This window comes from Callorhinus ursinus, unplaced genomic scaffold (genome assembly GCF_003265705.2).
Source record: "Callorhinus ursinus isolate GAN/ISIS: 27379988/994484 unplaced genomic scaffold, GSC_fseal_2.0 scaffold54, whole genome shotgun sequence".
Classification (NCBI taxonomy): Eukaryota; Metazoa; Chordata; class Mammalia; order Carnivora; family Otariidae; genus Callorhinus; species Callorhinus ursinus.
Window position 1 is genome coordinate 14,980,762 of NW_027397116.1, and position 72,089 is coordinate 15,052,850.

Here is a 72,089-nt window from a genome sequence, read left to right on the forward strand (position 1 = left end):
TCTTTTCTGAAACAAATGACTAAAAAAAACCAAAGAAGTCAATGGTGGTTGTAGACAGACCTATTCTGAAAACGTCTTAACACCTTCATTTTCAACCATGAGTACATGAATATTTTCCCTGAGGCAAACAAACATTCACACAGATGAAAGTGTAGTATTGCAAACTAGTGCAGAAGAAAACAGATGCCCAGTTGGCCTCCAGTCAGCCAGGCTCAAGAACCACACCCTTCAAGCACAGTGTCACAGGTCCTACAAACCATCCCGGGTGACCTTCCTCCTCTTCCGCATGCCCTGCTCCGCTCTGCCCTGCAACAGACTGCCTGGGCAGATCTTGGATCTTCCAGCAACCTTCCCTCTCTCGTGAATACCATGTGCACGACAAGTGGATTCCAAGATGTGACGAACGTTGTCATTATTTAACATCAACAAAATACACTGTTTCGTCATCAAAATCCTCAGTATTACAATTATGCCTAATTTATGGACTATGAAAATAACAATGTGAAATCTGTTCCTAATTAATCTTTCCACCTAGAGCTTAGATAGAATCCCAGGGGTGAGAAAAATAAAGCTATGTATCTAGCTCTATAAAAATACCACTTTGTGCTTCAGCAAAAATGTTGCTATTGACTTTTCCTACAAAATTATCATGCTGGCTTTTAATTATAGTGGGTTATGGTGACACCTAGTGGCTGATAGGCATATTTTGAAATACTCAATTTGATCAATTTAATCAATTTTCCTTTTTTTCCATAAATATAGTCATAATGTCCATTTATGGATCCTGGCACATTTATTGTTTTTAAGATTTATTTATTTATTTGTTTGAGACAGAGGGAGAATGAGCACGAGCGGGAGGGGCAGAGGGAGAGGGAGAGAGAGAGAATCCTGAGCAGACTCCTTCTGAGCACAGAGCCTGACATGGGGCTCAGTTCCAGGACCCTGAGATCATGACCTGAGTCCGAAACCAAGAGTCAGATGCTTAATGGACTGAGCTACCCAGGCACCCCAATTCTGGCACATTTAAAGAAGAAAGTAAATATACAAAATTTCCCTTTCCCACAAAAAGATAGAAATCCTCAGATAAAGAATCTATATTTAAGAAAGGTCACCTTTTTAAAACTTCTACTTAAATAAATCTTAAGAAGACAGAAAATAAAACTATTCATGGTCAGAATTAATGCACACTTTGTAATCAGTTAACCCCCAAAAGTTTAGGAATGTGAGGCATAATTGCTTAAACTAAAATTATTGGGATAAAAATCACAGGTTCATAGTCCTAACTGTGCTGCTAATTAGCTATTGTGGGCTTGAGCAAATTGTGTAACTTCTCTGTGCCACAATTCCATAATTGGTAATACAAGAAGGTTAGAATTTAGATGACTTTTGAGAGACTCCCAACAAGACATTCTACAAATTGCTGCCATTCTCACGGTCTTCCTCATCATCTAGCCCTCTGTTCCTAACACCACAGAATGTCTAGATGCTCTGTTCTGACTGAGGATCAAAGGTTTACTACATATTAGCATTTCTGTTTAGATCTTAAATTCATAATATGTGAATTTTAGTTTAGGTCCTAAATTCATAATTTGTCCCTAGTACTTAATTCATTTATAGTCTCAACCTTGAATAGATGAATAGATGAATAGAATAATTTCATTAGTTGTTAAATAAAGTGACATTAGCTTTGAATGTTTCCTTAACGTGCTTCACTTAAATGTCAAAAGGAATCACTAGCATTTTTTTTACTTCATATTTAATATACAGTTATTTTTCACGGATCCATGAAATTTGTAATTTCATGTAACTCCATCCAATCTTCTCAGCGTCTTCCATGTTCTACATCTGAAAGCCCTCATCCTGTTAGTTTGAACTCATCTCATAGTTACCCCTTCCCCTCCCAACTACACCTCCCCACCATTTTTCTGTTTTCACTTTACCTCTTGTTATTTTACTTTTCATTTCCTTCTCTAAATTTTTTTTATTATTAACTCTTTCAAGCATAGAGATTAGAAGTAATAACATGTCAAAGAAAGACTCATGGATCCATCACCTTTTCTGGGGAAATTTTAACATTTCATCGTACTTGACTTAGTAAAAACAGAACACTGCACAGACAATTGAGACCCTATACTCCATCCCTATCTCTATAGAAAATCACTATCTAGATTTGGGGTTTATCATCTACCTGCATATCTTTATATTTTCTTTATGTGTAACTATAAATCATTGTACATGGGTTTGCATATATTTAAACATTATATAAATTTTATATATAAGTATGTATCCTTATGCAATCTATACATAAGTTATTAATTTTAACAGTAAAATTTACTAATCTTTTCCCTCAAGGTTTATACTTCTAGTTTTTCTTTAAGGATCTTTCCCTAACCCAAGATTATAAAAATATTCTCCATTAATTTTTTTTAATCAAGGCATTAACATTTATGTCTTTAACCCATAGTTTTGTAGATAATGTGAAGTTAGAATCTAAATTTATGGGAGGTTGTTTTCCATGTGGATAATCAATTATCCCAGCACCATTTATTGAATAATCTATATTTTCTGCAGATTTTCACTTCTGTCATTTTATTTTTCCATATGAGTAAGAATGTTCTGTCCTGGTACATCTTTCCATTTGTCTTTCTTTGCACAGATATTGCACCTTCTTAATCTCTGTAACTTTGAGTAAATCTAGGTATCCGTCTTTTCACCTGTTCGGAAAGTGCATTCACTATTTTTGATCTTTCTTTTTATACTGAATTATGGCAAGAACTTGTCAAAGTTAAGGAGTTCTGCTTTGAGATCCTGATTTCAGCCTATACTACTTTTTACATTTATTTCTTATTTGGGAATTCCAGAAACTCAATGGTAAGCTAGATTTAAATCCCACTCCTGTGATAACAAATTTTCATCAAAGACTTCATTTTTCTGTCGCCAGCCCAGGCTGAGAGTTAAGCTTCCTTGTTGTCTTCTGTGTCAATGGACAGATGTCTTCTGGTTCAACCATTTCCAATGGTTATTCCCTTAAAGAATTCAGCTATAAAGGGGGAGGAAGGGTAGGTTCTCAATACCACTTCCTCCATGACCTGGCCAAAGGCCATGTCTTCTGTTCACATAAACATCATAACTAAGGTCCTAGTTTTCTCATGCCGACAATGTCTTTTTTCCCCCTGAACCTCTAGTCTCACCAGAGAGAACCATGGTTATTGGTTTTCCTACTTAACACTGTCATCTCTAAATCCCTCTGTTTAAAAGATTTTTAAATATGTTAGCTAGCAAATCTATTTGTTTTGTTTTTGAGTTTTTATTTGAATTCCAATTAGTTAGCATACAGTGTAATATAGTTTCAGGTGTACAATATGGTGATTCAACACTTACATATAACATCTGGTGCTTTTGTAATGGGAGGGTTTTCTGGTCCTCAGTTCAAAAAATTGCTGGAAATAAATATCATTCCTTTTCCAATTCAATTATAATTGTATAGATAATTGGCAAGAACCCTGTACATAATAAGCCAAACATAAACATGAATAGAATGCTGTTTTCCATTATAAGTGAAAATACTCTTTTCAAATAATGGCCATGATCATTAACCATTTTACTTTTTTTAAAGATTTTATTTACTTATTCGACAAATAGAGAGAGAGCACAAGTAGGCAGAGTGGGAGGCAGAGGGAGAGGGAAAAGGAGGCCCTTGCCAAGCAGGGAGCCTGACGAGGCACTCGATCCCAGAACCCTGGGATCATGACCTGAACCGAAGGCAGCTGCTTAACTGACTGAGCCACCCAGGCACCCCGATTATTAACCATTTTAAAGTATATATACTGAGTTGGCATTGTTATGGAAAAATAATAACAAAATTAAAATAAATATTAATAAAATTTACCAATCATTAAGCACTTAAGATGTGTCAGTTACTACCAATCCTTATAATAATTCTCAGTTTCCTTCAGGAAACTAGCAGTAGTTAAGTAAGTTATTTGTAATTGTGAAGCAAATTTGATGACTCAACTGGGAATAAGGATCCATCAGTTTCTAACTCCAAAGTTGGGTATCTTTCTACATTAAGGACTTCCATATGTCTTTCATGGATCTTAATTCATAAAGCACAATTATTTACTTTGGATGTTTATTTGTCAGCTCTTTAACTCAAGCTTGCCTGAGGAAAAGCTATGTTACTTTTCTCTTTATTCACTATATTCACGTCCATCAGCTTGTATATCCAGAACGTATTTTTAATATGTAAACTTACTTAAGTTGTTACAAATAGAGATTAAAGTCATAAAAATATGCAAGATGCAATTAAGTGTAGAGACTGTCTCTCATTTAATCTCACTTCCTCATATAGTACCTGATTTTCTACATAAATAAAATCAAAATGATCTGAAGATGTTTTATCTAAGTACTTCACAAATTACCCTATAGTTCATAAATAAAATATATTATAAACATAATTCTTTTTTTCTTTTTTTAAAGATTTTTATTTATTTATTCATGAGAGACAGAGAGAGAGAGAGAGAGAGGCAGCAGGAGAAGCAGGCTCCCAAGGAGCAGTGAGCCTGATGTGGGACTCGATCCCAGGACCCTGGGATCATGACCGGAGCCAAAGGCAGATGCTTAACCATCTGAGCCACCCAGGCACCCTATAAACATAATTCTTAGAAATTATTGAAAACTCAGCCCTTAGCAACTATGCCTATTTAAAAAAAAAATTTCGGTGTAGAAATAAAGAGAAAAACTAAAGATCTAAAAATTTAAAATAATTTTCTCATGTAGCTATTATGAATATCAGTCAACAAAGCAAAAACTAAAGGAGTTTGTGAATACTAAACCAGCTCTACAAGAAGTATTAAAGGAGACCCTTTGAGCAGAAAAGAGAGACCAAAAACAACAAAGACTAGAAAGGAACAAAGACAATCTACAGGAACAGCAAGTTTACAGGTAATACAATGGCACTAAATTCATACCTATCAATAATTATTCAGAATGTAAATGGACTCAATGCTCCAATCAAAAGACATAGGGCATCAGAATGGATTAAAAAAGCAAGACCCATTGATATGCTGCTTACAGGAGACTCATTTTACATTCAAAGACACCTCCAGATTGAAAGTGAGGGCATGGAGAACCATCTGTCATGCTAATGGACATCAAAAGAAAGCTGGAGTAACCATACTTGTATCAGACAAACTAGACTTTAAACCAAAGACTGTAATAAGAGATGAAGAAGGGCACTATATCATAATAAAGGACTATCCAAAAAGAAGATCTAACAGTTGTAATTATTTATGCCCCCAACTTGGGAGCAGCCAAATATATAAGTCAATTAATAGCAAATTTAAAGAAACTCATTGATAATAATATAATAATAGTAGGGGACTTAAACACCCTACTCCAGCAATGGACAGATCATCTAAGCAGAAGATCAACAAGGAAACAAAGTCTTTGAATAACACACTGAACCAGATGGACTTAACAGACGTATTTAGAGCATTTGCTCTTAAAGCAGCAGAATACACATTCTTTTCAAGTGCACATGGAACATTCTCCAGAAGACATCATAGGCTGGGTCACAAATCAGGCCTCAACCAGTACAAAAAGATTGAGATCATACCATGCATATTTTCAGACCACAACTCTATGAAAATTGAATTCAACCACAAGAAAAAACATTTGGAAAGACCACAAATACATGGAGATTAAAGAACATCCTGCTAAAGAATGAATGGGTTAACCATGAAATTAAAGAAGAAATTAAAAAAAAAAAATTGAAGCAAATGAAAATGAAAACATGAGAGTCCAAAACCTTTGGGATACAGCAAAGGCAGGAAGTATTTAGCAATACAGGCCTTCCTCGAGAAGCAAGGAAATTCTCAAATACACAACCTAACCTTACACCTGAAGGACTGGAAAAAGAACAGCAAATAAGGTCTAAAACCAGCAGAAGGGGAATAATAAAGATTAGAACAGAAATAAATGATATAGAAATAAAAAGAAATAGGAGAACAGATCAATGAAACTAGGAGATGGTTCTTTGAAAGAATTAACAAAATTGATATACCCCTAGCCAGATTTACCAAAAACAAAAGAGAAAAAACCTAAATAAATAAAACCAGGAATGAAAGAGGAGAGATCACAACCAAAACTGCAGAAATACAAACAATTATAAGAGAATATTATGAGTAATTATATGCCAACAAATTGGGCAATCTGGAAGAAGTGGATAAATTCCTAGGAAAATATAAACTACAAAACTGAAACAGGAAGAAATAGAAAATTTGAGCAGACCCATAACGAGCAAAGAAGTTGAATCAGTAATCAAAAATTCTCCAATAAGCAAGCAAGAGTCCAGAGCCAGATGGCTTCCCAGGGAAATTCTACCAAACATTTAAAGAATTAATACCTATTCTTCTGAAGCTGTTCCAAAAACAAAGAAAGGGAGAGAAAACTTCCAAACTCATTCTGTGAGGCCAGCATTACCATGACTCCAAAACCAGACAAAGACCCCACTAGAAAGAGAATTACAGACCAATATCCCCAAACATGGATATAAAAAATCTCAACAAGATACTAGTTAACTGAGTCCAACAGTACATTAAAGGATTATTCATGATGATCAAGTCAGATTTATTCCTGGGCTGCAGGGGTGGTTTGATATCTGCAAATCAATCAATGTGATACAACAAATTAATAAAAGAAAGGATAAAAACCATATGGTTCTCTCAATAGATGCAGAAAAAGCATTTGACAAAATATAGCATCCTTTCTTGAAAAAACCCTCAAGAAAGTAGGGATAGAAGGAACATACTTCAACATCATAAAGGCCGTATATGAAAGACCCACAGTTAATATTATCCTCAATTGGGAAATACTGAGAGCTTTTCCCCTAAGGTCAGGAACACGTCAGGGATGTCCACTCATCACTATTATTCAACACAGTACTGGAAGTCCTAGCCTCAACAGTCAGACAACAAAAAGAAATAACAAGCATCCAAATTGGCAAGGAAGAAGTCAAACTTTCACTCTTTGTAGATTACATGATACTGTATCTAGAAAACCTGAAAGACTCCACCAAATTACTGCTAGAACCGATACATGAATTCAGCAAAGTCACAGGATATAAAATCAACATACAGAAATCTGTTGCATCGCTTTTTTTTATTATGTTATGTTAATCACCATACATTACATCATTAGTTTTTGATGTAGTGTTCTATGATTCACTGTTTGCGTATAACACCCAGGGCTCCATGCAGAATGTGCCCTCTTTAATACCCATCACCAGGTTAATAAGTCAATCAAAGAAAGACATGTATCATATGACCTCACTGATATGAGGAATTCTTAACCTCAGGAAGCAAACTGAGGGTTGCTGGAGTGGTGGGGGGGTGGAGGGATGGGGTGGCTGGGTGATAGACACTGGGGAGGGAATCTGTTGCATTTCTATACACCAATAATAGAGCAGCAGAAAGAGAAATCAAGGAATCAATCCCATTTATAATTTCACCAAAAATTATAAGATACTTAGGAATAAATCTAACCAAAGAGGTAAAAGATCTGTACACTGAAAACAATAGAACACTTATGAGAGAAATTGAAGAAGATACAAAGAAATGGAAAAACATTCCATGCCCTTGGATTGGAAGATCAAATATTGTTAAAATGTCTATACTACCCAAAGCAATCTACACATTCAATGCAATCCCTATCAAAATAACACCAGCATTTTTTCACAGAGCTAGATCAAACAATTCTAAAATTTGTATGGAACCAGAAAAGACCCTGAATAGCCCAAGTATGTTGAAAAAGAAAAGAAAAGCAGGAAGCATCACAATTCCGCACTTCACACTGTATTACAATGCTGTAATCTTCAAGGCAGTATGGTACTGGCACAAAAACACACATAGATCAATGGCAATGGACCCACAGCTGTATGGTCAATTAATCTTCAACAAAACAGAAAAGAATATCCAATGGAAAAAAGACAGTCTCTTCAACAAATGGTGTTGGGAAAACTGGAAAGCAACACACAGAATGAAACTGGACACTTTCTTACATCATACACAAAAACAAATTCAAAATACATGAAAGAACTAAATGTTAAGACGGGAAAACATCAAAATCCTAGAGGAGAACATAAGCAGCAACCTCTTTGACCTTGGCCACAGCAACTTCTTATTAGACACGTCTCCGGAGGCAAGGGAAACAAAAGCAAAAATGAACTATTGGGATCTCATCAGGATAAAAAGCTTCTGCTCAGTGAAGGAAACAATCAACAAAACTAAAAAGCAATGGACAATTAAATGCTTTTTTTATTGAAATTTTGAAATCAAACATGTCTTGATTTTTCTGTTCTATTGAATTGCTATGTTCAGGATGTTTTGGAAAGGGGGGTGGGGGCAGGGACTCTTTCATAAGCACTTGTTTTATTTTGTGTGTGTGGAGTATAAAGGCTACAACCTTATTGTAAAAATTAATAAAATGAAACAATCACCACCACTATCAAAAAAAAAAAGCAATGGACAAAATGGGAGAAGATATTCACAAATGACATGAGATAAAGGGTTAGTATCCAAAAATCGATAAAGAACTTATTAAACTCAACACCCCCCCCAAAAAAAATTCAGTCAAGTAATGGACAGAAGACATGAATAGACACTTTTCCAAAGAAGGCATCCAGATGGCCAACAGACACATGAAATGATGCTCAACATCACTCATCATCAGGGAAATATAAATCAAAACCACGATGAGATACCACCTCACACCTGTCAGAATGGCTAAAATTAACAACTCAGAAAACAGATGTTAGTGAGGATGTAGAGAAAGGGGAATTGTTTTGCACTGTTGGTGGGAATGCAAGCTGGTGCAGCCACTCTGGAAAACAGTATGGAGTTTCCTCAAAAGTTAAAAATAGAACTACCCTACCACCCAGTAATTGCACCAATAGGTATTTATCCAAAGGATACAAAAATGCTCTTTGAAGGGGCACATACACCCCAATGTTTATAGCAGCTGTATCAACAATAGCCAAATTATGGAAAAAGTCCAAATATCCATTGACTGATGGATAGATAAAGATGTAGTAGATATATCACTATATATATATATATATATATATAAAATGGAATATATATATATATAATGGAATATTACTCGAAAATCAAAAAGAATGAAATCATGCCATTTGCAACAACATAGATGGAGCTAGAGTATATTATGTTAAGTGAAATAAGTCACTCGGAGAAAGAAAAATACATGATTTCATTCATATATGGAATTTTTTTTTGAGACTCACATAATGGGGTGTTTATTTAGATGATCCCGAATATGATTACAATAATTTTTAGATTGTCATCAAAATGAAAATACAAGGAGTGCCTGGGTGGCTCAGTCAGTTAAGTGTCTGTCTTCAGCTCAGGTCATGATCCAGAGGTCTTGGGATCAAGTCCCACATTGGGTTCCCTTCTCTGTGGGGAGCCTGCTTCTCCTTCTGGTTCTGCCTCTCTCTGTCTCTAATGAATAAATAAATAAAATCTTTAAAAAATGAAAACACAAGATTTAAAAATTCTTGCAGAACTCCTAAGTCTCCATGAATGTAGTGATTGCTACAATTTGTAAAATACTATATCCGCATAAATGAAAATTCATATTACAAGTTATCTAAATTTTTGTGGACTGTCTTGGAAACTAACCCTTCATATAAAAACATTTGTCTGAGGATGTGCCAAATCCAAAATAATGGCCTTGCAAGTAGGCCTCAAAATACAACCTACTGATGAGTTTTCACTGCCTGGATATTTTTTGGATAGTCAGTAGGATGAAAAGAAAAAAAATGTTCTAAAATAACTTTCTCAGACTATTCTAAAATCTACAGTGTCTCTTTGTCATCTATCAAAAACAACAAACGTGGAATTTAAGAAACAAAACAAATGAGGGCGCCTGGGTGGCTCAGTTGGTTAAGCGACTGCCTTCGGCTCAGGTCATGATCCTGGAGTCCCGGGATCGAGTCCCGCATCGGGCTCCCTGCTCGGCAGGGAGTCTGCTTCTCCCTCTGACCCTCTTCCGTCTCATGCTCTCTATCTCTCATTCTCTCTCAAATAAATAAATAAAATCTTTAAAAAAAAATAAAAATAAAAGAAACAAAACAAATGAACATAGGGGAAGGGAAGGAAAAATAAAATAAGATAAAAACAGAGAGGGACACAAACCATAAGAGATTCTTAAATGTAGAGAACAAACTGAGGTTTGCTGGAAGGTAGGTGGGTGGGGGCATGGGCTAAATAGGTGATGGGGATAAATAGCACTTGGGATGAGCACTGAGTGTTATACGTAAGCGATGAATCACTGAATTCTACTCCTAAAACCAATACTACACTATATGTTAGCCAACTTGAATTTAAATACAAACAAACAAATAAATAAATAAATATCAGTCAACAAATTCAAGTGTGTTGGTGCCTGGGTGGCTCAGTTGGTTAAGCGACTGCCTTCGGCTCAGGTCGTGATCCCGGGGTCCTGGGATCGAGTCCCACATCGGGCTCCTTGCTCAGCAGGGAGCCTGCTTCTCCCTTTCCCTCTGCCTGACACTCCCCCTGCTTGTGCTCTAAATAAAATCTTTAAAAACAAAACAAAACAAAAAACAAATTCAAGTGTGCAAAATCTTCATTTTTCTAAAGTAAACGTATTGTCTATACAAGTTTAGACTTAACTATGTAATAAGCCAATGAAACTTATTACCACAACATACTTTAGACCATGTGGTCCCAGAATTGTCTTGCTCTTTTCCACGGTATTAACCAAAAAATAAGACACATTTCTATCATCCTGTTAACCTCTTCCAGGATTGGCCCTGAGCAGACAGTTACAACCTCTCATCTCCCCAGAACAGAAGTTTCTTGCTGCTACTAGACTTTTCTTCTACAATAGAATCTTTATTTAATCTAGGGACAGAGGTAGCATTTCTATTGCCCTCAAAATCTATATTTTATATTCTGACTTAATGTTTGAACTTCAAAAGCCAATAATCATCTTTTTTGTTGTTGCTGTTTTTTCTCTCTGCATACTGTGTAACATTCTTCCTGGAAGCAAAGGAAACCACCAGTCTGACTTCTTGAATGTTTGAGATAGGTTGGGGTGGACAGAAAGGGTAAAGGAATTTCCAAGGAAATGGATGACTTGCCTGCTTTATCAATAAAGAAGAGATAAGTCTTGGAAGCCAACAGAAGTTGGCTTTAAACATGAATAGAGATATTAGCTTGAATCACAGAAAATTATTAATTTGCTGACATTTTTTACCTTATAAAAAGACAATTTAGGGGCACCTGGGTAGCTCAGTTGGTTAAGTGTCCAACTCTTGATTTTGGGTCAGGTCGTGATCTCAGGGTTATTGAGCCCACAGTGGGTGTGGGTCCTGCTTAAGATTCTCTCTCTCCCTCTGTCCCACACCCCACCCTTCCTCTCTTAAAAAAAAAAAAAAACAATTACATATGTTTCAACCTAATGTAAGTATATACATGTTATAATGAGTCAGTTCATGAGTTTAGCATATTATTTCTTTAACAGGGAAATCAAGCACCATTCTGAATCTATACTGTCTACATTAGTCTGTAGAGGAGGAATATAATTCTTTTCATAATGCCGTCCTAGGAGATGAGGGTCATGAACTCTCTATGAATTAAATCTATGAATTAAATAATGTAAAACCCATTTGGAAAGACTACAAACACCTAGACAGTGGTACAGTGCACTTTGTTGTATAAGAGTATGTACATTGGAGCCAGTGGGCTTAGGTTCTAATCCAAGATCCGCATTTGCTCGCTGAATGATCTTTTTGTACCTCAATTTTTTTTATCTATAAAGAAGTGATAATAATAGTACCCAACTCATAGGGTTTTTATGAGGATTAAATTGTCGACCTCAGAGAGCCGGGGCCTGGGGCGGCGAAGGAACTGAGAAAAAGAGACGACAGTATAGCGAGGCACAGGGGACCCCGAGCTAACAGCCCGTGGCGCCGAGGTTTATTTTCCATCCTCTTATATACCCTCTACAGCGATATAGATCTATAATGATTTACAGCAGGGGCGTAGTAAGGCACATCGCTCCATGTATACAGGATTAGTCAAGCACGTAAGAATCTGTAAGCCAGAATAAAGGAACAGAGGGGAGTGCCCAGTGTGCGGTTTACAGCTGGCTTCCTATCTACAAGACATCTTCTGCTGCGGACTTTAGAACTGACCACACACGTTCCAAGGGCATTTCACTCTGATCCTTTCGGGTTATTATTTTTAACCCTGCAACCTCGAGTCTTCTCAGAGACCTCGGAGTCTGACGAACATGCACCGGTGGTCGTTGTGGCGTTCTGTTTCCCACCTTAAATGAGTTAATGCTTCTAAGTACTTGTCAGAACAGTTCTTTAGTACATTCTGTGTTATGTGCATATTGTTTAGTATCATGATCAGATGTTATGGGTTGAATTGTGTCCCCCAAAGATTCATAAGTTAAATTCCTAACCCCCAGTACCTCCGAATATGATCTTGTTTGGAAATAGGATTGTTACAGATACAGTTCTGATAAAATATTGCTGCAGCAGGATAGGACAGAAAGGGTCAATTGTGGACACAGTGACAGTCATGCACTCAAAAAGAACATTTTGTGAGGATGAAGGCAGAGGTATCATACTGATTGCTTCTGTAAGTCAAAGACCGGCAGAGATTGCCAGCAAACCACCAGAAGCTGAGGGCAAAAGCATGGAACAGATTCTTCCTCACACCCTCAGAAGGAGCCAACTCTGCTGACAGCTTGATCTTGGATATCTAGCCTCTAGAACTGTAAGACAATATATTTCTGTTGTGTCAGCCACCCAGTCTGTGGTATTTTGTTGCAACAGCCCTGACAAACTAATATATTAGATAAAACATGCTTGTCTAGAAATGTGATCAAGAAGTCTGAAAATAAATCCACTTTCTCTTTTAAAAGACATACTCTTTCCTTAAACAGAGTACTGTTTGACAGAGAGTAGCCTGCCCAACTATTGACCACAGCAAGGCAGACCACTGGTCTTGAACTGCATGGACAGCATACTTGGAGAGTGTAATAGGACACTGGCAGCCTATGAATTCTGCTGAGCAGCCTTTCTGCACTCATACATATGGCCAGGATGGGTTTCACTGTGATGTGTGTTATGTGTTCTTCCAACTCCAAAAATACCGGAGCCAACATGTCCAATATTCCTTCCTTCATTCATTCATCCATTCATGGAGAAAGCATGTGAGCAGGGGGAGGGGCACAAGGAGAAGGAGAGAATCGTAAGCAGGCTCTACGCCCTGCACATAGCCCAATGCAAAGCTCCATCTCACAACCCTGAGATCATGACCTAAGCTGAAATCAAGAGTCAGATGCTTAACCGACTGAGCCACCCAGGCGCCCCATCCTGTCCAATATTTAAATTTAACATGAACTACAACCCAGGATTGACTTAAAATTATCGTAACATATATTTCTTTCCTCATTGAAAAACGAAGAAGTAAAAGGATTATTACATTATCCAATCAAACATTTTCATTCAAATGAATGAGACGTTTCTGGTGAGATGTCTTGATATCTAATTCATTTGTTTCATTTCTTCATCCCTCTACATGTAAGGCTCTTGCCCCTTTTTAGTTCTGTATCTGTGAGCCCCCTATATAGAATTTAACCCTTAACTTTATGATTCACCTCTGAAAAAGTACAATGTTAATCCCACCTTTCCAAGTTATTTGTCAGGTTTTTGAAAACAGGAAACATGCTTTACTTTATTCGAGAACAAGTTATTGTGAAATGTCCAGAAAAGACAAATCTATAGAGACAGGAATGAGACGACTGTCAGGGGCTGGGGTGAGACTGCAAATGGGCACAAGGGATCTTTTGGGAGTGATGGATATATTCTCAAGTTAGATTGTGGTGATGGTTGCACCGCTGTACATATTTATGAAAATCATTGAATTTTACAATCAAAATGAATGAATTTAATGGCGTGTAAGTTATTCCTCAACAAAGCTATTAAAAATAAGTTGTTGATCATTTTGAACAAAAATATTTCTCTACACTCGTATGTTCATAGCCAACAACATGTAGCTGTACACATGGGAGTCGAATGGAGGAGCTTAGGGTTGTAGAAAAAGCTGTTGCCATAGTGCAGCTAATTAACATCTTTAATATCCACCCCATTTTCCTTCTATTAGCAAAAGTATCTCTGGCCACCCTTGCCATGGGAACAGTCTTAGCATTTGCTTATGTGTGCTTCTTTGTTACATTTTACAATCTTCATCTAAGGAAAAGCTAGTTGATCCCAAAAGGAACAGACTGTCTAATATTTAGGCAGCACCCACTATATTTTACATTCAAGCTATCGTCATTTGAGAAAGATTATTTACCATGACAAATCTTAAATGGGAAATGAAACAACATTTAACTAGAAAAACATTTCTGTGCCAGAGTCGTATGTTCATCGCAAGAGGGAAAAACAAACTTCCCTTTCAAGTGGTTTTAATTATTCAGTCTTTGACGTGATTTCAGTATAATCCAACCCAAATGTTGCCTGATTCTTCTTTGCCAATTCTGATGAATAGTGCAACAACATACTCCACTGTTTAAAGAAGAATCCTTTCCCTTTCCAGACCTTGTGGATTCCATATTCAAAGCTTTCTGACTTCCCAAGAAAACTGAGTCACTGAACTGGAGCTTACGTTAACTGAGTTTCATACGTCTAAAAGCCCCTTTTAGATCCATTTTTAGAACAAACTTTCAAGAACCAGACCAACGAAACCAAAATCCCAGCCTCCCTATCTGCCAGCTACCCATATTGGACATCTTTACTCTTCCCCTAGAAAGACACAAAGTCCCACATTATTTTTTCAATGTTACCTTTCATAATAATTTAATTGCATTCTCCAGTCCATTGTTCTCTGACCCACTGATACTCTGTACTCATTTCTGTCAAGGAGTCCTGGTTGCTCTTAAAGTCAGAGACCATGTCTTTATTCATAGTGAAAGATCCAGCACATGAAACTGTTCAATCCCACCCATTTTTCAAGAGCCATCCCAGTGCTACTATCCTTTCCATAATATATTTCTATCACCAGCCAGATATAATTACCTACTTCTTTTAGATCATCTCTTTATTGTACCACTTTAAACACATGTATTATGTTCTCTTTTGTTATACAGTAATTTGATTACCCTTCTTATTCCCCATCGTACCACAAGCTTATGAATATAAAAGGTATGTTTACTAACTTGTGTCTTTCATTCTGCCTCCAACCCCCAATCTCACCCAGTGTCAGTCTCAGAATTAGAAAGTGCTCAATAAGAACAATTAAATCAAATAGTTTGGGTATGCCATCCTCACTTATAATTATAATACCCATGAATATCAATTCAAATGGCACAAACAAGGAACAAGCATGCTTTATCTAGTTTATTTGTCTAAGGAGCAAGAAATATTTGTGGGTTTTTTTTTTGGAAGATTTATTTATTTACTTTAGAGAGAGAGCATGCAAATGGAGGGGGGGGCAGAGGGAAAAGAGAGAGAGAACCTCAAGCTGACTCTGCACTGAGTACAGAGCCCGATGCGGGGCTCGATCCCATGACCCATGAGATCATGACCTGAGCCGAAATCAAGAATCAGATGATTAACTAACTATGCCCTGGAGCAAGAAATATTTGTATTCACTGAAAAGAATTTCTCTGTGAAAATGTTGAAGGGAATACATCCGTAGCAGTATCGCTTTGCCAGAGTATCTTACAAAGCTCCCCATGTCTCTTATTTTGCAAGTTTTCCTCAGCATTTTAGATGATTTTTATATCACTCTACCTTCTGATATAGAAAGCACGGTGGTAGTAGATAAGGCGTGTTCTTTGTAGTCATACAGACCCAGTTCCAAACTATATATAGTTCAGCGGTGCGACCTAAGCACATTGCTTACCCTGAATTTCAGATTACTTACCTATAATATGAAAACCAAAATAACAACCTCATGTGGTTATTGTGAGGATTATAGGCGTTTAAGGCACTCTTTACCATGCCTGGCATAATAAAGGTACTAAAAAATATTGAATTAAAGGTACCAATTAAACTAAACAAATATTTATTGAGTGCCTGCCGAGGGCCATGCATTAATTTGTTCTGATGACCCAATAATGAATAAGACTAGCATAGGTCCTCCTCTCCCAGAGCTCAGAGTCCAGAAGGAGACAGATGCTTGAACATGCAAATGTAGCACCTGTGACAAGCCCAGTAATGCAGAAGCAAGTACAGAGCGCTTTTAGGGCCCAAATGAGGGACACCTATGGAATCATAACAGACTTTATTTCACTCTTCTGACATCTTCAAACCTCAGTGGAAACTCAGTACCTACAAAGTATAGTCGTTATTAATAATAAAATCTATTTGCTAATCCAGTGCTGGGGCTCAGAGTAAGGTGCCAGGGACCATCAGAGAATCCGCATGCTTTTAGGGCATGCCACGTTCTAGGGTCCACAAGCACAGTCTCATGGGGAAATAGGAATCAAATCTACACACAAATATCCACCCTTTAGATTTATAGAAGAGCCTCAAGACAAAAGCATAGTCAATATACGTGTCTTCCATTTGCATATTTTCCTATCTTGGGAAATAACTTAAAACTCAATGTGAAGAGACAGGGACTCTGCAAAGCAGATGCCCTTGTTATGCTTCTAAAACCTTTCTTCATTTCCTGAAATAGCACGCTAATTTTAAAAGGCAAAATAATAAAAGACATACAGGGTGGTGAACGGAAAAGTTTCAAAGCTCACAAGACCAATTTCTCATTATAAGTGGTCCCTGGGGAGTGATGAGAAACTTGTCAAAGAGGAACCTGTTTGGCTATTTTACACTTCACTGTACTTATAGCAACGCTACCTGGCCAAGAATGTTCTGAGGAAGAAACAACATGAGTTTAGGTAAATGAAGTCTAATGGCTTCGCTGTTTAACACAAATGACAACTGGGACAGAGGGACCATAGTCTCTGCCTTTGAACAGGGTTCACAAAGGGCTGCAGGAGGGAGGGCATAGCCCCTCTACAACCCCACCCCCAGACTGGCATCTACTACCCTCTTCTTAACTCTGCCCAATCTTCTCTGCACCCAGCACAGGGGCAAAAGTGCAGGTTGTGACCTGTAGCCTAATTCTCGATGTCTTGACCAAGCACAGCCTAGAAAAGCCTTGTACTTCCCTTAGTCTCCTTTGATTTCAAATATTGCTCTTTCTTATAATCAAAATGCTTTCCTTGACTATGGCTTCCAGATAGTTGACAAATGCACACAAGTCACCATTATATTTCCATAAAGTGGCACGCTCAGAGCTCTTATTCACCCCCATTTCTCACATCTGGATTCTTTGTAGAAGTAAGTATGCTCCCCAGCTCGGAGATTGGATCATGAAGAATAACTTAAGGCTTCTATGTCATCAACTGGAAAAAACAGTGAAACAAAAGACTAAATACTGTAAGATAAACAGACATCCTTGTAATTAGTACTCTGGTTCTTGCTCAGCACTGAGGAACAGAATGGAAGATCTCCCACTAAATGCACTGGTTCGAGTCTCCTCCCAGACAAACAGCTGCTGAAAACTGCTGGAAGGTTGATGAAGTCCTAAAATCGATCTCATTAAGAGCCATGAGATACTGAGTCTTGATTTCCTCTTCTGATAAGTGAAGATAGTAAGATCTATCTCTTAAGGTTGTTAAAAGGATTGGGGGAAGTCCTGAGCTCACTATGCCCATTCCAAGACCTATATAAATCATACTTAGTAGTAGTAGTATCACACTGATTACTAAATACTCCATAATAACCTTGGAACATCTGTAAACACAGAATACAACAGAACTCCTCAGTTATACCGATAATGGGCCTGACTGCCTGCAAGACATATGTGGTATAAGGGAAAAGCCCTGAGACAGAAGCTACTAGATCTAGTCACTAGAGACTGCGCACTTAGCGGTGAGACCTGAGCCATTCATACCCCTTTCTCTTTCAAATTTGTCATTTGAAAATTCAAGGAGTCGACCTAAATTGTTTCTAATGCCTCTGAGAGCGCACAGACTATCATTTTAATGGATCCTCTAGATTAAGCAAGGCCCACCTACAATACCTGAGAGACCTAATGTCTTGGGTCTGACTCCATACTTTATGAGGAAATATATACAACTAGATAATATACTGGAGGTATTTGTGGGGAAGTGGGTGGCTATTACCTGTAAGATATCTCCCTAGAGCGCCTGGGTAATGCAGTTGGTTAAAGTGCCCTACTCCTGGTTTCAGCTCAGGTCTTGATCACAGAGTCTACTTACATTTCTCTCTCCCTCTGCCCCTCCCCACCCTCCACTCTCTTTCTCTTTCTTTCTTCCCACCCGCCTCTCAAGTAAATAAATAAATCTAAAAAAAAAAAAGCTATCTCCCTAGAGAACTGCTAATTAGAACAACTGAACTCCTAAACTTCTTCAAACCAGAACCACATCCTCCTAGGCAACTCTACTAGACCCCAAATTTATTTATTTCTGTTAAAGGAACCAGCTGTTGTGCCGATTGATAAAGAGCCTATCTCTTAGGAACTTGGAGCACTTGACAGATCCTATCACATTATAACTGTTAGTTGTTGGAGGGAAGCTAACATGAAAAGTCATCCTACTGATAAGTAATCTGAAACACGGAAAGTAAGTTTCTCTTGAGCACCAAGTTACATGTAACTCTCCAAATTCTGTGGACTCATAAGGCCTCCTAATTAGGGCAACTGCAGTTGCCAGGCCAACTGTGATGTCCCCTGTTATGGATCGCTTACTATCAGCCACTGCTGTGCTTCTCCCCCAGCCTGAGGCCTCAGCCCTGGCTCTGTGCGCCCGCCCCCCCCCATCCCACCTTACCACTCCTGCCTTTACTCCACCAGAAGCATCACCTCTCCATTCTCAGCAACTCCATGGTCAAATGCCCTGCTGATGCTTATCCAGTCATAATGTTAGGAGGATTATTTAAATGCCTTCCCTCTAAACCCCATTCTAGAGAATAGAATTTTCCATAGCCCAAATTGAAATTTACCCAAAATCTGCCTTTGGTATCTATCCCCTGGCCATCTCTGTGCCCTTATAGCAAGACCAGTGCAAAATGAAAATGAAAGACCCTTTGCCAAAAAAAAAAAAAAAAATTATGAACAGAGCATTTAAGCAAGCTCCAGGCCCCAGGTAAATGTAGGCCATGTCACATGTACATGGAGCTGCCCCTAACCCCGAGTGTCGCCTCTTGAGTTCTAAACATCTCTACGGATACATACTCTGGCACCTTCATCAGCCCTGAACTATTTCCTCTCTCCTCACAGCAACCTCAAGCAATTTTTTTCACCAATCCCTTGGCTCCACAGGTTTATGTGATGCACCACTGACATTTGCTGTTCTCCTTTCTCAACCCCTCAGGGAAATTGTCAGCTAATTACTTCACTAGATGAACAGTGTTATCTACAAAATCATCCTCACGCTCCCATGTCAAATATGGCTTCCAGAACCCGGCTGCATTTTTATTGACTTACAAAGGAAACCCAGTATGTGGACAGTGTGAATCTCAGTTATCTGTCAAGTAACCTTGTATATGGTCCACCTAGGATCAGGGCTTGACCCTGGAGAAAGTTTCCTCAGCAGAGTAATGGTGTCTTTTCTCCAGAAAGACAGAAAAAACATTTAATTTCTCATTATCTAAAGCCAGTAAAACATCTGTAGGCTAAGAGCAGCTCTGCCAATTAATTCGCAGAGGCCACAGCCCGAATCAATAAACTGTAGCCTAAAAATAAAGCCACACGGTCCCTTTGGAACGCAGCTTGACTTAAAACAGACCTAAGTGGAATATTCCTTAATTACCAGTGTTTCATAATACTTTTTTTGACCCTCTCTTCTCAGGCATGTTTGATTCTCCAGGGTATTTCTAGGCATTGCAATTTAGCAATTTAAATCTGTTTCCAATCTGCAGATAGGATCATTCAGCCTACCGAACAACCCCGGGTCTTAGCAGAAAGTAAAAATAAAATAATAAGAAATATATTAGTAAGTATATTATCGTTTGCATTATCAGATATAACCAGTGTTTTGAACTGCTAGAGTTATTTAGAAAAGCTTAGGTGTTTTTCATTTATCATCAAAATTCAAAGATATGTTGCTTTATGTTATGTTCCTGAAATACTGGGCATCAACTAAATTTCAGAAATTCAAACCAGAGGAATTCACTAAAGGAATCTTTATGTAATTCTTTTGTAAAATAAATTACTCTCCTCGGTATGAATAATCATTCCTCACTCTATATTTTTCTAATTTCTTATTTTATCCGATTTTATCATTTTCTGGTGGCAGGCAGCATATACTGTTTCTTTAGAGAATGATGTCCAAACTGCATCATTTGAAACAGATAAGTTAGATTTATTCAACTCAAAAGAAACCATGTAAATAACAATCAAGTGGCAAGACCAACTTCTCAATATGAAATCAATTAATTACAATGAACATAATGTAGCAATGGGGCAGAGTTGTGTAACTACAGCGACTGTGTTACATATCCTTCTGGTAAAGAAAGGAAAGTGGCATAGATACACAGACACACGTGCCGAAAAACTCTTAGCTGTTACATAATTTGAGATGAGACTGTAACATATATATAATTCTTCGGTTTCCAACCAATAGTAAATCAGAAAGGGAATCAGAGACCTCATAGTAAAAAGAGCACAAAACTTATGGGCCAGGGTTTTAGCCTCAGCTATATCACAACTAGCTGTGTGATTTGGGGGCAACGCATAAGAGATCAGAGTCTTTGTCAGTAAAATGGAAAAAAGAATTTAATAACATGAAATTTTTAAACTAGATTACCTCTAAAATTCCTTTAAATTTTAAATTTCTCTGATAGAACTTCTATTTTAAAATGGGGTTGGAGAAGCATGTCTCTGATATAAGCTTTTCAACTTCTTACAGAGACCACCAAGATTTACATAGAAAAATACTTCCCTTCTTGTAAAAGTCTCTTTCACAAAGCTGTTCAGCCAGGGTATTAAAAAACAACCAACTGATGTAAATTTCACACTTCTATTTATCTTCTGCCTACTCACTTAGAAAAGCAATAAGATGGGGGCACCTGGGTGGCTCAGTCAGTTAAGTGTCTGCCTTCGGCTCGGATCATGATCCTGGGGTCCTGGGGTAGAGCCCCAAGTCAGGCTCAGTGGGGAGTCTGCTTCTCCCTCTCCCTCTACCTCTCCCGCCTCCCCCACCACCTGTGTGCTCTCTCTCTCCCTCTGCTCTTTCTCTCAAATAAATAAAATGTTTTTTTTGTTTGCTTGTTTGTTTTAAAGAAAAGCAATAAGATGGAATAAATGCCCACCAACCTGGAAAAAAAAAACCCTCAAAATGCCATTTTCCCTAAATTGCTATATTTGAAATTTTTCAATAGACTTAAACAAATTTCATGGTTTTTTAAATATTACTTTCTGTTGTATTTGAAAATGTGTTTGGGGGGCCCCTGGGTGGCTCAAACAGTTAAGCGTCCGACTTTGGCTTTGGGTCATGATCTCAGGGTCCTGGGATCAAGCTCCATCAGGCTCCACACTCAGCAGGGAGTCTGCTTGTCCCTCTCCTTCGGCCCCACTCCCTCCTTGAGCTCTCTCTTTCTCTCAAATAAATAAATAAAATCTTCAAGAAAGGAAAAAGAAAATGCATTTGGGAAAAAAACAAATGTTTATAATTACTGCCCAGAAATGTTTCTTTTTCAAAATAAAGTCCTACTTCTGTGTCTCAGTCCCCCTTCTGCTTCCCATTCTATCCCTTTCCTTGGTTTCATCTATAAAAATCACTCGGTGGTGGGGGGTGGGAGGGGTGGGGTGGCTGGGTGATAGACATTGGGGAGGGTATGTGCTATGGTGAGCGCTGTGAATTGTGTAAGACTGATGAATCACAGACCTGTACCTCTGAAACAGATAATACAATATATGTTGAAAAAAAAAAAGAAGAAGAAGATAGCAGGAAGGGAAGAATGAAGCAGGGGAAATCGGAGGGGAGACGAACCATGAGAGACGATGGACTCTGAAGAGCAAACTGAGGGTTCTAGAGGGGAGGGGGGTGGGGGGATGGGTTAGCCTGGTGATGGGTATTAAAGAGGGCACATTCTGCGTGGAGCACTGGGTGTTATATGCAAACAATGAATCATGGAACACTACATCAAAAACTAATGATGTAATGTATGGTGATTAACATAACAATAAAAAATTATTTTAAAAAAATCACTCGGGTAATCGCTATTGGTCTGATGTCCTGCATTCAGGTTGCCTGACATGATTCTAGTCCCCCAAAATTATAACTTTCATCATGGCAATTACTTTCATTTTCCTTTATAATTTTCTTTGAGCCAGATTACTCTTCCTCTATGTAAAAATGTTTTAAAGATACATTTTCAATATCTGAAAAAAATTATTTGATGGGCTAGTTTTACAGTTGTTAAGACAGCCACCAGGTACTCAAAGCTGAAGGGAAATACACTTTTTTTTTATGTTGGGAAGCGTATGAAAGTGGATTTCTAAAGCTCTGGGATTGTGGTTTTTTTTTTTTTTTAATTCTTTGTTCTTCCTAAAATTTAACATGTTTTAACTAATCTTATTTGCATATCATGTCCTTCCAAAGGTTCTAAGGTATAGTTTTATTACGTTATTCTCAGATCCTAAAGACAAACATTTGCTTTGTTTTATTCTAGTTCCTTATTTGATAGAAACACAAGGACTCCATTGTTGAAATTTGCATGCTTCATAAAAATACGTATTTCAGCAAATTATACTTACAAAGCTTGGCATTTCCAGGTATGTCTCATTAACTACTACACTAATTGTGGGTTATAACAAGGTTACAGGAGAGACACAGGACTCTCTAAGGAAGATTTACAATGTGGGAAAACTTAAACAATATGCTCCTTCTTCCCAAACTCCACTCCACGATTTTTATATTTATGAAAATTGGTTAAAGGAACATTAAGGGTAGTTTTTATTTTGGATGAATCTTGTTAGAAAAGGGATATATTCATTAACTGTTTAAATATTTATTAAGCGGGGCGCCTGGGTGGCGCAGTCATTAAGCATCTGCCTTCCGCTCAGGTCATGATCCCACGGTCCTGGGATCGAGCCCCGCGTCGGGCTCCCTGCTCGGCGGGAAGCCTGCTTCTCCCTCTCCCACTCCCCCTGCTTGTGTTCCCTCTCTCGCTGTGTCTCTCTCTGTCAAATAAATAAATAAAATCTTTAAAAAATATTTATTGAGCATCTATTATACCAGTCTCAGTGCTATGTCCACATATGCAGTTGAAGCATGTCTGAGAAAAATAGGAGATTACCTTAGTAAAGGAGGGAGAAGTCATGCAAGTCAACCTTGAGTTCCCTACCTTTCCTTGTACCACCAATGACCAGCTGATGGAAGGACCTATTCTTAAACTGCCTTGCATCTGAGCCACTACCTAGCCATTCAGTTCCCTGAGTCCCTGGATATTCCATTGACCTCCATCACGAATGGTCAGACGGGGCTATACATCCCCATTGCCTGGGGACAGATTCGTTTCAAGATTGTCAACAAGTTTTTAGATAGTGATCTGCAGCAGAGCCATTTTAACCTCTGTGGGGGGAAAAAAAAAACAGGAAACATTACCATGATACAGGTGTGTTCGTTCCACCTTTCCATGGGCTGATACCTTGCAGAAAGTAACAGGTTCATATAAAGAATAAGGGCAGTGAATTGTTTAGGTGATGAGAAACCGGACAGACCTCAGCTTTGCAACAACAGAACCAGTAGACCGGGTATGTTTAAGGCATCCATAGTGCCTTAAAGAAGGAATTAATGGTGCTTTCCCTCTGTGATTATAAAGAAATACTGAAGTTCCAGTTTCCTTGATACTTTCTTACATTTGGTCTTATTAAAAATGAATATATCAAAAATAAATAAATAAATAAAAATGAGTATATCACATTATTTCATATAAAAGAAAATATGGATTGTGGTAGATAAGATATATCTTGAAATATCTTCTCACTGCCAGAAACCTAGAAATGCTAGGAAAAAATATATAACAAATGCCACCCCCTCCAATTTAAATGTACACTTAAGCTTGCAAAAAAGTAGAAAAAATCCCCAAGGAAAAACAAAGGGAATCCTAAACCAGAGGATTTAACATACAGCTGAGCTCAGCATTTGTTAATCTCAGTTACCTAGAGGGCTGGCTCTTAGGAGAGCTTTGCAAGTCAGAAAAGGAGATCTCAGGCCGTATCCAGTAGCAAGATGAGCTAAGGACCCTCAGAGAGCTAGATCTTCAGCGAAAGAATAGACAGGAAAGCCCAGTTACCTACAAAGACTGATAACAAGGAAACTTGGATTCAGCATAATACCAGGGTATTATGCGCTCTCCTGGATTTATAATTTAAATTTATCCTGTGTGATCCAGGAAACCACCCCCCACCCACCCTTTCCCCATGCCAACAAGCCAAGAAAATAACAGAGCAGTCCTGAGTTGGAAGTGCCTGGGTTGCCAGACAAAGCCAACACACATCTTTTCAAAGGAATGTACCTTCAACCTTGTTCTCAGAGGGTTCCACAGATAAACATGAATGTACAATAAAGCTAAAAGACACATCCCAGTTCAAGTTAAACAACTTAAGCTGTCTTCTTTTTTCCAGGAAAAGAACATTGCTTTTCTAGCTGCTAACATTGCCTTAAATACACTTCAAGGGGGGGGGGGGGTGTAGGGGGGCAATAAGATTCTAACTATTCCCCTGGAATCTAGTTGGTTAAGACAGAAAAAGACCAACCACTAAGTGTTCAGGAGAAAATGGAAACTAAGTAGGGCTACTGTTCCTTCTCAGTTACAAACTAGAGATCAGAAACCTCGAAAGCGTTACTGAATTTCCTGGGAAAGTCAAGAGAATGGATTTGAGCCACCCCCAAGCAAAAGCTATAATGACTGGGAGTTAGTGACTAGACTTTATAGACTGGAGGACCCACGACTGTAATAAAGGCATCTTTAGAGTAAGTCATTTGAATAAATGCAGACAAAATTGGCAGCTTGTTTTAACTGCCATTTAAGTGCTTTTTTGTGCTGACAACAGTGTGGGGTGCTCAGTAATCTGTTTCTAATTTATGTTGTCACCATGTTTCTGGTTTACACAAGGTGAAAGCCAAAGTTAGATTGTTTCTAGTTGGCAGCAAGCCAGAGAACACAAGAGGAGGGGATGAGTCAAGTCTGGGTTGCAGAACGTTCAACCATACCCCAAGATACGGACATTGAGTCTAAAAGGATAGAGGTTGCTCTGCAAAGATACAACATGGGAAGGAAATGCAGGGATAGAGTAGAAAGGCTAAGGGGGTGGCAGATCCAGAGTTCAGGAAAAGCAGAAGCCGACTTCCATCATCCTGACACAAACGGTCGGGGTAGGGCATGGGAAAATCCCCAGAGATGGATGTCTCAGGATCTGGGAAAGGCAATTGGGCCCTCACAAGAGACAGATCGTGCATATCTGCTCACTCCAGGAGAAGGGTGATATCTCTTACTTGGTGATAAAATGAAGAGTCTGGTTAAAAAAAGAAAAAAGAAAAAAAAACCCACAAAACTAGTACTTTGAGTGGTTTCTTAGAGCAAGGTACTGTCTACAAATCAACACTCTACAGAACTCAAATGTTTTTTTAAGTTTTTACTAAAGACTCTATACCACTGTAAATAAAAACTTAAATAAAATATTTTTTAAAAATTCTTTAAGGAATGTAGAGCTAAAATAATTACTTTTTTAAAAAACCTCTGTTAAAGACTGAGGAGGCAATATCTGACATACTCACATTGCATATGGTCTTCAACAGATTGTTCCAGGATATCTTTCTTTGTGTTTTCTCTTCTTAAATTAGTAAGCAGGAACTAGCATTTTCATACAGTGCTTAGGTCTTAAGTACCATAGTAAATGTTTTCATAATTTGTTATCTAACTAATTTTCAGTTTATTTAAAGGATACAAAAATATATTCTAAATTGGTTCACTTAAGTATCAGATGTACATAACCAGAAATAGTTGCTGAATATCATGATAAAATCTGGTTTGAAAAAGAAATACACTTCTGCAAGTGGGTAGAAAATAAAACTATAAAGTTTGTGCTTCCATCTAAATAGAAAACTCTCCATAACAGTTAATGTAGTAACAATTCCACAGTTAATGTAATAACTATTGGTCTCAATGCAAGTGATTATATTCATGAACACATCAGAAAATCTCTCCTATGTGGGAATGAAAACATTGGTACAAACTGCTGCCTATTGGCTACATTTCACTGAAGAACTCACCAGTGTCTATAAGTGAATTCACCAGTGATTTATTTTGCTTCTAGAATATATTTAGAAGTATTACATATTATATAGATTAACTATTTTATTATGACATTAAAGTGGTATATATTAATTATGTATTTTAAGTACTATATATTAAAATATATAGAATATATTAAAAAGTTCATAGGATACTGTGAACAAATGGCAACAACTATATAACCTAATACGATGCACTGTAAATAGCTTATTTCTTAAATCACCACTACCGACAATAACCAATGTCTAACATTTCGTTCTTCTATTTGTGCAAAAAAGTTCATTCTGAGGGGTATCTGCGTGGCTCAGTGGGTTAAGCGTCTGCCTTCAGCTCAGGTCATGATCCCGGGGTCCTGGGATCAAGCCCCTCATTGGGCTTCCTGCTCAGCAGGGAGTCTGCTTCTCCCTCTCCCTCTGCCCCTTCCTTCTCTCTCTCTCAAATAAATAAATAAAATAAAAACCTAATTATGTATTATATGTTGGCTAATTGGACATAATTAAAAAAAGAAGACTGCCCCCCAAAAAAGTTCATTTTGAATTTTAACCAAACAAAAATAGTAACTATTCTTTAACTATGCACATTTGAACTTGTGTTACTTCGGTCTTAGTTGGGCTGAAACAGAAATAAAGTAAAAGCACACAGGAGTAAATAGATCACAGTTAATCAAAGACCACCTTTTAAAGGAAAGAGCTTTCCCACCCTGCACCGGTGAAAGCTCAATGATGCTGCTACCTGCTCTTACCTGACATCCCTGAATCTATCGGGTCCACCTATGTTCTGAGGATTACATTGCTCTGACCCCATTAATTCCTTGCCTACCTTTTTCCAGAGAAACTAAAAATGCTTAGATATCTGCCACAAGCATCTTGTTCTGGAATTTTTCCTGGACTGCCTTTTACCTAGCCATTCTGTTACTCTTCACTCCATGGCCTTTTTGCTACTCAGTCAGCCCTGTTGATACCCAATTTTCACTCTGCAAGAAGATGCTCATGTTTTATTCTGTTCAGCAAGCTTTCCACTGGTGCTCTTACAAGGTATTACTTTCAGAATCTTCCCACCGGCTCCTTGCACCCAAACCAAGAGAAATAGGAAACATCCCTGCATCTCAAGTGCAACGCTCGGAGAGACTCCCAAATGTCCCGAGGTAGGGAGGGAATTGGAGAACTAGAAACCAGTGAAAATGAGTGCTATCAGCAAACAACCAACCTGGATCCTTCAAAGTTAATCCAAACCTCACCCTTTACTTCCTTCATCATTGCCACATCTACTTAGCTTCTGACTTTCTGAAGTTTGTCTGCCTTTTCTAGTCCCAAACTTAGCCTCTAGATTTGATAGATTCAGTTTCTAGGGGTTTGGACCTCAAAATCATGAAATACAAGTAAAAATAATCTTTCGACCTTATTAGGCTCCTAAATACTTTCAGAAATCCTCCACCAAGCATATTCTGATCTCTTTCCTGCTGTTTTATTTTAGCATTCCTCAACCCCCACCATTCTGTTTCTCTCTCTGTCTCTCTGTCTCTGTCTGCTGTCTGTCTGTCTGTCTGTCTGTCTCTCTCTCTCTCTCTCTCTCTCTCACACACACACACACACACACACACACACAGTTAGAATAAACATAGGACAAGTGTATTAACAATCTCACCATACTCCGTGTTCATTAATCTTCATCTGGAGCTCTGTGTTCAGTTCAGATTTTAATAGGTATATTAACTGAAGAATAATGGTGAGTCCAGAAAGCACCCTATGAGGACCAGCTGAAGGAACTAGAAAGGTTTAACTAGAAAAGAGTCCTTTTTAGACCCTTCAGTTATTATAAGACCTTAGTAATTTGACTATTCTAAACAGATTGATTTTAATAGTTCTCAATAATTTAATAACAAGTACTTGCAGGCTTAGCTTACTTACTGATATTCAATTCTCTGTTTTTTTAATAGGCAGATTTTACTTTAAGCTAAACTAGAAAAATTTTTCTAAAACCAGAAAAATTGATCATTTTGGAAAAAATTTTGAATATTACTTTGAAAATTTCATAGAACTACTGCTTCCAATCATCTGATCACTTCAGATGGGCTGATAATGTTAGATAAAACCTCTTTATCAGCAATGCATTAGAGTCCCACAGCACTATTTTCCATATTCAACAAAACCTCTCTTTGCATAGATACATGTGTAAAAACAGAACATCCATAGAGAGGGCAGAGTGCCATCAAAGGTAATTATAAAGAGAGTAAAGTTATTTTGTGCCAGGAAAAATAAAATGCTGGGTGCCTCATGGCGTTTCAGAACCTGATTTCAAAAGGATCATACAGATAGAAAATAAAATTTAGCATGGTGGACCGTTCTACAGGATATATTTGTAAGTATGAGATTCCATAAAATAGTTGGTGAATACAGTGTTGGCTTGATATCAATGACGAGTGGATGTTTACTTTAACAGCAGGACTGCTAGAAATATTAGATTTCTTCTAAGGAAAACAAACTACTAAACACAGGTTTGCCTGGCCTAGGCTTTCTATACTTAAAAAATACTTACAGTCATACATGTATAAATGAAGTTTCTAAATTGTTCAGTAAAGGAAATATTATAGATTTAGAGTATGGTCTTTCATTTTATATGGTTTTTTTTTTGTGTGTGTGTGTGTGTGAACATGGATGTATATGTTTAGATAACGATATATTATAAAATCATATCTCAGAATTGTTTGCTTCAAAAATCATGCATTATCAAATAATTAGTTCCATCATTTGATTAGCTGTACTGATTCCAGTTATGAATTGTTGCAAGATTTACATGAAGCATAATTTTGATTTTATGGAATTTCTTCATTCCTTAATATTATGCCTAAGCACAACTACCCACAAATTACTTGCTTTTTAAAAGGCAAGAATTGTACGCGCTATGGCAAACAAAACCTCACTAAAATGTAAATTGCTCTAGGTTTTTCTAAATTTTATGTGACATTCTATGTCATAAGAAACACATTTAAATGCAGATATTATATTGAATGGAATGAATTCATCAACTGTCAGGATAATAAAAACATTTAAATATGTGGGAAGGTAAAATTTAAGAGAATTCATTTATTTTCATATTACTTTGAGAAAGATTTCACTTAAATGCTAGAGAAAATTTGGATCTATTCTGGCACAACATATAACAAACTCAATTCATCACTAAAGCATTTATAACCGCTCTAAGAATTAGATTGTATAGATAAAATGTATGCTTTCTTTAAAATAATCAAGAGAAAACATTGGAGGCAAAATCATTTTGGAGACCTAACTGTTCTAAATACTCTACTCTTAGAGTGTAAAAATGCACACTAGTTTTAGCAAAAGGATATGGAAAAATTTAAAAAACAGGCAAATTAAAGCATAATGTTAATATAAGGTAAACAAAAAACATTTAAAGAAAAATCAATGGAAAAATACAAATAAAAAGTATAGGAATTTTTACAATATCAATCTATGAAATTAAAATTCTAGATAAGGAGTTAAATCAAAAATAAGGATAACCATAATCTAACACTTACGAAGTAGAAAAATTATTTACTTAAAATGTAAGACAAGGTATTTATAGAAATATTTTGCCAAATATGCATTCTCTGGGAAGTACACAATAATCATTTTGGTTTTGTTATTATTTTCTTTTTAGGTCAATGGAATTTTTCCATAATCATACCACTAACATGAGAAAAAAAATGATTGTTATTGAAACTTGGTGAGTTTCTCCAATTTAAATCAATTCTAAATCATATCCATCTAGGTCATTCTTTCACAGAGAACTCTCTTTTTGCCAAAATAGAATTTGAATTCTATGGAATATTTTAGGCTAATTTTTATTTTTACCAGTAAATGACCATGTATGCTCTAATTCCAAGTAAATTTATTAGTTTACTTTTTTTGGAATTACCAAAAGTATTTCTTAAAAGTTCTCAATTATAAAAGTGAAAAGATTTCACTCCACCACTCTAAATCTTGGTATTTAGATGCAGATCTATTACTTAATGATATATACTGTTGAATGCAAGATTGCAGATATTTCTTTTTAAATCACTAGTTATTTTTGGAAATTTTTTGTCCTCAGAGTGATTCTTTTTTTCATTTTGCCAGATAAAATTCCAAAGACTATCTTTTCTCTTCTCATTTTAGAGGTATGAGAATTTTAATTTCTATTCCTTCATCTACTTTCCATCTTCCAAAATTAGTTTAAAAGATTTTGTTGGTTTTTGTCTCCTTGTTTAATCTCCTTTTTTTCTTCATGTTTAAGCCTTAACTATAATTTTAAGTAGTGTTTTGGCTAGAAGAAGTAATAAGCTCAAGGGGGCCAATCTGTTCTATTATCAGAAGCTGAGTTAAATGTTTGTGAATTTATCTCTTGCTTTCAATGTAGAAGGGATTATGAAGACCTGGAGAATGTTCTGTGGTATTTTAGCAAAGGAGTGGTATAGAGTGATAGTGAATCCAGGAGTAATCAGAAGAGGGAGGTGCAGTGAACATTTGATTTCTGAAAGCTTAGAAGATGGACAATAGGGCTCCAGTGGGTGGGCAGGGACATGGAACAGAACTCCAGCATCGGGACAGCACCCCAAAAAATTCCATTGCTTAATGGACTAGAAAACCAAAGAACTTTGTAAAACAAGACTGCTTTGTGATCTATTTTATGCATAATACATCTTTTACTTTTACATAATTCTGTCACTAAATACTTTATTTCATTGTGGATGCTCTTATGTCATTATAATCTATTGCTATTCTACAACTTAATCAATTTGTGAATGTTTGACTTAGAATACTAGACAATATATAAACAAATACTTACACATGATTATCAAATAGCATTTGAACATATCACTTCAGAGAATTTATAGTCTATTAGGATTATAGAAGTCAGAAATATAAATAACATTATTTTCATACATTTATATTTATATTACTCTCTTTTCCAATGTCACCCAACTAATGAGCTACTTGGGGCAGAGAACCTCTCTCTAAATCAGTCATGTAGCTGAACCAGGGCTACTACTAGTCTATACAGAACATTTGCTGGAATTTTAAAAGATGGCCTTTCCATCATATGGATGATGCCCCACTTGGAGGCCCATAGCTTGACAAGGGGACTGTGGGTGGATCTAAGCCTCTGCTCTCCTCCAGACCAGGTGTGTCTGTAGAGGAGACAACCTGCATCATTGTAAGGGGTAGCTCTGGCTAGACGGTCCTCTCAGAGCTCTTCTGGCCAAACAAATCCTTCCTGGCAGCCTTGTCCCTTCAATATGATACACGTACCCAAAAGTGTCTGACCTGCTATAGGAGACCCAGCTACTTCTAAATCTGGAACCCTAGCTACTAATATAATATGTGAACAACAGAAATATAGGAACACAGTACAAAAGAAAAGTAAGATTTGCAAGGGAGTGTGCTAACACACTGAAGAATGGATAAGGTTAATTGGAAGATTTATGAGGTCTGAGTTAAGATTTAAAAAGAGGAAGGAATGCAGGCTGGCAGAATGTGTGTTTCCTGTACATAAAAGAGAGTGTAGGAAATATTTCCTGAGTGACAGAGTGCAAGAAGCTGAAGGAAGATCAGATTAACTGGAACAGAAAGTTTTTGCATACAAGCATTTTTCTAATATTTACAATTCCATTTTAGAAACAAAGAAATTGAGAATCGAGGAGTTGACTTACTATGCCCAAGGTTACACAGCTAATAAGACCCTGAACTCACACCCTTGTTTGTTTGCCTTCAGAGCCTAGAATTATTTTAATATACTCGATCGTCTGCCAAGAGCTGTGGGAACCCCCTAAACTCTAGTGCATTTGGAAATTACCTTTGTCATGCTTCTGACACTGTGGGTGTTGCATACTAAGCCTGTTCTACCTTTGCTAAACAATTCCAACACAGTTCTTAAAAATATATGATAACTTGTAAATAGACATGAATTTTAGTTACAGAAATCACCAATGTGTGCACATAGCTCTAATACATCAAGTGAGCAGACAATGACATATAAAAAATAGTCAAATATAGTTAAAATATATTTGATAATAAAATAGTTAAATATAGTATGGAGGGGAGAAGTCAAGACCCAGAGGAAAACAGGGATGGCTAGTTATATGGACACTTGACAGAAAGAACTTCTTAACCAGCCTCCTACTTAGAAGAGAAGCAGGGAGCCATTGGGTAATCTGCATCTTAGAGGTGATTACGGAGATAAAGAATCTTAAAATTTAATTCAGGATCCAATTATGCACAGGATCAGTTATGAACAGCCAGTCAATGTAAGAGATTTCTTAGCCTCAATTATTTCAGTGTTAATTATCTTTGGTCAGATTTATCTTTCTAACAAAACATCTTATTTACTCCACACTATTATTTAAAGACCTCAGTGAATTATTACTACAACAGAATAGAGCCCAACGTTCAAGGCCATCCAGAATCTAATTGCACAGTTATCCTCATAATAACTCTCTCTTTTGCTTAAATTCTTTGAATCTATATTTGCAATCACAAGAGTCCTAACTTTGTTTTTTTCCTGTAGATAAACTTAGCTACCTTGTCCCTTGCTCCTCCTTACGGCGGAGACCCATATAGAAAATGAAGTCCATCAGGCCACAACACCCATAAATTCTTATCCCCAAACCTGCAAATAAACTTAGATCTACACCCATTCCAATTACAAGAAAACAACAATTTCTTCCTCTATTTCCACTTCTCCAATGTTCTATCTCCCACAATCCGAATTCTAGTTCCTTTTAAAAAAAACATTTTTTTTTCAGAAACCTGAAAATCTATTGATTTTCCTCCTTTCTCCTACATCAGCAACTTCTTTCCATGGACACCATTTGCCAATTTCAGGGCAGGTCACTCACACCATAGACTTTCTGAACCAGACTCTTAGAGATGTGCAGGCCCGAACGGCCAGACAGCAGAGTCCTGCCTCTCTGTCTCTGTTATACTGTTTGGTCCATGGCTTTTATCGGAAGGGAAAGAAAGAAGGGAGAGAGGGAGGGAAGAAAGTGCAAGTAGCCCCACATTTGTTCCGGTCTCCATTTCCTCTTGTTTTCTTCTCTCCTGCTTCTGCCCTCCCTGTTTCGCCAAAACCCCTCTCACCAAGGCTGTTGATAACCTTCTTGTTAGCAAATCTGATGGATATTTTTCAATCCTTTGTTCTCTCTCTCTCTCTCTTTTTTTTTTGTGAGAGAGTGTGCACATGTGCATGGAGTGGGCATTAGGGTGTGGGGGGGGCAAAGGGAGAGGGGGAGAGAGAGAATCTGAAGCAGGCCTCATGCCCAGCATGGCAGGGCTCGATCCCATGACCCTGAGATCATGACCTGAGTGGAAATCAAGAGCAGGATGCTTCGGGGCGCCTGGGTGGCTCGGTCGGTGAAGCGGCTGCCTTCGGCTCAGGTCATGATCCTGAGATCCGCGGATCGATCCCCGCATCCGGCTCCCCGCTCAGCGGAGAGCCTGCTTCTCCCTCTCCCTCTGCCTGCTGCTCTGCCTACTTGTGCTCTGTGTCAAATAAATAAATAAAATCTTAAAAAGAAAAAAAAAAGAGTAGGCTGCTTAACCAACTGAGCCACCCAGGCGCCCCCCTCCTTTGTTCACTTCGTCGTTTCCCAGCTCTTGCACTCAGTTGACTAGTCTCTGCTTTTCGGTAGCTCATCCCTTGGTTTCTGTGATACCATATTACTCTGATTGTCTTCCCGCAGGCTTCACTTTCTCAGTGTGTCTCTGAGTCATCTGTCTTGGGCCGTCTGCTTTTCTCAGTTCATACGTTCTTCCTAGGTCATCTTATCTTTTCTTTTGGTTTCTTTTATGTGCTTTGTAAAAACTGCCACTTTATCTTGAGGTCAAATCTTTCATCCGAACTTGTTTCCTTTCTTTCTCTCACCTTCCACATCCAGTACATCAAGTTCTCCACCACATCTAAAATCTGCCCCCTTCCCTCCATCTCTCCTGCTACCTTCCTAATCTAAGGCTGCAACACCCTCACTTGCCCTCCTGTAGGCAATCTCCAGTCTTCCGGGTTCCACCCTTGCATGACAATCAATTCTGCTCACAAAACCCATCTCAAATATTAGCATGTCTAGTCCATATATTAAAACCCTCAATGATTTTCCAACTCCTTACTATGAAATTCACGGTGTATATAACCTAACGTGCTCAGCTTCTGCATGTCTTCCAACTTCGTCTCTCATCGCTTTCTTGCTGCAACGAGCATTTCCGAACATGATTATTGGTCCAATCTTAACTCTCTAGCCTGTGCTCCCAGCTCTCTCCTTGCCATAATCTAGATTCATGAGATGACCACATTCCTTTCATTTCCTCAATTAGGACATGACCCATTGCCCAAGCTGCCCTGTCCCTTTCACTCAGCACATTCCTGCACATCCTGCGGGTTCCAGCTCAACTATTGCTATACTGGGATGCCGTGTCTAACCACCCCCACGTCTGTGTAGGTTCTCCTCCTGTGTGTACTCACGGCCCACTGGACTTCCTGTCTCAAAGTCCCTGTCACATGGACTTCAACTGCTTGCTAGTGAGGATTGGAAGAGGAAAAGACAGGATCTGCATAGATCACTGGCAGCCAGAACTTGGCACATAACTAGTGTTCAACAGATGTTTCAAATGAATCACTAAAGACTTGATATAAAAACTTACTGTTATCCTTAATAATTCATTTTGTGTAAGTGTGCATATGTTTAGCAAAACATTTCCAGCTCTCATTATAAATTGCAGATTTAATTATTCTTAAATTTTTGAGTTGTTTTCTCAATGTCCTGAGCTTAAAACCCTCTATGACATACACTGTTATATAAAGCCTGGGCTGAGTAAACTGTACCTGAATTTTAAAGCCAATGTTATACTGCCAGGAGTGTAGAAAACCAGGTAAGCAATCCCCTTCTCAGAATTCACCCTCAAGGAATCTTATTTTTTATTTAGCTATTTACACTATTTTGGCTAATTACAAAGAAGCAAATTCTTGCTCAATATATTGAAAGATCTTTCTAAAACTAAGAATTACCCAAGAAAGGGAAGACTTGGGAGTTGAATTCATTGTCGGTGGGCCCTAAATGGGAAGATTTTTCTCAGTAAGCTATATTGTTTTAAACACCATTAGGATGAGTAAATGGCCCAGATGGGTTCTAAAGTCACAACTCTTTTTTTTTTTTAAAGATTTTATTTATTTATTTGAGAGAGAGAGAATGAGAGACAGAGAGCACGAGAGGGAAGAGGGTCAGAGGGAGAAGCAGACTCCCCGCTGAGCAGGGAGCCCAATGCGGGACTCGATCCCGGGACTCCAGGATCATGACCTGAGCCGAAGGCAGTCGCTTAACCAACTGAGCCACCCAGGCGCCCTAAAGTCGCAACTCTTAAGTACCTATATTTCTAAAAAATATTTACGAGATGAGTTATTTTATTCTCCTCTCTCCTCCCCACCCCCACCAGTGATTGTATCCCATTAATTTCAAAAACTCGTCGTTATTTTTTCATGATTTACAACTTTGTGTGTTCCTGAGACACTGACTGTAGCATATAATTATTTGAAATGACTAAATTATACTAAGTATATTCTGTATTGCCTTAGAAAAATGAGCAGACGGAATTGTTGGATTTGCAAGATGTGCAGAGATGAATCTAAGAGACTTCCTTCAAAGTAAGTACCATTTAAATTACATGGCCATTCTAATGCATATTTATCACATGATAAATAGGTATACATTTATTCAACGGCTAATTTAATATATTTTGTTCAGAGAGCAAATTTGCATTTACACATGAGTAATTCCACCAGAAGAGCAATCATGTATTACGCTAAGGTTTCATTTTCATTATTTATGGTTTACACTTGAGAATTAAGCAAGCTTAATGTTTATACAGCATCTATTATGAATAAATACTCTTAGATTTTTTTTAAGTTTTATATTGTTTATGTTAAAATGAGATTCTTTATCCAAAATATTTTCATGATTCTAACCCTCCACCTACAAAGTGCCAGAAACCTCATGTCTAGCTGGAAGAAGGGAGACTGGTGGGGTAACCAGATGCTTACCAATTTCCCAAGTCTCCTGGATATTTTGCCAAACTATACATGTAGCCATTTGGATGGGAAGAGTGACTGCTAAAATGGAACGAATAATGCTGGAGAAGGGTAACAAATCATTTGATTGGATTGTCCACCTCAAGGATTCCCACACTGAGGATCGCTGTGTGTTAGTTTAACCACAGTGCCTAACCAAGTCCATGTGGAGTGCTCAGTCCTGGCCACACCTCCCTTGCTATGGTCAGAGCTCCTGGCATGTTGCTCCTGCCCCGTAGTACCTAAAGGTCCAAAAATACTTACAAGCATTTGTGTGAGGTGGGGAGGAGGCTGCAGTGGTAGGTGGAAGAGACAAGAAGAGCCAAAGTTCAGCATTTTAAACAATCAGGTGAAGCTGCTGTGCTGAACGGGCTCGTGTAGGGAGGGAGAAAAAATAGGCTAGTTTGGGAATAGCTTCCATCTCTTCCGCTGATGACTCCCATGGAGTCTCACCACCAGGGCTCACATTTCTTTCTACTTGCCTTGTAGACCCACCATCAGGGAAGGGGGAGGCCAAGGAAAGAGAATTCACAGTCATGGCAAGCTGGTAGATAATAGTCGTTTGATAGATGCTTTCCATTCATGACCTTCTCTAATTTTCAAGGTAATGTTGAGAGATAGGTATTAACCCCATTTTATAGATAATAAAACTGGGGCTCAAAGATTTTAGGCAAAACCAAAAGCTATTAAATGCAGCACTGGAATTAGAACTCAGGACTCTAAGACTCCAAGCACTCTTCATTCCCGTCTCCACAATGACATGAGGTCCCAGAATGCTCCCTTGTTTTGTATCCGCTGCTTTTATTAGGAAATCCAGGTGGATGAGGGGACGGGGATGTTTAGAATTACTCCCACCTGAATAGCCATGGAACAGCATGAAACTTGAGATACTCACAAAAAATTACAAGCAAAATGGGGTTAAGCCGAAACCAATTTTCATTTCACAACTTTAACCCCGACCATAATCACTCTGATCATTATCTATCTCCATAAATCTCATGAATCTTAGAGAAAGAATTCTCTCACCAACAAAGTACCAACACTTTATTTTAAGCTAAGCCAAGGCAATGATGGCATCTTCACTCATGTTGTAGATTTTATTTTTTCCTATATAACAGGAACACATAGAACAGAGAGGCATGCCACATATCTTGCCTAACACTTACCGTTTCACTGGATGGAAAAGGTTACCTTAGGTTACTATTTTTAAAGTTCTAATAAGAGAAAAGAACAGTGAGTCAGATAGCATTTCATGGAAATGTTTTTTGAAAGCAATCTTAACGGCAGTATACTGTTAAGCCTCAGTACTGATGCGCATAGTCCGCCTAAAACTGGCAAGGGCCATCCGAATTTATAGAAAACAAAAGATATTTGAGCTTGTTAAGACTCCCGATATTTTTCCATGTTCTAGATCATTTTTTAACCTCTTTGACTAATCTTCCTTCATTGTGTTAAGTGCCTCCTAATGCTGATGGCTGTTCCCTCAACACCAGTTACGGAGCTACCTACACCAGGTGTAGCCAATGGACAGGGCTTGCTTGTATTTGTAGTTAGCTGATTATTTGATGTCATTGAAGACAGGAAAATGAAGTGTGAACCAATCGTAAACTGGAACAATCATAAACTGGATGCCAATGAACACACTGAGTATTTTAAAGGAGAGAAAACAAAATGGTTTACATGTAAGAATCCATAGTCACTTGCCAATTTACCTCACAAAGCCATGAAAGATGAACAGAAATGAAGCCTCAAACCCAGTATCTTTCACAGATATTTTTGAAATGGTAAAGGGTTTTTATACGTTTATTCACATATCATTCACTGTAATAAAAATTCAAACCCTGAGCATGTAAAGAAAGTTATAGCAAATAATAGAGAAAATATCTGCATATAATAGGTACAAGGTTACTAACTTTATTATATGAAGGCATGCAAATAGACTTTGTGGATAAACTCTAAGATGTGAATAGTTAAATGGGCAAACACATTACTGGCACCAGCAGCACATGATGCAAACCCAAATGCAGTTTGGCAGTTTATACCAAGAACCTTAAAAATTTGCATTTCTTGACCCACTTTAATTCTACTTCTACTAATCCTGCCCGTAAGCAATTACCCTATGTGAACATAGCAAGACTTAATCACAAGTTTTTATGTTAAAAAATGAGAAATAATCAAGATGCTCATTGAGAATAATTATGTAAACTATAGAATGACCCCTTAAAGGGACACCTGGGTGGCTCGGTTGGTTAAGCGGCCAACTCTTGATTTCAGCCCAGGTCATGATCTTAGGGTCAGGAGATCGAGCCCCACGTTGTGCTCTGTGCTTGGCAGGAAACTGCTTGAGGATTCTCTCCCTCTGTCCTTCCCCAGTCCGAGTTCTCTTCAGTCTCTCAAATAAATAAATAAGTAAATCTTGGGGGGAAAAAAAAAGAATGCCCCCTCGTAGAACACTCCACAGTGACTATCAAAGATTATAGTTTTATAATTAGAAGTCATAACACTATAAATGGATTTTAAGACAATTGTGATGACATATAAAAATCTTATTAAAAGTGAATATATATGTGGGCGCCTGGGTGGCTCAGTCATTAAGCATCTGCCTTCGGCTCAGGTCATGATCCCAGGGTCCTGGGATCGAGCCCCGCATCGGCATTGGGCTCCTTGCTCAGAGGGGAGCCTGCTTCTCCCTCTCCCACTCCCCCTGCTTGTGTTCCCTCTCTCGCTGTCAAATAAATAAATAAAATCTTTTTTTAAAAAGTGGATATATACATATATATGTATATACACACACAAAGTATGCATGCACACAAACACATTCAGAGTTTGGCTACTTCTTAGTTAAAATGACACAAACACATAAATAGCAAAAACACTGAAAAGTACATCAAAATATTAATAGTAGTAATTTGGGAATAGGGAAACTACAGGACTATGGATCTTTATCTCTTAAAAATTTATTTTATCATATTTTCAAGTTTACACTTTCACAATTTTTGTTTAATTTTAACAATTTAGAAAGTAAAAATAAAATGTAGAACATCACAGAAAGATAAATTTCCACAAAACCACACACAAATAGAGTACAACTATATTTTGGTGTTATTTTCAAGATCATATATTTCCTTTTTTTAAGATTTTATTTATTCATTTGAGACAGAAAGGGAGAGAGCATGAGCAGAAGGGGCAGAGGGAGAGGGAGCCTGATTCGGGACCCAATCCCAGGACCCTGAGATCATGACCAGATCCGACGGCAGACGCTTAACCAACTGAGCCACTCAGGCGCCCCAAGATCATATATTTCTATGTTCAGCAAAACCTTGAGAATACTTTGGTGCAATGAGCACCTTTTGTTTCTTTTCAAAGCATTACTTTGGAGGAAGTATTACAATGGGGCCAGTCTTTTGAAAAGCTGATGGCTACAAAATGTGAGTATTACAGATATTTCATGTTTGACTAACTAGTCAGTTTCACTCCTAACAGAAAAAGGTGGCGCCAGATGATGAATGTACCCTGCTCTTCTCATAGCCTTCTAAATGGCAACTACCCCCAGTTAAAAAAAGAAAACCTGAAAATAGTTTGTCGTGTCAACCACTATTATTTTCTTTGGTGTTAATTAAAACAAGATTAGTCACTGGAAATATTTAGTTTTCACAAGTATATGTGTAAAATCCCTTGGAAAATATGCTTAAGTTGTAACACGTACTAAAATATACTGCCTTACCATGGCCTTCTAAAGTTAGAATTTTAGAAAACTCAACAATTTGCTGCTCTTAGTGTTTTCAAAAGTAAGAATAAATTTGAGTCTTAATGTTCTGAAACTTCTCAGAGTTAGTTTTCAACTTTATCAGTGTCTGATTTACGTGGGACATTATATAAGTCTGCATATAATTGTACATAAGTATCAACATTCAGATATAAATGAATATTTATAAATATATATAAATGAAAATGGCATAAATGAAAATTAACAACAATGGATATTAGGGAGATAGAGTCATAGACTCAATGCAAGAAATACGAAGAAGTGTGTGCGTTCATAGGAACAGTCAATTGTGTTTGGGTAGAAAATTGGGAAAATTGGGATAAATACCAGAAGACAGGTATAGAAAAAAAAATGTAGTAGGTACTCAAAGAAAATTCCCTTGTTTGCTGAATTTGGTATTTTTTTAAATGGAGTTTGTTCCCATCAAATGTTTGCTAATTTTTGCCTATAGACCTCTTTTTATTTGAGATTCCTTATTAGACTCTGTGAATATTTCATGTTTACACCTATTGACTATGGAGGGGGGAGCTAGCTACGCTATTTGATGGTTTAATTGATGGGATGTGCCTATGGTAACTCTGGATAGAATACTTCCTGTTACTCCTGGGGGTGGCCATGCTTCTAGGGTACTTCCTGCTCTCTCTGACCCAAGGGCCCCCTCCTGGTGTGGAGACAGCTATTACTGTCTGACCCAGAGGGTGACAGCCAGAGGTGTGGACCCCTGGCTCCTCCTACAGGAACACCTTCATCAGCTATTGTGGAAATTACTTCATGGCCCTTCCTTAGTACTGGGATCCACACCTCCAGATTTGGGTCACTACCTGAACTCCCACCTATCACAACAGCCCTTTCCAATAAGCATCTGAGGCCATGGTTTTCTTGTGAATCGCTCCTGCCTTTTACTTTTCAAGTATTCCTCATAGTTTGTGATCAAGTTTGCCAGCGTGACTGTGAATTTTTAAAAATAGATTTTTTTTGGTCAATTTTAGGACACTGGAATGAGAGGAAGGGACAAAAGCATATGTTCAGTCAACTATATTGAGCGATCCCCTGCTAAATGATTTGAATTTCAGTCCCAACCCCCTGCAATCCATGTTTTGCAACATTGCAGGTTAATCTCCCTCTTGAAGTTTCAAATTCTCCATCTGTAACATGGGAATAATATCACTCATCTTTTCAGCATTATTTATTGTTCAGGTTAGACGTAAAACGCCTAGTTTAATGGCTGATGCAGATTAGGCACGCAATAATTGGTAGTTATTTTATTTTTTTAAAGATTTTATTTATTTATTTGAGAGAGAGAATGTGAGAGAGAGCACATGAGAGGGGGGAGGGGCAGAGGGAGAAGCTGACTCCCCGCTGAGCAGGGAGCCCGATGCGGGACTCAATCCTGGGACTCCAGGTTCCTGACCTGAGCGGAAGGCAGTCGCTTAACCAACTGAGCCACCCAGGCACCCCAATTGGTAGTTATTTTAATTAGTAATAAAGTTCATGTCTCTGAGTATCATTCCTGGAATACCATTCCTTTTTCTTTGCTGTTTACCAAAAAGTTCAAAATCTCTAACTTGGCCTTGAATACTCTCTATACCCAAACTCAAATGCACTATGACTTAGCCGCAGCTCCGCCCCTTCACATGACACACCCTTCCGCCGAGGGGACCATTGCTCCGTTTGTTACACCTGCGACACACCTGCTCCAGGCTTCCGTGCCAAGTCCTCTGTCTACTCGGTTATCTGCCTGTCCTGGCTAGTAAAATTCAACTTCCACATGTCCCCTGCAACCTCTTGGAAATACTCGCCCTCTCTCTTCTCTTAGTATCCTTATTTATTCTGCTTCTAAGTACGGTTATTTAGTGTACTGGGTTTTTCCACAGACACTTTCTCAGTAGGTATTAAATTCCCTGAGAACACAGATCACCTCGCATTCAGCTTTCATCTCCCTCCCAGAGACTAAAAATGTGTTTTGTATCCAATGGGCATACAATAAATGTTCAATGAATAAATACAAGACAAATATTAGTAAGAAAAGATCAAAATATCAAGCCATATTATGTAAAACTTTCTGTGCCAGTCCTGAAGACCTCCTAAACAAAGTGAATAAAGTTAATGGTTTGGTAATGATCTCAAGAGAGAGCCTAACTACAATTAGCTATTTAGAGATCTAGTGTCATGAAAATAAGCAAAGTTTACAGAAAAGATGAGGACAGGAAGGCAGCATACTGCTCTTTATAAAAACCAGCAAAAGCAGGATAAGAATCTTACGAGAAATTGAGTTACTGTGAAAATCATGTAAAAATTTAATAATCACATAATTTAAAAGGTGATAAAACAATGCATTTTCTGGACCATCCAATCAGAAAGAGAAAAACAACAACAACAAAAATCCAAACATTTAATGTGCCAGGGAATAAAGTGTGTTTACATTAACCAAGGACAGTTGTAAAATGTACTCTCTAGCTAAGATATGTAGATATCTTTTTCTATATAAATTAAAAGACTTTTTCTAAGAACGTGTAGTTCAGAAACCCCCTTAGGAAAGAAATGTGTTAAGCATGGTCTCAGTGGATGAACAGGAATCGGTTTAAGAGATGTTTGCTCAACAGCCATTAAGTACTAGTTATCACAATACAGTTAAGTTCAACTTCCTCTTGGGAAGAGGGTATCCAAGAATATCATCAGTTTAAGAACAGAACCCTGTCAAAATTAAGACCTTAGTTAGAAATTAACAATGCTAGTAGTCTAGATGTTATTTAATGATACATTATTGACAAACCAGTTATTTTTTTTCAAAAAATAGTATGTGTGCTCAGCATCTATTCACTAAATCTTAAGCGCTTAGGTACCAGGCAATGTGCTTGAAAAAAAAAAAAATTTCCACGTGCCCATGTACCACATGAAATAACACAGGGAAAAGGGTAGATTTTTCCCAAAAACTGAAAATCTCCCAAAAGAGAACAGGATATTGATAGCACACTGGGGTAAAGTGGAGAATGGTGATTGTTACTTCTAGTAACATCCTGAATGGAATTTCAAAGGCAAGGCAAACACACACTTTTTAAAAATAATAGCCTTTGACAACATTTTCACCAAAGGCTGTATAAAGGGCTGACTGGCAGGGTTTGGTTTGGTTTGGTTTTTTGTTTCCAGAGTAAAGATGGTTTTGTGAAGCTTTGCCTTTCCCTTGAAGAGTCTATTGTTACATTCAATAAGCAGAAGGAAGCTCTAGATACAGAAAGAAAAACATAGATACACATTTCTTTGATATAAAATTCCTTGCAAGGTCCAGTTAGGACACCCTTATGGGAAGAGTAGCACTTAAAATATATCCCCAAAGTGTAGCTTGTGACTGAAGAAAAATGTGTACTTATGAAGTACCCTATGAGAATCTGAGGGCTGAACAGATTGCTCAAACAACCCCTAAGAACAAACTGCTTTGAGTTTTTAGCATACAGTGTGACGTGTGATCCCTGAGCCATGTAGTGTCTAGTGAGTTCCAACCATGTACAACGTAGGGACAGCAGAAGTACTTTCCTGAAGGCATCCACAATTAAAGATAAATAAGATAGGGGCACCTGGGTGGCTCAGTCGTTAAGCGTCTGCCTTCCACTCAGGTCATGATCCCAGAGTCCTGGGATCAAGCCCTGCATTGGGCTCCCTGCTCAGCGGGAAGCCTGCTTCTCCCTCTCCCACTCCCCCTGCTTGTGTTCCCTCTCTTGCTATGTATCTCTTTGTCAAATAAATAAAATCTTAAAAAAGAAAGATAAATAAGATATATGTGCACCATAAGCAGTTTGTGAAAAACTGTAAAGAAGGGAGACTAGAAATAACAGATCACCTAGCACAGACCTAGTATGATGTCTATAGCACATACATACTAGGTCTGTGCTAAAGGATGAAGATAGATGGGGAGAGACGGCAGGTCTCCTGGGAAAGCTTCTCACAAGAGGCAAATTTGAGCTGGAACTTGATTCAGACACTTGTAAAATGATAAGGAGGTCTGACTTGCAGTACTTTAAAAATAGTCAACTATTTTAGAAGTCCAGTAGGGAGAAATGCTTCTTTGAAGGAAAAGATACAGTGTGTTGGATTCCTCAGGATTTAATATAAAAATTGGTCTCATTAAAAAATCTCCGTAATGAATTAAGCAGAAAGTACGCTGCAAAATTTCCAAGTCTGCAGATGATAGAAAGTCCTCCAAGTTTCCAAACACCCAAGTCTTTAGGAGAGTTACATTATTTGCAAATGGACATAAAAGTAGTAATAAGTTTTTTATGGATCAGAAAAAAATTTGTCAGAGCTATTAGTTATTTCCTCATAAAAATACCTGAGAATTACCAAAAATGTTTCCTTAAATGATGTTGACCCAAAATTTGACACTGCACCTCAAAACAGCGTCAAAATGTTAGGCATCACCAAGATGAAAAATAGAAAGAAAATCCTATGAATATTTCTGCTAGCTAAACCTAGTAGAAATCTGTAGTTCTGATGCTAAATCGAGTAGAACTAGAAAAGATACAGAAACGTGAATTTGTAATGACAAGGGGACCAACAATTACCTAAAACCCCTGAGGTTTTACAAACTTTACAGCTCTACATACTGGAAAGGTTGAGTGAAAAAGAATCAAATCAAAATTTTGACTAATCAGTTTTATTTTTAGTTTCAATTAAAATGACACAAAATGGTGTCAGAAAAAAGATATATATATATATATATACACCCTAAATCTCAAAAGATGAAGGCAGAGGTTGCTCACTTATATTTGAGTAAAGCATGTTTAATATAAATAGAAAGAAATTAGTAAAACTGAAACTAACTTCCTTGGATGATTCATTCAGTCCTTCCATGTGTCTGGTAAACCTTCCCAGTACAAAAAAGGTGAAAGAGACCTACAAGGTCACTGTGCTCAGCTCATGTGCTCCCTCTAGAGGGAGGAGATAGACAAACAAGCAAATAAATTAATGAATACATTAATTCCAGAAAGTGATGAGTACTTTGAAGAAAATAAAACCAGGTGATATGGCAAAGAAAGGCAGGTATAAGAGGACAGTTCAATTGGATGATTAGAGGACAACTGTCAGAAGGGGTAAAATTTGGGCTAAGAGCTGAACGATGAGAAGCAGCCAGCCAGGCAGGGATTTGGGGGCAGAGTGGCCCAAGCAGAGGAAAGCCATGTTCAAAAGGCCCTGAGATAGGAGTGAGGTTAGTGTCTTCAAATAACCAAAGAAGTTCACCATGACAGGAGTATAGAGCCTTACTGGCCACATGAGAAACTTTAAACTACAGAGTAACAAGAGTCGATGTGCTTTTAAAGGTACCGTCTGGCAGAGGGGTTGGTGCTGGGTGGCTCAGTCAGTTAAGCATCCAGCTCTTGGTTTCAGTGCAGGTCATGATCTCGGGTCGTGAAATCGAGCCCCGTGCCTGCTCCACGCCCAGCGCAGAGATTCTCTTTCTCTCCCTATCCCTCTGCCCCTGCCCCCTTTTCAAAATAAAAAATACCCTCTGGTTCTCTTCTGGAAAAAAGCAGAGAGACCAGTTGGAAGGCTATTGCAATAAACCATAAGACTACAAGTCAACAGGGAAGACAAAGCCAAGAGTACTTAGCATATAGACCCTAATCAAAGCCGTGGGACTGGGAGATCCCTTCGAGGGAGAGTTCAGAGAGAGGAGAGGAGAGGTCCAGAGATGGAGCTTAGGTGCATGCTAATATTTCCAAATCCAGAGGAGAGAAGGAGTCAGCAAAGGAGATGGAAAAGGAGCACCAGGTAAGTTAAGGTTGACAAAAACAGTACATCATGAAAGGCAAGGAAGAGCACGTTTTAGGGAGGGAGCTGTGAACTGTGTCAAAGACTGCGGAGAAGACAGGACGGATGAGGAAAGAGCAGTGACCGTCGGACACGGCAGGACGGAAGTCAGTGGTGCCCTGACAGGAGCAGTCGCAGGGCATGGGGTTGGACAGGACAAGCAGAAGCAAGGCAGAGAATACAGGGAATTATTGACATAAGTTTTGGGGTGAAGGTCAGCAGAGAAAGGAGTAAAGACTAGAAGGAAGCATGAGGTCAATACTGAGAACATAGAATCAATAGTCATTTTTGGTTTTATTTGGGAAATACATGATGATGGCAACCATTAGAGAGGAAGAAAGTGATGACATAGAAGAGAGTGGGGACAATTTTAAGAGCAACAGAGAAACGGAAAGCCACGGAGAAAGCATAATAAGGACATAACGGCTTGGACATTGTTTCCCTTTCAGGAGGAAAGTTAGAAAGCAGGGAGAAGATGAGGGGATGTCTACCTGATTAAATCAGTGTTCTCTCTGAAGTCTGAGGCAAGGTCATCAGCACAGAGCTGAGGAGAGATGGGGAAGGGAGAAGAGATGAAATAGTTTCTGGAGAGTTAAAGTACAGAGATATTGTGGAAGGGTGGTAGGATGACTGCTTAATGCTGAGTGCCCACATAAACTTTGCCCAGAGGATTCCAAGTGAGAAAGCCCAGTTACAAAAATTTCCCATGGCCTCATCAGCTTCCTCCAGAGCAGACATCGAGTTAAGCCATTCTAAATCGGCAGGTGTTCTGCATCACAGAGTTTGCATCAGCATTGATTTGGGTCAAAATCACCCTGCAATGTATTGTATACTTTCCTGCCTTGCTCAGTTATCACAATCACCTGCAAACAGCCTTGGAAACGCCAGGTTGGATACTGTAGGATTATCACACTGCTAGAGGCAATGAAGACAGCTCCAATTCCCATTGCCTGGTGCCTCCTCATCCTGGCACAGAGCAGATATCAGAAGTTACTGAGGGATGCTGTTACTCCATGATCCCAGAGGCAGAGCCACTCCCTCAGCTCTCTTCATCTGTGAGAGATTTCGTGCCACTCGCTGTCCATGGGCAGCTACTTCCACTATCATTTACTCTACCCTCTGCTACCCTCTTGCTGTTGCCATGGTTCCCTTCAGCCACCCTCACTTACCTCCCCTGCCCAGCCGGCCGCAGCCCCTCCCCTCGGTGCTGTTTGTCTTCTCGCACTCCTCATGCACTTGTTCACCTTGCAGGGAGAAAAACAAAACAACAACAAAACCTGGCCTTTTAGACACATCACTGTTCAATTAGGACATGTTGTCTCACTGCCAAAACAAAAGAAAACAAAACAAACAAACAAAAGTAACAGCACGCCAGGTAAAATCTGCTGGTCTTTGGTGCTCCCTGGATGCTAAACAGTTATGGCCTGCTTCTTCACTTTTCAAAACGTAGGGAGAATCACTTCCAAACGTAGAAGCATGAGGAATCCAAAAGGCAATCCAACTGCCTAGTCAGTACCTGCTGTATATCAGGCAGCGCGCAGGCCCTGGGTGTATGACGATGGACCTGCGGTCCTAATTCGCCAAGTGTGAGCCAGTGAGTGGGAGATAAAGGGCTAGTATCCAAAATCTATAAAGAACTTCTTAAACTCAACACCCAAAGAACAAATGATCCAATCAAGAAATGGTCAGAAGACATGAACAGACATTTCTCCAAAGAAGACATCCAAATGGCCAACAGACACATGAAAAAGTGCTCAACATCACTCGGCATCAGGGAAATCCAAATCAAAACCTCAATGAGATATCACTTCACACCAGTCAGAATGGCTAAAATTAACAAGTCAGGAAACGACAGATGTTGGCGGGGATGCGGAGAAAGGGGAACCCTCCTACGGTGTTGGTGGGAATGCAAGCTGGTGCAACCACTCTGGAAAACAGTATGGAGGTTCCTCAAACAGTTGAAAATAGAGCTACCATACAATCCAGCAATTGCACTACTGGGCATGTACCCCAAAGATACAAATGTAGGGATCCGAAGGGCTACGTGCACCCCGATGTTTATAGCAGCAATGTCCACAACAGCCAAACTGTGGAAAGAGCCAAGATGTCCATCGACAGATGAATGGATAAAGAAGGTGTGCTATATATACACAATGGAATATTATGCATCCATCAAAAAGAATGAAATCTTGCCATTTGCAACGACGTGGATGGAACTGGAGAGTGTTATGCTGAGCAAAATAAGTCAATCAGAGAAAGACATGTGTCATATGACCTCACTGATATGAGGAATTCTTAATCTCAGGAAATAAACTGAGGGTTACTGGAGTGGTGGGGGGTGAGAGGGGTGGGGTGGATGAGTGATAGACATTGGGGAGGGTATGTGCTATGGTGAGTGCTATGAAGTGTGCAAGGCTGTTGAATCACAGATCTGTACCTCTGAAGCAAATAATACATTATATGTTAAAAAAAAAAGAAGAAGATAGCAGGAGGGGAAGAATGAAGGGGGGGAAATCGGAGGGGGAGACGAACCATGATAGACTATGGACTCTGAAAAACAGAGGGTTCTAGAGGCGAGGGGGGTGGGAGGATGGGTTAGCCTGGTGATGGGTATTAAAGAGGGCACGTTCTGCATGGAGCACTGGGTGTTATATGCAAACAATGAATCACGGAACACTACATCAAAAACTAATGATGTAATGTATGGTGATTAACATAACATAATAAAAAAAAAGAAAAAAATGTAAACCGACAGATAGAACCGACTGTGATGTAGGGTGAGATGGAACTGTAATTATAATAAGATGGACTAGGTGCTATTTGTCAACAGACAGGAAACACTTATTTAGCTGGGGGAGGGGAGTGTTAGAAATTTTTCAGAAACTAAGAGACTTCACCTGAGTCTTAGATCAGTACAGAGCCCATCTCACAGAAGGAACTGCATATACAGTAGCATGAGGGTGGCACACGGCTTGGCCAGGAGCAAGACGCAAACAAAGAATGTTTCCAGAAGTGACAAGGGAAGAGGCTAGAAAGGTAGAGAGCATCTTATCCTAAAGGACCTTGTAGCCACTGCCAAGGTCTGGCTTTTTTTATGAGGGCAATAATAGGAAAAGGTTGAAAGGTTATAAATAAAGGGTTGTGGTCAGATTTTTGCTTTCAAGATTTTTCTCTGATAAAAGTGCAAAAGAGATTGAAAGCAGGTCAGATAGATGAACTGAGGCTTTTTCAGATTAGATGGTTTACATATATTTCTCAAAAATCATAAACAAAGATAATATGTAAAAAGAGAACAGAAGATAATGCAATAAATATAACCGATTGTGTCTTTAATATATAAAGAGATCTGAAAAATCCAGAAAACACTAACAATGCAAAAAAATTGTCAAATAATTTGAAATTCACAGAAAGAAAAGATATGGTCAGTAAGAAAGAAAAAATGTTTGGGCATTAATGTTTTAAAAATCCAATATTAAACAATTACAAGTCACTGGTTTTACCCCCGTCGGATTGAAAGGATGGAGGGAGCAGACACATTGACACAGCTGTTAGTAATGAAAAGTAATGAGATCTTTCTGAAAGCAATTTTACAAGTATCAAGAGTCCCCCAAAACACTGCATCTGTCAACTTAGGAATTCCACTCTTTTAAATTAATTCTAAGAAAATAATTACAGATGCAAAGATTTATACACCAAATATTCAGTGTAGGATAATTTACAACATAAAAATGGGAAACAATATAAATATTCAATGATAGCAAGGTAGCTAAATATAATATAGGGTAGCCTTGAATGGACTACTATGTAACCCTTAAAAATAAAAAGGAGAAAGTGTTTCTACATATTAAGTATGAAAGAGTGACACAAAATTGCTTTCACAGTATAATGCCACATATAAGTATATGTGTATCTGTGTTTGTGTAGATGAATGAATACTAGTTAGATAGAAGGTTAAACATTAACAAAGGACTGAAAGAATAAAGGGACTATATCAAATTGTCAACAATCATTATTATCTTTATTAGAAGTTTTCTGTATTTAAAAACAACTCATAGTACTTTAAGTTACTTTTATAATAACACAGCAAAAAGAAGTTAAGAGAAAAGTCATAAATGTTTAATATCATAGGAGCCAAACTAGAGAATCTCAATAAAGCAGATTTACTTTAAAACTTCACGTAAAGGCTAGTACAATTATGGAATTTATTATCCTAAGTGGTACAGATTGAAAATAAAATAAATTTAAAATTGTTTTAGGCACATTTCTGATGAAAGACTGCAACATAGCAAAACGTTAGGATTTAAATTTATGGTGTAAGCTTTTTCCCCTTGCAGAAAAAAATCCTGGAACAGATGGGCCACTGTTCTGACTCAGCCAAGAGGAATGTCACGTTTCCCTTCTGCATCAAGATACTGACATGTGTCACCTTGTGTGTCATAGAAATACTAATTTCAGTGACTAGCTTAAAAAGAACATCCTAGAGAGTCCCAAAAGCACCACTCTCCTTTTTTTTAATTTTATTTTATTATGTTATGTTAATCGCCATACATTACATCATTAGTTTTTGATGTAGTGTTCCAGGATTCATTGTTTGCGTATAACACCCAGTGCTCCATTCAATACATGCTGTCTGGCCAGACTTATCAAAAAGAAAAGAGAAATGACCCAAATAAATAAAATCATGACTGAAAGAGGAGAGATCACAACCAACACCAAAGAAATACAAACAATTATAAGAACATATTACGAGCAACTATATGCCAGCAAATTAGATAATCTGGAAGAAATGGATGCATTCCTAGAGATGTATAAACTACCAAAACTGAACCAGGAAGAAATAGAAAACCTGAACAGACCTATAACCACTAAGGAAATTGAAGCAGTCATCAAAAATCTCCCAACAAACAAGAGCCCAGGGCCAGATGGCTTCCCAGGGGAATTCTACCAAACATTTAAAGAAGAATTAATACCTATTTTTCTGAAACTGTTCCAAAAAATAGAAATGGAAGGAAAACTTCCAAACTAGTTTTATGAGGCCAGCATTACCTTGATCCCAAAATCAGACAAAGACCCCATCAAAAAGGAGAATTACAGACCAATATCCCATCCTTAACATGATGCAAAAATTCTCACCATCATTCTCCTTCTTAAGAAAAAAACATGCACCTATTTTTTCCATCTTCTCAATTTAATGAGCAATTCTGTTGTTTCTCCTTATTTACTCTGCTCAAGCAGAATCACAGTGTCTGGAGCATAATGCTCAGGAAGGAGTGTCATTTACATCTTCAGAATGGGCTACTCTGAGCCACACTGTCTGATTTGGAAAAGGCTTTCCCACCTTTAAATTCACTTGTTGTCTGAGTCAGTAGAAAGTCTCAATGGAGCAATTCAGTTCCAACTTTAATAATTACCCAGATTCCTGGAACACTTTTACACAAATGCGTCTTCAGCTGCTTACTTGACTAACATAAAAATTCTGTAAAACATACCAGCCATGTGAGTCTACTGATTCTGGGCACCAGAATCTTCCCTAAAATATCAAAGAGGTTCAAACGGTCCAGGTTGGCTTTCGGGTCCAGGTCAGGTTATGATGCAATAAAACACCACATTCAAATTCCACTAATTTACAAGAAAGGTTCATTTCTTGTTCATGTCACGCAATAACTAGGTTCAGCTCCAGCTCTATTTCCTACCTTCATTCTGACCTTCAGACAAAAGGAGCAGTTCTTTTCCAGAATGTGTCCTTTGCATGACCAGTTGGAAGTGCAATGGCAGACTACCTGCTTAAACCTTCTGCTTAAAATCTTCTGCTTGCACCGTACATGGTACTTTGCATGTATTTCATTGGCTAAAACAAGTCCAATGGACAAGGCTGATATAAATGGGACGTGAAAGTGTAATCTTATAAGAAGGACAGGAAGTAACGAAAATCAATACTACAATCTATCATATCAGGTATCTTATAAAATATCAACAGCAATGCATGGATCTTCATGAGCAAAGGACTTGGGTATATTGAGAATTGTTGAACCATTTGGCCAGCCCCATAAGATCCTTCCTTCACTCAATCAGGAGAGAAGTTAGAGAAGGCTGATACAGATGCAGGCAGGTTCTGAAATGAGAATCTCTAAAGATTTGACTATACAATCAAGATAAACATAAATATAAACATAAATTCAGAATACTATAACATAGAATCTAATATTGGTTTCTACGTCATTTCCTTCTCCACCACCCACCCATCTACTCAACCCATCCAAGTAGCCTGGTAGCTGACTCTCATTCCAGGATCTACAGATTTTATCTGGTATCTCATATTTTTCCCTGTTCCATAGCTCATTTCTTTCTTTTAGGACTCTTATTTTCTGTTCCTCATGAAGCACTGTCAAAATTCTACTAAGTACAAAGTATATCAAATTGCTTTTTATTTCCTTAAATAGAACTCCATTTCTTTCAACACACACTGCAAATTATTGGCTTCCAGCTTTACTTATTAAGCTAGAAATGGCTTTCTGTTTTGATTTGTTTTGTTTTTCTGGTTTGCCTTTCCATTCAGCTATTTCTCTAATAGGAGCTCCACTTGCTACAGGCATTGTCTCTGGCCTCAGCTTTCTGTGCCTGTGATGAGGCAAGGCACATCTTAAAGTTATGTAGGTGTGAAAATAAACTTCTTGTTTGAAATCTAAAATAAATATATTCCCCCACTGGGCAGAAATATCTAATCCATATCATTTCCTATGTTACATTGTTATACACGATCTATCCCCATTTCATTTGTCCTCTCAACTCAAGTGATGTTCCTTTCAAACCATTTCCCACCCAATGTCATGAAGGCTAGATTTACATGATATTAATGAGACATGCTCTAATTTTGTGTATTCCCATGATGGCACATTTCTTGCAAATTGCCAGTTTTCCCCAGCCCTAATCCTTTTTAGAGGGGATCTGCCTCTTTTTGAGTTTTTCTCTTGAATAAAAATATCTTAATTGCTGTCTTTATTTTTTATCACTGCTGACAGAGCCAGTAGAAGCCAAGGAGTGACAGCTTTCTAGTGCTAGAAAATGCAGCCTAATCTCTGATGTGAAGATCTAGGAAAATTTGATTTTATATTGCTATTCTATCTGATTACCATTATTTCTTATGGCAGTTAATAATACTGAATAAAATATCGTAAATCAAAATCTTATACTTGGTCACATATTCACTGTGCCTACACACACACTTCTATTACTATCAATTAAAAGTTACATTGTTTCATCATTTAGCAATTCAATTTCTCAAATATGCCAAGAAACTTTCCAGTCACCAAAAGAAGTTCTGAGAGTGTTCATCTTCAATACTGAAAATATTTGGTCCTCCCAAAGATTCACGTTAATGTGTTAGATTTGCGAGATCTTGCCTAACCCTCTTCTACAAAATAGTGCTTCAATCAGAAAATCTCTTTTCACATGTATGTCTTTATCTACCCACTCCAAAAATGCAGCTTAAGACCAAAACTACGGATGACCATCTCTGGCATCAAGTGTCATTTGATGGTCGTGCTGCACATACCCACTGTCCTGTTCTCAATTTTGAGATAGTTTCCAACACCCCATCTGAATTCCATTCTTTGCTTGGTCCTTCATTTCTAGTTTGAACCATAAGGCATGAATATGAAGTTGAACTTTTCCTCCATCCATGTTCTCCTGCTCTGATTGGATATTGAGAAACACCCCAGGCTGTACAACCTGATCAATTTATTACTTTTACCTGACTTGGATATTTTTCTTTCATCCTTGACCTGCCTGTTGAGATTCTAAACCTGGTTCTGACTCTCCAGTTTGGCTGGAGGGCTTAGATTTTTCATGTCAGTTTCATGACCAAAGCTCTGTCCACTGATCTAACTTAAGTCCTGTTTCTGAGTCCCTGTGACTTCTCCTACCTCAAAGCTACCCACATCAGTGGCCATTCTCCTTGAGTGACTGAGAAGAAAGGAATAAAGGGATGACCACACCACTGACTGGCATTGTCAAAACATGCTTCAGATGTATAGATCTAAGAGTGATGTGGGGTGTGTGTGTGTGTGTGTGTGTGTGTGTGTGTGTGTGTATCATTATATGATATTCACTTGTTGAATAATTTGGGAGCTTTGATTCAGACTTTAGTTTTAACCTGCATTAAATATTGTTCAGATTTTTTAATGATTTTGACCCATGAAAATAAACTGATTTCTCCATTACTTTTAGATGGTCCAGTAGTCTACGCAGCGTACTTAAAGATGGAGCACAGTGACGAGAATATTAAATTCTGGATGGCATGTGAAACCTATAAGAAAATTGCCTCACGACGGAGCAGAATTTCTAGGGCAAAAAAGCTTTATAAGATTTACATCCAGCCACAGTCCCCTAGAGAGGTAACTACGTGACAGTGACAGCTAATGGAAATCAGTACATCCCGGGGAGGGTGCTAGTATCTCTCAAGCACATACATGTGCCAGGCACTTCATATCCAGTATCTCCCACTATGCTACAAATTCAGTATTGTTGACCTTATTTTACAGATAAGAAACCTGAGGATCTGAGAAGTTAATTAGCTTGTTCAGTGTCACATAGCAGATAAGTGAGAGAGTTAGGATTCAAAGTTACACCTGTCTGGCTCCAGAACCTCTTCTCATTCAATTATCTTAATTCCTGGGAAAGTTTCTTAAAACAAAAAAAAAAAAAAGGAAAAGGAAAAGAAGTCCTTGTAAGAAGGAAGAATCGACTTTGCTAAATGGAACTACAGATACCATACATTGGCATATTGACAGCCCCAGTGGTTTGGGAAAGTCTGTGCCTTTGCAACATACTCACTGCTCACCTCAGTTCCAAAACAGCAAATCCAGCAAACATTCACACTGATATTACAGCCAATCATTTACAGTGGCCTAAAGAAAATAGAGAGTCATGAGTGCATGACACATTGGGACCCCTCCTGGTGGATAGAGAATAAGGAATGAAAATTCTTCTCAAGGGGATAAAGGTAGACCATGACATATGAGATTCCTATCATGCAGGACAGTCCTATGTTATTGACTTGTTCCTCAAAACTCTTATCTGGAAAATACTTGGCTTATTGAAATAACCACTTCTCTCCTTTATTTCTCCACTTCTCTTCACTCTCTTCCCATTTCAGGGCATATTCAGTGAAACCAACATTCATGACTACTAAGAAAAATAAACTTTAAAATAGCACCAACTTCCCTTTTCCTTAAAAGAGACCTTCATCTCATAAACTTCCTTGTTTGTAGACTCCACTAACAAACCAGTTGCATCTGCCTAAGTAAGCAATGGTTTCTGAGATTTCCCTGGTCTTGGGCTGTGTGTTTTCTGTTTTGTTTTTTAATCTGGGATATGGAGGTGGATGTTTAGTTATTAAGAAGCAAAGTTTGTCTCTTAAAAGTCTTTTTAGATATCTATGAAATTTCAGGCAAAATTACCCTTTTCCAGTTTAAAAAAAAAAAGAAGAGGGGGAAAATTAAACTTTTCCATTATGGTTTCTATCTTCAATTATACTTACTTATGCTCTACATGTAATTTCACTTTTCAGATTAACATTGACAGTTCAACAAGAGAAAATATCACCAGGAATATTCAAGAACCCACTCAAACTTGTTTTGAAGAGGCTCAAAGGATAGTGTATGTGCACATGGAAAGGGATTCCTATCCCAGATTTGTAAAGTCAGAAATGTACCAGAAGCTTTTGAAGACTATTCAGCCCAACAATTCCTAAATACCACTCAAAAGTTTAAATTGAAGATGGTGTTTTGAAAGTGCTGGCTTTGTTGTTTTAACACACACACACAATCAGAAATAGAATAGGAATGAAATAGAAGAAAACAAACTACAAATTAATTTCTTCTAGTTCTCAAAGAGAAACAGATCCCCAAAGGGATGGGCTCTAGAATAGTTATAACGTGAAAAACACAATTTATGGCATGCCTATGTAGCTCAGTTAACATATAAGAAAAAAGAAGGTCTTCATGACACCAATATTAGAAAGTTTTTACTGCAGTAGTCAACTAATGGATGTTTTCTTAGTAATGAAATTTTGCTGTCATAATGCACAGATCAGTTCTTTAAAAATAGTAGCTATATAAGTTGTCTCTAGTATGAGTGTATTATATAGATGGAGTGCTCATAATAACTTCAATTAGTAGACAAACTTAGTATGTGAAGTACAATCAATGGTCCAATATAATGAGCAATATAAAAAGATATGTTCTTGAGAGATGTTTTATCTGTAAAATTTTCCCATTATATTCATAATTAAACTTCTATAGCACAAATATCTTCTATATGTGAAAATTTCTGATGATTCTAAGCTATTAAGAATGTATACAATTCTTCATTTATTCTTATATTGACATGAGGTTAGAAAATTTGGTTCCTATATTTTAAGTATTGTTTCCTCACAATGTGAATTTATCATGGTCCTGATAATCAATAAATCCAAATATAAACTAAAATCTCATAAATCTATGCTTTTTTTTCAAAGACACAATGAAGTTATTTTTCCAGCAAAAGATAGATTTTTTTTGTCTGTCCTGTCATAACAGTTTCTTAGAGTTTGTTAGATTCCAGAAGAAGCAATTCATACCTATTTCACTTGTTTTGTTTAGCACATAGTATAAACATTCCATACAGATGGATAAATATTCTATATTCTTTATGAAGAATAAAATACATAAAAATGTTAATATCATTTTGCCAAAGAATTAACTATAGGAAAATATTGTTCAAGATTTTTAGTTTTACTATGAAAAGTGTTTCTCTGGTCTCAGATTTGACTGATTAGCATTACTATTTTAAAACGCCTATAAACCTATGCTGTATGACATGAAAATGAATATCAACTGTAATTCTTCTCAATCAGCAAAGGGCTATTATAACACAGAATAAATATTTGAGGGTTTATTTCTGAGAAAATACTCAAGAGATATTTTTGTGAAAAAGTGTATCACTAATTAATGTGGATTCTAGCTAAAGTAGAAAGTGTTACCACAGTGGTCCATTTTATGTAGTTCACTAAATTTTATTTTCTCTTAAAAATACCAATTCAAGAACACAGATTGACATCTTAGATATCTGAAGTTGATGATTATCCCTAGCCATAATAAACCAAAAAAAAAAAAAAAGTTTCCACATGTTTCAAATAGTTTCATCTCGCTCTGACCGGGAATGAGTATATTTATAGACATATAATTAGGGAGTGTTTTACATACATGGTAATAATACACATGGTTTGAGCAGTCTCAGAAGACCTTGAGCCCTTTTCGTTCAAAATGCACTAAATCAGCCACTGATATAACTAATAAATGGAATTGGAATAATCAGCATTCTTTACTACTTATCTCTCCCCTTCAGTGGGTGAATATCTGTGTTCCAATACAAGATAAGTCTAGAACTTTCAATTTTGCTTATATGCTGATTTTACGTCCTGAATAGAGTCCCTCTGCTTAGCAATCCCAGCACCTTCACCTCATGTTGGGTAAACAAGGTCCCACATGGTAACATGAAACAAAAAACTTTGGACTGAGGTACAAAGCAACCGGATTAGTGTCTGTTCACTCACCTGATGTCATTGTACCTTTAGTACCAGTAGGTCTTATTCTCCTCATCTATCAAATAAAGGGGTGGGACTAGTTGATTTGACTGAGCCACACACAGTGTGTGTTTTATTACATACCATTAATAATGTATTTATTATTCTTTTTCTCTGTAACAAGCCTGGACCCATTTTGGAATTCCTTCCAAAATCAATGTTTTCATTAGGAAGTGGATAACAAACTATTTTGCATTTAACGTTAGTTGAGGGACTTCTGAAATTTTTTACTTTGGAACAGAGAACTTAAACTGCTATCTTTTCAAGAATTCTACATGGGAGTATGTGTTTTATGTTAGTAGCAGTTAAGATAGCTTTCAGATCATTTTAACCTAATAATATACTAAATCTTGTTCATTTTCCTTAGGATATCTATTAAAATAATTCAAAAATTGATGATACTTATCAAATGGCTATGAGGGTATGCCCACATTAACACATTTTTACATGGTATTTGTTTTTTTCATGAGTGCTTTGAGATTAATAAGTTAAAAACATATTGTTAGATTTCTATATCAGAACCTGGATATATTTATGATTTTTTCTCTTTTTTTAGATATACATTTTTAAACTCTGGAGATATATGAGATAAGCCTTCATTGTATCTGCCTAAAAATAAAATCTTATCTTCCCCAAAGAAGATAATGACAGAGATTTGTACATTTCAGATTCAAATATCTTGGCAGAGATGAACACTTTCCTATTTATAATTCATCAGTCACACCACAGTTTCATCAACTGCAAAAGACTTTTTACCAATTTTTGAAAGAACAATTACAGAAAAGAGATATGTAAAGCTTTCTCCAAAGACATAATAGGGTGTGATTTGAAGAAAATCCTAAGATACCACTGCCCAAAAACATCTTCCCCGTATCTAGGACCTGAAATTCCCATCACTGGTCATAGAAGATGAAAAATGGGATTGAAATTCAAGCTGTAGGTGAAGAATGAAACACTAGTGTTGACACATTACCTGTTGCCTAGCAGAAAGTAAAACTGGGAAAATAGAATGTAGGCCTATAGGGTGGCCTAGGAAAATAGGCTGAGAGAACAAAGATATTTGGGTAACTACAAGTCACCAGATACCAAACAAGACATAGAAATTAGGGACACAGATGGAAAGGGATTTCTTATTAAAATTTTCCTATGTTGTTAATAGAAAACCAAAGGAGAGGGGTGCTTCATTTAAAAAAGCAGGTATTCTAAGTGCTAATTATACATTTTTATGGAAAAAAAATTAGTAGCATTCCTATAGAAATAAAAGAGCAAGTATTAAATTCTTCAGCAAATAGTATTTATAGAAGCATTTTTTGAACAAAACTTTACATAGCTCCCAATGAGTACAGATATTGTACATGCAGACATGAATTAGGTGAGGCTTCTGTTCTCAAGGATGTGTGAGCTGATAATTAAAATACAAAATAATAATGCAAAATAATAACAGCAAAGGTTGACATGTGCAGAGTGCTGTGGAGTCCCAGCAGAAGCATCTACTTCTACCCAGCAGAATTTAGAAAGAAAATAAGAGGTGAGGTTTAAGATGATTCTTGAAGAATAATTAAGAGATCACTCAGAGGAAAGGGGAAAACAGAGTGGATTGGAACAAGGGTAGAAAAAGGGAAATCTCATGGCAAACAAGAAGATTTAAAAGATAGTTTGAGGCTCTAGAATCAGACCAATTTAGGTCCAAATCCTGGCTCTAACACTTAGCAGCTGTGAGAATTTAAGGAACTGTTTAATCTCTCTGAACTTTGTTTTTTCTTCATCTATAAAATGATAATAGCAATAATATGAATAACATCTACCTTTTATATATTCACATGCATATAAAGTCCTGATACTGTGCTTAATAAAATTTAACCATCTTATTCATTACGGTAAAAGTTCAAATGAGAGACAATGATAGTCTAAGCTAGGCAAATGAGGAAAACAGAGGGAGAAATTGTGAACACATCAGATACAGGGAATTATCAGGGTTGATCCAAAGTTTTTAATCTGAGCATCAGCGTAAGTACAGGATGCCATTAATTGAAAAAGAAGCTCAGAAAGATAAGCAGGTTTGGGAAACAGATTGAGTATATGAGGCACCTACATGCCATAAGTGGGATTCCAGAGGAGAAATGTAGATCTGGGAATTGTTAGCATGGCTGACTCAAAGACCAGAAGAGATCTTATAGTGAAACTGTGCAGGACAGAGAGCAAAAACCCATAAGACCCAATCAAACCTTAAGGAACAAGATAACATATTAAAACTCTTAAATTCTCATTGGGAGCTCATCACATCACTTATAGTACTGATAATGATTATTTATTGAGTTTTACTATGTAGTGGATACTATGCTAAGTATTTGGATATGTTATTCACTCATTCAATAAATAGTTATTGAGCATCTACCATATACCAACATGGTTGTCAGAGATAGGGAGTCACCAACAAACCAAGCAGAAAACATGTCTGCCCTCAAGGAGCTTACATTGTCTTTATGTCATAAAATAGTAATCGTAGAAAATCATATTGGCTATAAAGAAAAAGACAACATAATAGGATAGGGAGTAGCAAGGTGGGAGGTAGGGATGCTCTGGAGAAAGTAGTCGAGGGATCCTCCCTACATAATTCATATGCTCCTCCCTTTTGACAACCCTAATCAAGGGTGAGGAATCTGAGGTTTTGAGAAGCTAAATAACTCTTTCAGTATCTCTCACTAAAACCAAATTTTTCTAACTCTAATACCTTAATCATCTAATACCGTAATCATTACAATCAGTATAATCATATTATATAACTCAATACTATTAATCATTATAAGTACAACCTCCCACAACCAAGCTGAATAGAAAGTAAATGTGCAATGATCTAACATAAAAAATATGCATTCAAATTTAAAATGCCATTACTATACAGACCATTTTAATATGAAAGGTCATTATTAAAATTATCTCTAGTTACTGCTAATGAACTCATGAAAACTGGTTTAAAATGCCATCGATGCTTGAGCCTCTGCTAAAAAGAAGAATTATCAGGGAACTGATGTAATGATGCCCAGATTCCAGTAATAGGATGAAACATCTTCTGTTTAGCCGGCAAATATGTTGCTTAAACCCAATTATTTATGAATGAGAGGGGAAGGTGATTGCAGAGGATCCAAGCTACGAGCCTGCCAAGAGCAAGTTGGAGGTATTGGTCTTTACTATTCAGCAATCCACAGCTGTCCCTGTTATCCTGGATGAAAAATGAGCAGGAGATCCAGGACCAGGGCCATGGCCATAGTCAATCAGTGCTAACTGCCTCCATCTTCAGTTTGAGATCCTGAAGGAACAGGTATGGGCAAATAGTGAAAAATGTCATGAGAAGCACCAAAGCCAAAGAAATAAAGTGCTGAAAGAATCTAGAATGTATGGGCAAAGAATTTGGAGAACATAAAACAGGAAATCATAAGAGCATTTTATTTAATTTTAATAAGTGACATCTTTCCCATCTGAGGTGGTTTTTATCTGCCAGCCATACACACAGCAGCTACTTTCTAAAGACACCCCCCAACATCTAATACCTGCCATAGTCACCTTGCCCTACAGTTTTGCTTAAAATGTGGAACCAGCCACTAAGGGCTTAGATCATTTATCCAAGTATAAATTAGTATGTTTATAAAAAGGATTTGATTAGCAGCACTTTCTCTCTCTCTTTTTTTTTTAAGATTTTATATATTTATTTGTCAGAGAGAGCACGCAAGCACAAGCAGGGGGAGTGGCAGGCAAAGGGAGAAGCAGGCTCCCCGCTGACATGATGCAGGACTCGATCCCAGGACCCTGGGGTCATGACCTGAGCTGAAGGCAGACGCTTAACTGACTGGGCCACCCAGGCATCCCAATCAGTAGCACTTTCAAATTTTAGGAGTTTATGGGCCTTAGAAAGAATAATTCATTTTCATTATTTTACTTGAGCCTTCAAACAATCCTACCAGGATGCATTTTCACCCACAAGACATAGAGGGGAAGAATGGCGGGGCCCCAAGAGCAGGGTGTTTGCTGCTCCCTGGGCCCGGGCTTGAGTGGTGAGATTCAGGTGGGCAAAGAAAAATCCGGTAGCAGGGGGGTAATGGAAACTTCTCTGCTGGACCGCTGCATGAGTAAGTGAGCTGACGGATTCGGATGTGCGGACCACAGTCCCTGGCAGAGTTAATGAAGACAGGGATTGTGCTTTTAGAAAGTAATGGCTTCTGAGAACCAAAAAGGAAGAAAGAGCTCACATGCAAGAGAAAAACAAAATGAAATATGGAAAGGGAAAGAGAGGGAGTAGGAGTGTAAACCAAGGGAGAGCAGTCTCAGGTGTCAAACGCAAGAAAAGGGGAAAGAGAAATGAAGAAATCAGCATCATACCTGCCGAGGGCGCTAGGATAGTAAATAAGCAGCGCTTGTAGTGATAAACACACTTCGGTGGACGGCTTCCATTCTTAATAAGGAAAGGAAACTTTTCAATGCAAGAAAAGAATATGCCAGATCTATAAACATCCTTAGTTTGCAACTTATACTTTAAAAGGGAATGGCATACAGAAAGAGGTGGGAAAATCTACTGGATAATTTGACTTCTTGACAGGACGACAGCTCATCTTGCTGCTTCTAATTAATAACGCATTTAGCTATATCAGACACTTCGATGGGCTTCTCTGAGAGCACTGGCAACTGAGTTCTTTCTCACAGGCGTTTACTGGTGAGAAGAATGATAGAAGACGGGTAAGGTAAATATAATCTGTTCGTACGCCATAACACTATCTGATAGCACCCCGGACGCCGGGTGATTCATACGCAAGTTACATCCAAAGCAAGTAAATCTAAAATTGGAGTGTATGTGCTAGCTCAGTTTTTAGGTGTCGGTTTGGCAGTTTGTTTCTAGGGTTGCCACAAATGAATGTTATTATTAGCCTAAAGCTTTGGTGAAAAGTTTCTTTGAGAAGAAAAAACCAAAAGGATTCTGAGGTTCTGTTTTCAGGAATAAAACTTGGAAGCTACTAGGTGCCAGGCACTGGGATAGTCATTTTGCATTTCTTTTCTCATTCAAGTCTCACGATAAATGTGCAAAGAAATTATTATTAACTACATTTTAACCTTGAGAAAACTAAGGTTCAGAGAGAAAAAACTTGTCTCCGTTCACTCAAGGAACCAAGAAACCAAGAAACAAAGCCAGCAGTAAAATTAAGAACTTTCTAAGTCACATCCATGCTCTTCCCATAAATCAAATGAAGTTTTGCTTATTAAAGGCCAAAACTGCAACTTTTTTCAGTCACACGCTTGCAAATCAGCCTCTGACATTGAGGGGATTGTCATGTGACTAAGTAATGACTGATCTTCTTGACAGATCTCAAATGAGCTATTGTCATCATTCAAATGACACCATAATGATGACTGCAGGTATCATACTACAGATACACAAGTTAGAAAATTATTTCCATGAAATAAGCAACAGCTATTGCAATGTGCACTCCTATGTGCACTTTAAGAAAAAAAATCATAAAGACCTAATTTTGAAAGAGATTACTGTCTTCAGTAATTCCCTGTCTTCTCAAAGGCAGGGAAATCTTTCAGACAAACTGAAGTGAATAATCTGAGTATTCTGAACTGAATAATCATTCCAATAACAGAAAGATGCTGAGAAATCGCCAAGGCGCCTCTTGCTAAGCTAGCCGTGTCCAGAACAGTTTCCTCTCTCCCACCAAAGCATCATCGATCATGTATGTTCCCCTAGCCTAGATGTCTTCCCTGAACTCCAGACCTTCTCTATGCAATGCCACCACACTTGGGGACCACTTACAGTGCACCCTTTTATCACCACTCATCCTCAATGACTCAGAAAGGTGGGGGATCTGAATCCCATTTTTCAGATGAAGAAATTACTTCCCTGAAATTACAAACCAAACAAGTGATGGAGCCAGGGAACCCTTCAAGCCCAGGTCTTTCTGATTCTTGATGATTTCCTGTTTCCCCAGCTCTCCCTGCCTCGCAGCATAACCCCCAGTGTCCCCATGGGGTTCCAGAGCTCTCAGGTTTTTGCATCTAGAACTAAATGCATCATTCCTCCTTGTAATTCATCTCTGCTTCCTTTCCTTCCTGTCTTCTTTCTCAGAATGGATGGCACCACTTATCACCTGTAATATAATTGCATGTTCACTTGCCTACCCTTCCATTAAAACTTTCAGTTACCTTCATGTGCCAAGAATCCGTCAGCCTGGCAAATAGTTTAAAACACACTTAATATGTAAATGTTTGCTAAATAAATGTTGCTACCCAGTCACCTTACTCAGAACCCAGACTCCTTCCTTTCCTTCAGCCCCCAAGACCAGTTAGCAACCAAGTTTTGTCTGCTCTACTTTAAATATCTCATGCAGCTGTCTTCATTTAATGGCTACCTGAGTTTTTATTCCCACCATTCTAGCATGGATTAGGAGTTTTCTTCTGAAAGATAGAAACACCCTTCTGTCCGAGGTGAATCCCATCCATAGCACTATCCAGCAAATCTGATCCAGTTCTTCAGTAAACCCTCATTGTCTCTACCATGATACACATCTCTTCAAAAATTTTACTGTAGCTTACCAGTCCAATTTCATTTCTCATGCTTTCTTATGCTGGCTGTCTGTCTCTCTCTCTCTCACACCCACCCACTCTCTCTTTCACATCCACCCCCCACACAAACGCTCTCTCTCTCTCTCTCTCTCACACACACACACACACACGTGCGTGCACACACACGAATGTGCTCTATTAGAAACTGCTTACAAGCCCCTCGAACCCACATGCCTTCTCTCCATGGTGTCATTTCCTGCACATGAAATGCACTTTTCTCATTTACTTGCCTCATAAATTGTAAATTAGAAGACCAAAGATTAATCATTTGTCATCCTTTTAAAGTCATAGTCTTCTAACATGTGTTCTCTCATGCAGAACTTCTAATCATTAAAATATGGACATCTAATTTTATATGTTCAAAATACGGAAATTTATTGCTTGCGTTAAATATCACTAAGTATTTTATATTTTTATATTTCAATCCATCTGACCCTCAATCCTAGGCAGCATTTGCAGCAGTAAAAAAAAAAAAAAAATGTGAGATATTAACCAAGATGTTTTACTTGCATTTCTATGGCCCTGCCCTATTTTGTGAGCAACAAAAGTAGCTCAAGGGAGCACTCAGAGCTCCCTTGAGAAAGGGAATGCAAATGGTCAGTCTTGGCTTTTGAATTCTAAAATAAAAACCTGAAACTTGTAGCAATAACAAAGATCTTAAAAGTTTTTTATTTGCAAGCACAGACTTTTCTCCACTTTCAAATGGTTGTCCTGAAAATCCAGGCATAATAGTTATGCTTTTAGAAAAATAAATTTTAAAATTTTGAATAAGGAGTGCTTGGAATCCCGCTTTCCTGAAGTTTTCTAAACTTTTTGTCGTTAGTATGGAAATTTTTTATTTGAGTTTATTTCCTGTGAGTTATATCCATTCATTTACCTTTCTAGTTTTTATACTTTATTTTGCTAATAGAACTTTAGGAAAATGACTCATCAAAAAAATCTGCTTTACTTAATAGAAATCATAGCCCTCTTACATTCTTTCTATACACACGCTTGCCTTTTCCCAGTTTTACCCTTTTCCCTGTTAAACTTCACCTGCCTAAGATTTCTGCCCCCTTTCTCTTTGCTTTAAATAATTCCTGTTCCTCCTCAACACCCTGTTTGAAACCCATCTCTTTCTCCAAATGCCCACGGCAACAATTATCAGTGAAATTCACGAGTCATAAATCTTGTACTATTTTGTCATAATTTTTCTCTTGAACTACTTGAACTACTTCATAATATTTTATTATTATGTTCTTTTCAAGAACAGTACTCTATTTCTGCAACTAGATTATAAAATTTTGGAGAGAACTATGTTCTCCACTTTATATCCACCAAAAACCACATCAATGGTTTGCAAGGAGTAAATGCTAAGAACACATTTGATATGGTATCTTATCCTTTGGTGATGATGATAATCATAATAGTAATAATAGAATTCATTAAGCATTTACTATGTGCCAGGTGCTGTGCCAATCCCTGCAAGCGTTATTATCTCCTGTAATTCTCACAACAAGCTTATGAGTTTGGTTCCATTGTCATCTTTATCATATAGCAGGTAAGACACACTGTAGAGTTGTTAAGTAATTCATTCTAGCCACATAGCTACAGGAGGAAAGATCAGAACTCAGTTTTATCCTTTATGCTAAATTTCTGCTTGTAGGAACCCACATCTGGTACGAAGTAGACAAAATCTTATTATCTATTTCTTAATGTCATTGTTTTAGGAAAACTATTCTTTATCAGTAACAAATCTCCATTCAAGTGTCTGTATCCCCCAAGAACAACAAGAAAGCACTCTGAAATAGGCACCTTAAGGAAGTAAGAAGTAGATGATAAAGTTGCTTCATGGCTTTAATGAAGTAATATAAATATCTAGGGGAAAAAACGAAATCACATGAATAGAAAACATAATGAACCAGAACTTTACAATAAATAATGATAAATAGTAGACAAGGATTTCTAAATATTTTATAAATAGTAGACAAGGACTTCTAAATATCGGAGCTAGTGATAATTCTGAAAAACAACAAGGCAATTTAAAAGTACAACATGGAGTAAAAGAGTCATTGTCAACTATATCACTGTGAGAGAGAAAAGTGTCTTTTTAAACAACCTCTTAATAGGATCTGGAATGGGTGAAATCATTTACATGTGAATCATAAGTAAAGAAAATAAAGACAGAGATTATAAAGTACTTTGAGCACAGTACTATCTGTTCTTGGTTTATTACTTCTGACAAACAACTCTTACAAATAAAAAGAGCATGAAATGTTTGAGGAACTGTAAATAGTTTGGGTTCTAATAAGAACTTTCAAAACTAATATATCCAAAACAAATTCTTGATCTTCCTCCAAAGTCTATCCCTCCTCAATTTTCCTCATTTCAGGAAACATCATCGCCTCTTCCAAGTTGTGCACTTTTCCCTGCTACGTTTCACCAGCCGGAAACCTCGTCCCCCTTCCTCTCGGCTTTAAACAGATCCTGCTCCTCAATATTCAGTTTCGATCCCACCATGTTTTCCCAAAGTCCGCCGTGATCACCCCAGGTTAGAACATCACCTCTCTCTCACTTCTGAATGTTCACAGCAACCGTTGTCAATGCAATGCATGAATCACAAAAACTTAGGCCAAGGGCGCCTGGGTGGCTCAGTTGGTTAAGCGACTGCCTTCGGCTCAGGTCATGATCCTGGAGTCCTGGGATCGAGTCCCACATCGGGCTCCCTGCTCAGCAGGGAGTCTGCTTCTCCCTCCGACCCTCTTCCCTCTCGTGCTGTCTATCTCTCATTCTCTCTCTCACAAATAAATAAATAAAATCTTAAAAAAAAAAAAAAAACAAACAAACTTAGGCCAAACCCTGGAATCCTCCTGAACTTTCTGTCTCTTTCTGCTATTTCTGCCACATCCCCCGTGCAACGCATCAGTCAATCCCATCGTCTCTGGGATGCCTCTTTGGATACTCCTCATCTTCACTACTTCGACCTACTCCAAGCCACTGCCGTATTGTGCCTGGGCTGTTGCAACAGGCTCCTAATTTGGCCTTCCAGCTTCTACCTCCCCATTATTACCACTTTCCCCAACACACACATACGCACACACACAACCACACACAAGCCAGAGCGTTCTTTTGAAAATGTGCTGGGTTATAGCACTCTTCAAACTTCTCCAGCGATCTCAATTGCACTTGAGGAAAAAACCCAAACTCCTCGGCATGGACTACAAGGCCCACCAGCACCCACCACCCCACCTATCTAATCTTCCTCTAGTTTTGCTGTGAACCTGAAAGTGCCCCCCTGCAAAATAGTCTTTTTTTAAAAAAAAATAGTATCAGTGGATAAAAATTACTTCACAGAGTTGCTGTGAAAGTTATATTATTCTCAATAATACATGTAAAGTGTCTAGTAAACTGACCAGCCTATTATAGGCCTTCAACAAACGTTCACAAATACATGTTTTTCATATTGCTGTATTTTTTTATTTTATGCAAATGGGAAAATATGGCTGCCTAGAGTGTGATCATTTAAGACTGTAATCCAAGAGGTATGAAACACAATAGTTGTTAGTTTACAAATTGAAAGAGAGACAAGTATAGGTCTATTCGTTTGCATTGTTTAAAATAATAATCTACCTCTGGGATTCTGCAGAAAAAGAAAATAACCTCAGAAAAACTCAGATTATTGTGGTCTTGATCACATTATAGACTAAGTCTTCTCTCCCATATCATACCTACACAAAGTCAAGGTGCTTGAAGGACCACTCTTCGGGATAATTTTACTTTAGTAAAATACGTTATGTAGATGGTATCTATTTTAGTACCTCATATTTCCCAGAAATTAATTATTTAGAAAGAAATGAGTATATCCTATTTCAATAAGTGCAGACCAGCATTTTTTGCCATTTAATGTTTTAAGAATATTTGAGTATTTTCTGACTACAATCCAAATTCAATGCAAACAGTCAAGTAGCACACAGAGACCCCATTATCAAATCTTTCTGCTCACCAAGAGGATGAATAATATAATGAGACATGTTAATTATTTGCTTTCCAGCAGCTGTGATTGACTAGTTTTGACTGGTACATCTTGCTAATATGGTAGAGTACAGTGAATATTGGGGCCTGTTATTTTTTCCAGGGCAAGGAAACCATGGTCCCTAGTGACTTACTTCATTTGTAGCTTTCTCTACAATCTGCCAAAGTGTTGGTGTATCCAGGTTAATCTCTTTACCAAATAAATTTCTGTGAATTTCATGTTACCAGACTGATCATTAAGGTCAGGTGAGTCTTCAGAGCCCTCTGTCTTAGAAAAGTTGACATCTCTGTCTCTTTCTCTCTCTCTCTCTCTCTCTCTCTCTCACACACACACACACGCACACACACACACTGCAGTTTATGACTTAACAAGATATATATCCAAACCTATGGAGGTACTAAGAAATCCCAGCTACCGTACGTACATTCCTTCTTTATACTTAAGAATATCTTTTTAAAACATGTTCAGTTTTTTTTTTTGTTTTTTTTTTTTTTTTTTAACAAGCAAATGCCTTTTGTGGCATTTGGGACTTGGCACCAGACCCAGTATTAGATTTGAAAACTTTAAACTGATTGTGAAGAGTTTTTAATCATGGCCATCTAGAAGAAACTGTTACTCGAGCAGTGTTTCTCAACCTTTTCTCTGTTGTCATCCCTGTAAGGAGCCTTCTTAAACATTTTTGTTTTCCTAATTGCCCCCTCCCTGTGAAATGTTGATATTTCAGATACATATCTGGTTATATCTGGTTACATACTGTAGACCTTTATAAGGCCACAAACCATTGTAATTTCTGAGATTTTTTTGATCATCCAAGAACCAATTTTCACCCATTGGGGGCAATAACACCACTGGTGAGAATGAATCCACTAGAGTCTTCACTGTATTTCCTCTTCACCATATTCTCATATTCCATATTTCATATTCTCATTTGGATACATGACCTCCTCTACATCTTATGTTTCTCATACAAACTGGTGAAATAGTTATAGGCATAACCTCCAAGTCTAGGTGCACTCCCTAAAGGAGGTAGTCAAGACGATGCACATGATACAAACATACTTTATCCCCTTTCTCCACCCCCCAAATAACACATGCTGACCCAGACTTAAGCAACCTTAAGGCAATCTTGAAGGAAGAAAGAAATCTCAAAAGAGCCATGTGCAAATTGTGCTTTGCAGAAAGACTTGAATGGCTTGAATCTAGTCTACTTACTTTAATGAAGCTTTACCATCCACATCAATTAAATGGAAATACCATTGGTCATCTCTTGCCCATTCATTCATTTAACAAATATTTGTTACCTCCATCAAAACCCCTATGAAGACAATCAAAAATACCTATTGAGCAAAAAAGGGTAAGTTTCCTGAACTTACTGCAGCAAGCAAGAACACCACTTTTGCAGTCTTAAAATCTTTAAAGGTAGAAAATTAGGGGAGGATGTTTATAGGATTATAGGTTATATTGGTTACAGGTTATAGGATGCATCCCGAATGATTTTAAGGTAGTTCTTGAAAAGCAGAGAACCAGTGGGGATTGGGAAGAGTTAATGACATAACTTTGGATTGGTGTTCCCAGTGAAGTTGAGGTCTTGAAATGAGTATGGTGAGGAAGCTATTTTTCAAAGCAGTCCTGAGGAGCAAGCTCCCTGTTTTTATATGTCACCTGTTTTAATTAGTTTGTGGTCTTAGCTTCCTGGAACAAAACAAAAAAAAAAAAAAAATTTTTTTTTTTTTTTTTGCTTGGTCCTGGTATTACATAACACAGTAACTGAGATTTGTTTCGTTTCTCACCTCCTGCAATATGTTGGACGTTAATTTAGGAACTAAAGATATAGCTGTGAACAAGACAAGTTCTCTGCCTTCAAGAAGCTTCTACTCTAGCAAGAAAAAATAGCTTTGAATATGATATCACATAGAACAAATCTTTTGAAGATGTGTAAGTTGCTAGGGAAGTAAATATCAGAGCACATTCATTAATGAGGACATTATAAGAAAATGTCATTTTATAAATTGTCTTGAAGAGTCTAAAACATGATAAGAAGGATCCTTGAGAATGTCCACTGGCTTTTTGGTGTCTGGGCTTGAACATGAAAGACAGGAGGGGGTAGTTTACTATTTTTCCATTGTGACTTTGGAGTGATCTATAGGTCATCACTATAATCTATAGATTAAATGATTTCATTTAATTTTGCCCCAGATACTTTTAAGCCCCAGCTAGGAACTGCAACAGTCTTCACAAAATTCTACAGCAGACCTTGCCTCACCTTCTGAGTTTGGGAGGGCATGCATAAAGCAAGGAATAGAAGCTTGATGAAGACTATAATCTAAAAACTATTAGTTATAGTTAACCCAAACTGTCTGGGATTAAAATCTATAAAAATCTATAGTTTTTAGATTTCATAAATATTGCATTTTAGTAGGTCAGAATATCAGACATGCATGTTTAAGAATCACACCTAAGTGGTGTGATTGAAGTCTTGATAGAAGACTTTGGAGTCCAAAGGGCTTAATTCCTATATTGTTCATACAGGAAAGCAAATCTCACTGGCAATTGCAATCTAGAATTACGGAAGCACTAAAAGTTAAATAAATCTACTCAAGAAACGCAAATCCAGGAAAATAGGACAATTTAATTTCATGAAATTATTGCTTTGGCTCTGTCTATTCTGGCTCAGTTTTGACAGATCCTCTGGACAGATCATCCATGAGCCAACAACTCCCACCACTTTCTGCCCTCTCCAATCTGGCAGGCCCACTTGTACCCTTCTCCCTCCCCCACTAAAACTGGCTTCATCTCCAACATACCCATTTTGGAAATAGCCATCACACCAGGCCCACCAGGCAAACCTGCACTAAGATGTCCCCAAATGTTCTGGCCCGTCACTCACTAATACTGTGACCCTAAGCCTCTCAAATTCTTGTGCTTGACTTTCCTCACCTATAAAATGGGGGTACTAATAATATCTAGCTTGGAGAGCTGTTCTGAGGTTTAAGTAAGATAATGCATGAAAAGGTGTTAGCACAGTAACTAAAAAACAAAAAACTACGAATTTTAGCTGTGATTATTATTCATGCCCTCAACATGACTCTCCAATTTTGTCTTTTCTTGAATGCTGCTGAATCCAACAGAATCTTGACTCTCATCACCTCGCACCTCATATCTTATTATTTTAACAGCTTTCCCACTCGTTTTCTTACCACCAGTTTTGTCTTTTTTACACATCTTAGACAGTAGTAATTAATCATCTCCTTCTCTCAACTGCCCATCACATCAAGTTTCTGGCTTGTGTACATTCTTGTGCCTCACTTTCAAGGTTTTCTGTAACCTGACTCTACTAAACCAACCTAGACCCATTCTTAATTCACAATGAGTGTTCTCTTTTGGGTAGTTTTTAGTTGTAACCAATGGTTAGAGAAAGACAAAGCCTGTAGATCTTCTTTCTCAAGCCTTGACAGTCCAGGTACCTCAGAATGAAAGCAAGACTGAGAGTTGGTTCTATTACCTATGCAAATAGACATTTGACCCAGCCGAGATAGACATTTGAGACATTTGAACCAGCCGTATCACCTGTAAGCTCATGAAGGCCCATCTCTCTATTCTTTCTGGTGTTCCAACAGTGTTCTGTATGGAAAATTTCCTTGAAGCAGATTCTATGCTATTCCATTTCTTCCCCAGCCTTGAGATATAACTGACATAAAACATTGTGTAAGTTTGTGTATAACATGTTGATCTAGTACATTTATATATTGCAAAATAATTACCACCACAGCACTAACATCTCTGTCGCATC

General features: G+C 37.8%; 1 protein-coding gene across 3 annotated transcripts; it reads left to right on the plus strand.

The window, feature by feature from the left end:
• Nucleotides 1–28,620: 28,620 nt before the first annotated feature.
• Nucleotides 28,621–56,510, plus strand: RGS13 (regulator of G protein signaling 13). Of its 3 annotated transcripts, XM_025892259.2 has the most exons (7): nt 28,621–28,753; nt 30,053–30,118; nt 30,511–30,551; nt 35,993–36,061; nt 39,851–39,912; nt 54,279–54,445; nt 55,621–56,510. In XM_025892259.2, exons 4-7 carry the CDS (start codon nt 35,997–35,999, stop codon nt 55,801–55,803), a joined length of 477 nt encoding a protein of 158 aa, XP_025748044.1. In that variant the 5' UTR covers nt 28,621–28,753; nt 30,053–30,118; nt 30,511–30,551; nt 35,993–35,996; the 3' UTR covers nt 55,804–56,510. The 3 variants fall into 3 exon arrangements, with proteins under 3 accessions (XP_025748044.1, XP_073740167.1, XP_073740168.1); XM_073884066.1 differs by lacking the exon at nt 30,511–30,551; XM_073884067.1 differs by lacking the exons at nt 30,053–30,118; nt 30,511–30,551.
• Nucleotides 56,511–72,089: the final 15,579 nt, after the last annotated feature.

What these genes read in the sequence shown, in the direction of transcription:
- RGS13 (XM_025892259.2), top strand. Translation starts at nt 35,997, where the DNA reads ATGAGCAGACGGAATTGTTGGATTTGCAAGATGTGCAGAGATGAATCT. An exon ending in AAAGCTGATGGCTACAAAAT is followed by an intron (nt 39,913 to 54,278) that starts GTGAGTATTACA and finishes CATTACTTTTAG; the next exon opens with ATGGTCCAGTAGTCTACGCA. An exon ending in AGCCACAGTCCCCTAGAGAG is followed by an intron (nt 54,446 to 55,620) that starts GTAACTACGTGA and finishes TTCACTTTTCAG; the next exon opens with ATTAACATTGACAGTTCAAC.